This window comes from Trachinotus anak, unplaced genomic scaffold (assembly GCF_046630095.1).
Source record: "Trachinotus anak isolate AG129_WGS33_773 ecotype Australia unplaced genomic scaffold, CSIRO_AGI_Tana_v1 ptg000005l, whole genome shotgun sequence".
Classification (NCBI taxonomy): domain Eukaryota; kingdom Metazoa; phylum Chordata; class Actinopteri; order Carangiformes; family Carangidae; genus Trachinotus; species Trachinotus anak.
Window position 1 is genome coordinate 20,546,877 of NW_027273856.1, and position 71,693 is coordinate 20,618,569.

The 71,693-nt window shown below is 41.2% G+C and overlaps 4 protein-coding genes across 6 annotated transcripts; 2 read left to right on the plus strand and 2 right to left on the minus strand.

Annotated features, from left to right (window-relative positions):
• Positions 1-3,100: 3,100 nt before the first annotated feature.
• Positions 3,101-5,852, minus strand: arf6a (ADP-ribosylation factor 6a). Its single transcript, XM_071478861.1, has 2 exons — positions 5,719-5,852; positions 3,101-5,588 (listed from the first exon to the last, which is right to left on the minus strand). The coding sequence occupies exon 2, from the start codon at positions 4,889-4,891 to the stop codon at positions 4,364-4,366; it is 528 nt and encodes a 175-aa protein (XP_071334962.1). The 5' UTR covers positions 4,892-5,588; positions 5,719-5,852; the 3' UTR covers positions 3,101-4,363.
• A 2,645-nt stretch (positions 5,853-8,497) lies between these two features.
• prpf39 (PRP39 pre-mRNA processing factor 39 homolog (yeast)) lies at positions 8,498-16,251 on the plus strand. Of its 3 annotated transcripts, none has more exons than XM_071478855.1 (15): positions 8,498-8,625; positions 9,726-10,151; positions 10,633-10,826; positions 10,953-11,078; positions 11,456-11,574; positions 11,806-11,973; positions 12,244-12,421; positions 12,848-12,955; positions 13,052-13,471; positions 13,659-13,785; positions 13,961-14,229; positions 14,662-14,846; positions 14,933-15,016; positions 15,254-15,368; positions 15,579-16,251. In XM_071478855.1, the coding sequence occupies exons 1-15, from the start codon at positions 8,613-8,615 to the stop codon at positions 15,666-15,668; spliced, it is 2,622 nt and encodes an 873-aa protein (XP_071334956.1). In that variant the 5' UTR covers positions 8,498-8,612; the 3' UTR covers positions 15,669-16,251. The 3 variants fall into 3 exon arrangements, with proteins under 3 accessions (XP_071334956.1, XP_071334957.1, XP_071334958.1); XM_071478856.1 differs by having other exon boundaries at positions 13,052-13,216; XM_071478857.1 differs by having other exon boundaries at positions 13,052-13,216; positions 14,933-15,007.
• A 525-nt stretch (positions 16,252-16,776) lies between these two features.
• faua (FAU ubiquitin like and ribosomal protein S30 fusion a) lies at positions 16,777-18,559 on the plus strand. The gene is made up of 5 exons (XM_071478862.1): positions 16,777-16,884; positions 17,366-17,447; positions 17,610-17,754; positions 18,097-18,152; positions 18,336-18,559. The coding sequence occupies exons 2-5, from the start codon at positions 17,373-17,375 to the stop codon at positions 18,459-18,461; spliced, it is 402 nt and encodes a 133-aa protein (XP_071334963.1). The 5' UTR covers positions 16,777-16,884; positions 17,366-17,372; the 3' UTR covers positions 18,462-18,559.
• A 337-nt stretch (positions 18,560-18,896) lies between these two features.
• On the minus strand, positions 18,897-21,022 carry fkbp3 (FKBP prolyl isomerase 3). Its single transcript, XM_071478860.1, has 7 exons — positions 20,865-21,022; positions 20,411-20,512; positions 20,188-20,286; positions 19,955-20,090; positions 19,711-19,778; positions 19,507-19,604; positions 18,897-19,282 (listed from the first exon to the last, which is right to left on the minus strand). The coding sequence occupies exons 1-7, from the start codon at positions 20,967-20,969 to the stop codon at positions 19,228-19,230; spliced, it is 663 nt and encodes a 220-aa protein (XP_071334961.1). The 5' UTR covers positions 20,970-21,022; the 3' UTR covers positions 18,897-19,227.
• Between the last annotated feature and the right edge of the window lie 50,671 nt (positions 21,023-71,693).

Here is a 71,693-nt window from a genome sequence, read left to right on the forward strand (position 1 = left end):
CAGGCAGAGAGGAGTGACCAATGATTTTTTTGGGGGGGGGGGTTCGGTTGCCATGGCAAATGGAGGATACACTGTCCTGGGTGAGAAAACCCAAAGAGGTATAGGAGGCTGAGGGAGGATTGTGACAGCTAAACAAATGACTGGGAAGTCAATTATAAAAGCTTCCATAGTCATACTCAAAATCAGGTCTGCAGCTGATGAGCAGCAGCTTGTGTGATTACACACTGAAATTCTACCACAAACTATTTCTATTTTTAAAGAGACATGTTATGGGTGCAGTTTATATACAAGTCAACAGTTCAGATGAGGATGTTTACTCTAATTCATCTTGTTCAGTCTTGATTAATAAAATAATAAATGTAATATGTAGCAGAAATGCCAACACCTGAACACAGCCATCAGCAGGGGTTACTGCAGGAGTTAAAAGTGAGGAATTAAAAATGAATAGATTTAGATTTAGACGCAGATGGTGACTCACAACATGACTGTCAGTACATGTGTGTGTATGTCATAAACACAGTCAGTCACTTTTAACTGCCATAAGCAAGATTCACAGCATCATTAACAGTTGATTTTCCTAGAAAGCACATGTTAGAGGTTTCACTGTCATATATTATTAAATATGAATTCATGAGCAACAGACTCCTTAATGTTGCACATTGTCTGTGCTTGATGGTTGACTGCTTTGCTGAATGAAGAACTGAAGTGAGATTAAAATCAAAGAGGAACACCCGAGTAAACAAATGACAGAGGAACTGCCAATGAGCTCTGTTTAAAAGTATTGTTTGAAACCACCCCCCTCAAAAGCGTACAATAGTCCAGTCCACCCCCACCCAGCAAGAACACAATGGCAGCGCTCAGAGCTAAAACAGACCGCAAAAGAAAACGAAGCAGGTCTGCTCTGGGCTTTCATTCAAATCCAACACTTCCGCAGCAGCTTTCACTGGCCGACTGGTCACAGGAAACACAAGTGAATCACATCTCAACTCCTGATGTGACTGCTGATGGTGACGATGATGCAGAGGAACTGAAAGAAATGTCTCATTGGATCAGTGTGGCCGCCGGGTCACTGTGTAGGACTGGACAAGCATCACGACACCTTCAGAACAGAATGAGCGCATGAAAGTGGTCTGCAGCCGCTCACTGAGGAGCATGTTTATGGATGAAAGTACATTTGATTCAAAGCTTCTACCCATGGTTAAGTAAGAGACACAATAAAAAACTCTTAAATCGTGTTCTTTAAGTGAGGGCCACAGGTGAGCCTGGCAGCATTTGACACCAGCCAATGTGTGCAGTGCATCTGCTGCTGAGTACACTGACAGCTGTACAAAGGGGCCTGTGACATGTGCAGCGTGATTCAGTGGCTGAGTGCTGATGTAACATCAGGAGCAGTTTCAAACTGCTCGCCCTTTCCAAATTTCCTCTCCTCCGTTCCTCCTGAGAAAAAGAAAAGCGCTCGTAGATTTCACTTTGGAATTTCCACATCCACAATGGAAAATCATAAGCAAACAAGATCACACTTGACACTACTGAGGCACTGCCCTCAACTGTTCAAATAAAGTGGTTTCAGTGCAATGGCGCACTCTGAAAATGCAGGAAATTCCTGTGACTGGTGCAGCTGATCCCATAAAAAACCTGACTTGAAAGTGACAGCAGTTTCAGGGGCGATAATGGGCCGTAGGGTTTGTCTGCCCCTGTCCTTCATGTCACATGCATGGCACAGCTTTCAGCACAGCAACAGGTCAAACTTCAAATCAACAGCCACAGAACAAACACCACATGGGCAAACAGAGCAAATACAGAGATAGAGAGCGAGCATTCCTGCACAGGAATTCCTGCACCGTGACTCTCCTGCAAACTCAGCTATAGTAACATAAATGTAAAGCTTCTAACATGTAGGAGGGTGATTATTACCTTAGTGCTCAGCACATGAAGTCACACTGACAAAAACCTGCAGGGGAATTAGGGTTTCACCTGTGTGTGTTTATGTTTCAGACACAACCTGATACTTACTGTGACTGTTTTTGCTCACCTACAGACGAGCTGCTCCTAAACCACCAATTTCCATGACAACGGTCTTCTTCTGTCAAGCGCTTCCTGACTTCACACGGTGATGTCACTACCCACAATTCACACCCTCCTCTTTCGATGTGTGACCTTACACACACACACACACACACACACACACACACACACACACACACAGACAAAACTCTTCTGCTTTTTCTCTTGGCTCGGAAACATATGAAACTCAGTACTACAGTAAACTGAGGAAAAAAAAAAAAAAAAGAAAACCAGTGGCTTGAAATGAAACGGTGGCTGTCTCAGATCTGCGCCTCAGGGTGACTTACATACCCAGGGCAAACTGCCAGGCTGTCTGAGACCTTTTCATGAGGCTGTCACCCTAACCTCAGAAGTTACACAAGCATGAAGCAAGACACTGGTCTCATCAGGTTCTGAGGAACCCAAATTCACCTTCCTTATGAAGAAACCCTCAACAAAATGTACCATTTTTCCTCATCGAGTTAAATCTGAGGACAGCACAAATCTTGGTGTTTGAGAAATGTGTCATTTCCTGCTTATGAAAGTGCACTGTTTTACTTTACTGTTGACAGCGGCTCTGTTTAAACAGACGCATGAAGTTATCTATTACCAGGAGAGAACTTGGTGTCCTGAGTCTGCCGAAAGCAGTAAGGTTTGCTGAGTTTTATCCTTTCATGGTTGAAGATTTGGACCAACTCTGCCATTACCTTTTAATGTTCCTCCTTTGTGTAAAAATGTGGGGAGTCATCAGCGCCCTGATGGACAAAGTGATACTTTAAGACCTTCGGCAAAGCATGGTTTACCTGACAATCACTACTCTGAAACCAGAGAGCTCATCACTTATTCACAGCCGGTGACTCACACATGCAAGTGCAGAGAGGAAACAGGCCGAGGCTCACTTCACTTCACAGTTCGTTTTAACTAGTCCTCTCAACCATCATAACGCCCTAACCTCTCACTTCCTCTTTCATGAGCTCTTTTTTGTAAACGTGAAATATTGCTTTTGCTACTCTTCTAACAGTTGCAGCTGCGTATTGAAAAGGCGTCACTTCCGTACTGATCTGGATATATTTTTTTATTATTCCATTAGCAGAGCAAAAGAAAAAAAAAAAAAAAGGGAACAAAAATGAAACAGAGCAGTATCTATGAACTATTAACAGAGGGATGCAGGACCTTAAGTGTACAGGCAAGTGATGATGGGTGTAAAAAAAAGAAAAGAAAAGAAAAGAAGAACAGGAGGGCAGCAATCACTGAGGCACCTACATTGGAGGTGGTGGGGGGTTGGGAATTTCGTAAACACTTGCTGGGGTCCAAAAGTCAGTCACAGAAAATCAAATTGTGCACAGCCAGCTAGTCGGTAATCCCCGCCCCCTCCCAAAGTGCAAACTCAGCGGTTGAGAATACCTTCTGCCGTAGTAACTGTCTTGATTTTTGGAGGCACCTGTAACCCCTCCTAAGGCAGCTGAAACTACAAATACTCAACAGTAATGGAAGCTCTGGGAGAAAAAAAAAAAAAAAAAGAGGCAATAATAATTAAGAACAGTAAGACTGGTGGTAACAGGTCCAGACCCTGAAACAACAAAAACATATATCCATATCACAGTGTGTGTGAATATCCAGCGTCCACATAGTGTCTTTCAAACAAACTGCCACAGTAGACATTATGGATGTGATCACTGCACAGGAAATACGTACAAACACATTTCCTCATTCATCCCCATTACAATCAATTATGAAAACTGTTTTTTTTTTCCAAGGTCCTAACATATCCATAATACACATTCTTACACATTACAGAGGCAGTTTGAGCCATGAAAGTGATATGCTGATGCTAGGCGATCGTCTCTGGACTTCTCCCATCCTTTGGATATGTAGCTGGGTCATGACAATACTGAGTGAGAGCTAAGCAGGGGCAAAACTAAAAGTGTGTCCCAAAGTCCCCTAAAAAAAAAAAACTATACAAAAGAGGAGGAAAGCAAAAGAGTTTGCAGTAAGAGCTCAAAAGTAAGCTTGTTGTATATTTAAACAGTACTGATTATACAGAATGTGAAAGCAAACTAAAAGAAAAAAAAAAAAAGAAAGCCAGGCATAAAACAATTGTCTTTTGTTTAAATGAAATCTGGGGTTATAGTAAAGTCATCATTATGAAAAAGAAAAATAAAACAAAATATAATTGCTACTCTCTTTGATACATACTCAGTAGAGAGGTCGTGGTATTAATTGCTTCAGATTGCATTTTTTTTTTTTTTTTTAACTCGTGTTTTCATTCTCAGCTACTTTTTCTGCCTCCAAGTGTCCAGGCTGGTGAGGGGGAGAAACATTAAGATTTGTAATTTGAGGTAAGCCAGGTCAGGCCCTCGTAAAGTCCATCCCCTGTTGTTGCACACGAGGGCTGAACGTACCAATTCCTATCTCTGATCCGGGTCAGGCCTAGCTTCTCCTGGATCTCGTGGGGTTTCATGGCATCTGGGAGGTCTTGTTTGTTGGCGAAGATCAGGATGATGGCGTCCCTCATCTCCCGGTCGTTGATGATTCGGTGGAGCTCCTGCCTCGCCTCATCGATCCTGTCCCTGTCGGCACAGTCCACCACGAAAATGAGGCCCTGGGTGCCTGTGTAGTAATGTCTCCAAAGCGGCCTGATCTTGTCCTGCCCACCCACATCCCACACGTTGAACTTCACATTCTTATAGGTGACAGTCTCCACGTTGAAACCAACTGTGGGGATGGTGGTGACAGACTGTCCCAGCTTCAGCTTGTACAAGATGGTAGTTTTACCAGCAGCATCAAGTCCAAGCATCAATATTCTCATCTCCTTGTTGCCAAAGATCTTTGACAGCATTTTCCCCATCTTGTTTTCTGTGCATAAATACTTCGTTAGAAGAAGAAATGTTTTACTTCTCTAGTGAGAGTAAAGAGAGTTGTTGTTGAGAAGTTTACAGTCTCGCTGTGTGCCGGGAGCTCCCCACGTGATGGCAGCGGTGGGCTGACACAAGTGTCAATAATCAAAAGGCGGTGACTTTCAAGTCTGTACAGTCGGATTAACAGGGGCGTACAATTAGTTGGACTGTGATGAGCTGACCTGAGCTGGTGACTTCGAGCATTCAGTGGGAGCAGGATGTGTGGAGCCCTCGCAGAACTGGGTGGGGATATATTTTCATGATCCACTGGCCTCCGATGTAGGAAGAAAAAATGACATTCCCTTGATTCAAACTAACCTCTGAGCGCAGACTTTCTTCAGACCCCACATTTCAAGTCTTATTTCTCCTTCAAAATCCAGCTGCTCTCAATTGAGCTGGTGTATCTTCCTACAAAAAGCCTTCTATATAAATCAGGCCCAGTCCAAGCCCGGGGTTCCCACTTCCTCCTTGGCAGCCGGCTGTCCACACTTGCCCTTAGCCAATTCCAGTCGATGAATTTCACGGCACGGTGCTTTTCTTATAGAAACACAACAAAAATGTACCCTCTCCGGTCCGTTTGTGTACCGGGACATCCAGAGGAAGAGCGCTCAAAAGGTCATTGATTCATCCGACTTTCTTCTCTTCCCCCTGTGACACAAGAGCGGTCCAGAGAAGGGAGGGGTGTTAGTACAGAGAACAACTTTGGATCCGAAAAATATTCTCTCTGCGGCCAGAGAAGCGAAACGAAAACACAGAAAACAGAGAGCGGGATATATACCTACGTCTGCGGCAATCGTCCCCCAGTCCCCGGGCCGTTTCTCCCCGCTCTTGCCGCCCTCTGTCTCTCTTCCTCCCTCTCTCTCTGCAGCCGTTCAGTCGAGCTGTGGCGGTGCTGTGTTACCGGAAAAGGTGCGGACCCAGATCAGCCGCCACTTCCTCTACACTGCTCACACACACTCTAGTGAGGCGTTCAAGGGCTCGCCATGAGCTCCGACATCTCAACACATAAAAACATCCAACTATAATCACATCGCACAGGTGCCTGGAGTGTTTTTTTTTTATACTGCATTATTTAATCCATGTTTGTTTTACAGTAACTATTTTATTATAGTAGTAAGTATGGTTATATTAGAATGTAATAGTTGTGTTTATAAGTATCATATTCATTTATTAGGTTATTTCATCCAAAGCAACATACAAGTGAGGGACATCACTAAAGCGTCAGTGCAGTAGGAGGCCTTGGTGTGGGTACGAAGTTACTGGTCTTTGAATTATTTTCTGATGGCTCTATACAGATGCATTGCCTGAATATTGGTGTTGGATAATAAAAAAGAAAGATATAAGAAATACCAACGTTTCCGAAGCTGAATTATAATAAGTTCACAAAGTCATTTCAAAAAGCTATAACAAATTGTTTATTTAGTTTTTAAATTAAATGATGCCTTAAAGATTAGAAATAATTAAACTACAAAAAAAAGAGGGGAAAAAGAAAACATTATCACTGAAGAGAGTACTCTTTAAAAAGTAATTTAGAGACTTTGAAAACTTCTGTTCTCAGTCTGCCTCTGACTGTGAATGATGGGATCCTTCAAGGTTGCATTCTTTTCTGCCAAAGTTAGGACTGTCGAGACCTTTCTAGATTTAACACCAAGTTGAAGCAACGTTTCACTGCCCCTTCTGGTCGAAAATTTCAGGTTGGTTGCATCTCTGACCCCACCCAACAGTGATGTCAGTGTGCACTGACATACTGGAGTCCACTTTTACATCATTGCAGCTGGCTAAGTTCCTCTTTGAAGACGTGAAACACCTAAAAATGAAATCTGGTCCAACCCACACTGGCCTGACTAGCCTGACCCCGCAACTCCTACCATCACATGACATCCTGATAAATGAATGACTAATTTATGATTCAAGACACTGTAGACAGGAAGAATTATCAATTGGTGAATTTAATCATCTTTTGTTTTAGGCCACTTTGAATGGATTAATTCGTCATTTAAAGCCAAAATTGTTGAACAAATTATAATAGAGTTTAAATAATGTATCAGTTCATTGATTTATTATAATTAAAGACTGTTTAAGTCTCAAGTCTGCATATGAAACAAATGCACTCCTCACCTAGATTTTGAGAATTCCGACTGCACCCAAACGCACTCTACGCCATTTCGCATGCGCGCTGCAAAAAGCAGCGAACTGCAGACCGGCCCACTAGCTGGTGTTGACGCCATTTGAGCTTTCATTATGTTTTTAATCATCTTTAGTATTACGTGTGGCACAGGAAATAGACACAGGCCTGTGCATATGAAGCAGATGCAAGGATTTAGTAGGCTTAATGACCTCAGGAGGGGGTTTACAGCCGGGTCTTTCCGACATGTCTTATCATTCATTCAAAACGGTTCCCGTATGATTAGACTGTGACGTGGAGGTTGTGAGTAGGAAGGGGGGGGGGGGGGGGGGGGGGGCAACAGCGTTTCATTGTAGTAAGCACACCTGCTTATTAAAACAGGCTAAAAACACAAATAACATAATATAACCTACACTATCATTACCAAACGACCCAGTCATAATGTGGTAGGATATTATGGGATCAAAGGCTCCACCATCTTCAAAGACGTACTTACATCAATGGCCTGCTCTCGAAACTTCACAGTTACAGGCCGATACTGTATTGATAATGTGGTGTTGATAATATCTTTGTCCATTTTGCAGGGCTCAATGCCCCATTTGAAATTGTGTTTCTTAGAAGTTATTATGGAGCATATATTTTCAGGAGCCTCTATATAGAAATAAATATTGACTGCATTTTAACACTGACTATACAAAAGCCTTAGGAGATCCCTAGGAGATGTACCAAAATCTACCAAATGCACCAAACCAACTTACCGATATCAATATCTGAGAGTTTAAAAAAATCAGTACTATATATTGGCTGATATTCTTTTCAATAATCATTTACATAAGGAATAATATCAGCTGACATATACCAATATCAGTTGGTACAGTGAAATTAATATAAACAACTCTTAAACTACAGGCAAATTATGTTGAAGTCCAAGTCACTCATCTCAAAAATATCAAGAAGATTACCGTGGAGGAAAGAAAATTCCTATCTACTCATTACCAATGTAAAAATCATGGACTGTTTAGTAAAAGCTCACCAATTACTATTCTCATTTCAGTTCAGTGTAATTTCTACGCGGGCAATGTTAAATTCTGCCATCCAGTGTAACAAATCTACATATTTTAGACATTTAAAGCCAAACAGTTGACACAACCCTCACAGCTATATCCACATGTGACTGCTGTAGGTTGCTCCTGGTCAAATTTTTGAACCGCTCTTATTCTGTCCTGTAATCTTTTTTTGGATCTATAATCTTGTGACCTTGCACCCTGTATAAAAAAAATATATATATATGAAAAAATTGGAAAAGTGTTATCAATACCACACACACACACACACACACACACACACACACACACACACACACACGCACACGCACACACGTACGCACACGGGCGGGCGGGCAGGCGGTGTGCTGAGCATGCGCACTTCCTCCTTCAGCGCTTCCTTTAAGTTGATAAGAATGGTGGGCGAAGCGCGCCTGGTCGTTGTAGGTTAGATAAAGTGACTTCGAAAGCTACACATAAGTTCACAAGGTTGGTCGAAATTTCATGGAAGATACTGGTAAGTTCCCAGAACGCGTCTTTATTCATGAATGTGGTGTAGCGGGGCTAGAAATGTGGCAATTCAACAGCTAGCTAACGCTAGCTACGAGTGCTAGCTAACGTGGAGAAGCCGCCGGGGCCGTCTATTAACTGGAGAAGGAGGCAGACGCTTAGCACGCTGTAGTTGGTCTGGTTATCGCAAGGCAAACGAGATTGTGAGGTAATCGGCTTCTGTCGTGTAAAGTTTGTCGATATCACCGCGTTTAATCCTGGCAAGTTGAGAACGGTAGTTACACCACTAAATGTACTTCGGTTCACTCTCATCATTTCAAAACGAACGCTAATGTGAAGCTAACGTCGACCTCTGATCACGTTTTTGCAGCGATAGCTTCCAGGAAATAGATAGGAGTCAAGGCCCAACTTCTGATTGAACTTTGACTATGCAAACAATCTCCTGGGTGCTGCATGGCCCCATGCAGCAAACAAGGCTAACATTAAAGCTAATCGATTTGGCCGGAGCACGAAGTTATCCTTTGCCATGAGGTTAAGAAGCGACGCGTAGTGTTATTTAAGTAAGCGATCACGCGGATGCATTATTTTTAGTAGCCAAGTTCGGATTTAAGCTAAAGCCGGAGTTAGTTTTAGTGTTAGAACAAGGAAGTATCCTGTTGCACCAGCTACTGCCTCTGCCGCGGTGACCTTTTTTGGTTCGGAGCTAGTTAACTTAAATTAGTGCATGATGTTGATGTGGGCGTCTGTAACTTAAATTATCAAACAGCTTTAATGATAATTTTGAAGTGTATTATGAAGAATTGGTAATTTGTGAACTCTGATGGCATGTGTATCCTAGGAAACAAAAAATGCTAACAAGCTCTGGATTTTTTTTAAAATGTGCACTTTGAGGTGCTAAATACTTTATCTTCTAAATGCTAAATAAGGACCAGGTGGTACATTTAGGCTTAATTCTCATTAAAAAATATCTGTAAACTTGTATAGTAATTATGTGTAAAGTTAATAAATATAACCAATGTACTTTTCTTATCTGCCTAATATGAGTGCCATGTTCCCTACTATAATTCTATTAGATTTGTAGTGATAATTGGACCTGCTTTTCGACAGGCCTGCACCTCTCAGACGAGATAATTACTGGAATGCTGGACACTGAGTCCCCTGCCATGGAGAGCAATGGGGATGCTTTTCTTCCTGAACTTCCTGTTCTAGGCCAAGCTGCTGACTGGTCCATGGACCAGGTTGCTCCTGAGCCACTCACCAATATCTTGCCTGAGGACTCAGATGCGTCCCAAGATGCTGCAGGGCAACAGCAGCAACCAAACCAGCAGATGAATTCCACAGAGCTGGGATCTGTGGAGAAGGCAGTGGAGCAGTTTCAGCTTGCCAGTGCTCAGCTCTTCCAAGAGGAGCAGCCATCACAGCCCAAAGAAGAAGCAGAACAGCCATCAGAACACAATACAGAGCCTGTGGACTCTCAACACAGCCAGGAGATGAGTGTAGACCCTGAGCCTTCTGTACAGGATGGCATCCAAGGTAAAGTTGGTCTTCATGGTAGCAATAAGATATGCAGCTTAAGTGGGCTGATGTAAGGTCATGGCTAGCTAGTGTACTAGAAGAAAGCAAAACTAGTTCACTCAACTTTAGTGGTTAAAACATTAAAGGCCCATAGCCTTCTTTGGTCTAAATGTGCAGTTGTGCCACAAAAACATAGTATTAACTTATAATGCCACTGGGTACACAACTAAGCACATTTTCCAGCTATATTGGCTGCGATTTAATATAAATGCAGGCTAAAGAAAGAGGTCCTGCTTTGAAACAACATTGTCGGGTTCAACATTTTTGTTGTTTCTTTGACAGTAAGTGACATATTTATGGAAAAAAACTAAAAAATAAATAAATAATATATGCTTAAGAGTGGCATTTTACTAGTGCTTAAGAGTGGCAGTTTTAGGGTTAATCACTTGCTTGCACCTAAACTAAATGCCACTTAATAATTCCTTATTAACTTCTCCAGATGGGACTGAGGCACAACAGGTGACAGAGGATGGCATGGAGCTGGAGGATCCATCCAAAGAGTCGACACAAGAATCGACTGTTCCAACAGAGCCAGAGCTGCCCAGTGAGTTTGAAAAACTCTTTAAAGGCTGTGAGGATAACCCAGAAGACTTCAATGGTTGGGTCTACTTGCTGCAGTATGTAGAGCAAGAGGTAAGAGAATACATGCAGATTTTTAAAGATATGTCGTTTTTGGAAATTGAACAAAAGGAAGTCAAATGAATATTTTAAAAATATTATCATGCAATTAATCTGTTTGCTGTTCCCTCCTTGTTGCAGAATGTCCTTACAGCTATGAGAAAGGCATTTGATGTATTCTTCCTGCGCTATCCCTACTGCTATGGCTACTGGAAGAAATATGCTGATATAGAGAAAAAGCATGGCAATATACAAGTTGCAGAAGAGGTAAATATAAATATCTTCTTGACATACAGAAATTTATTTTTATGCTTTCTACTTTTTGACTGTATGTGCTGTTAACTGTCTGATCAAATAGTTCTGTTCTGGCATTGTCCCTGTTATATTAGTACACTGACACAGGACATGGTTGTGCTTGCTCTTTGAGAGACAGCATACAGCAACTATTTAAGGCATTAACCCTTTTATCACCATAATAATAGATATATTTATTAAAACTGAAATATACATGCGCCGCGGTGTCACCAGTGATCCCTGTGGTTTTAGAAGGGTTAAGGAAGAGAGATTAAGAGAGATCCACTTTATGAATACAGTAAAATGGCTTCAGTCATTGACAGGCTTGTTTGTGTTTCATCTTTCTCTAGGTGTACAGAAGAGGCTTGCAGGCCATCCCTCTCAGTGTGGACCTGTGGCTGCACTACCTGACCTTCATCAAAGAGAACTCAGACCCTAGTGACCCAGAGACTGAGGGACGCATTCGAGCGTGAGTAAAAGACTCTTGTGTTATTTTTTTTCCTGATTGTTGCGTTGTGTGATGACTACTTATATGACAGCAGAGATGTCTGTAGTTAAACTCTAATTTGCCCTATTTTTCTGTATTGATTGAATTGATTGAATTTGACCAAATATTGGTAGTTTTTGGACATCAGTGGTCTAGTGAGACAACAAATAGTTGCATGAGATTCACAGTCTTTCTTTTATTTTCTACCATTAGTGCCTATGAACATTCAGTGCTTGCAGCTGGCACAGACTTTCGCTCAGACCGCCTGTGGGAGTCCTTCATCAACTGGGAGACTGAGCAACAAAAGCTGGCTAACGTCACCGCCATCTACGATCGCATCTTGGGCATCCCAACCCAGCTATATTCCCAGCACTTCCAGAGGTAGGGAGAAAGAACAGAATAAGACTCAAGCTGCAGTCATGTTGTGTCTGATTTTAGTTACTCTCCAGAGGCACAGTTTCTGTGTAGTTGAAGGAAAAATCTATTTTTGAATACAAAGTATAAGTATCATTGACAAGAATGGAGCTTTCTCTTTGAAACACTCAGCTCCACACGGCACAAATCTTCCTGTTTGACTAAATGCTAAAATAAAACCTACATGTGATATTTGAAATCTTTTTCTTAAAGTTGAATCTTATTTACTCCTTGCAGGTTCAAAGATCATGTGCAGAACAACAACCCCAAACACTTCTTGTCAGAGCAGGAGTTTGTTCAGCTGAGGCTCGAGCTCTCTAAAGCCAGCTTAGCCATGGTCAGCAACGATGGAGAGACACCTGCTGCTGAGGAGGAACTACCACCTGGTACCGAAGATCTTGCGGATCCTGCTAAGGTAGAAATCCAACAGCCAATCCTGCAGGGGGGACAAATTTACAAAATTACTGCTTGCAGGGGTTAGCAGGAGCTTGCCTGTTCTCCATGATGAAATGGAAAGAGAAATTTGTTCAGGTTTGAAGAGGTGTCTTTATGTCAGCAGCCAAGCCATTGAATGCCAGGGGGATTCAAGTTGGCAACCAATCAAGGGCTCGTCCTAAAACTATAAGGATCACCTGAGGCCCATTGACCCCAGCACCTGCACCCAGAAGCTGATATGCAGGGTGCATACATACCTCTCCCCTCTGCAGGCTTCTTGTCTCTGGCAAGCTCATGGTGATGTAAATCCTTGGCTGCAGGACTAGCAGTTTTTACATCAAGTGGAGAATGTGAAACATAAATGAGGGTGTTGACTGTTTCTTTTTTTGTGTGTGTTTCTATGTAGAGAGTGACAGAGATCGAGAATATGCGCCACAAAGTGATCGAGGTTCGGCAGGAGGTGTTCAACCACAACGAACATGAAGTCAGCAAGCGGTGGGCCTTTGAGGAAGGGGTGTGTGTCTGTTTTTCTCCACCATAATGTTAATTGTTTTTTTTCCCCTTTCATTCTTTGACACTGTATAACAAGCATGTCTTTGTGTCATTTTAGATTAAGAGACCATACTTCCATGTCAAAGCCTTAGAGAAGACCCAGCTGAACAACTGGAAGGAGTACCTGGACTTTGAGATTGAAAATGGGACTCCGGAGCGCGTGGTCGTTCTCTTTGAACGATGCCTCATCGCCTGTGCTCTCTACGAAGAGTTCTGGACCAAGGTAATGTCAGCGTTAACCTCTCTCTCACTCCCGCTTCCTCCCTGCACTTCCCCCATCAACGATGATAATCACATCGACACAGTAAATCGTCCTGCACTCTCTTTGCGTGTAACGTTGATATGTGACTGTATCTGTTGTATTAGGGGATGGCCAGCTTGCCACACAAGATTTGACTGCAGCATTTGCCAACTACTACGTTGCATCTACTTCGTCTCCCACTACCTTACAGAAACTTATCTAATTGGTTCCATGAAGGTGCTGATGGGTTTACACAGAAAATTTCTAAAAACGATCTTGTCAATGAAGAAATTCACTGTTTCTGTCAACTGAAATTTTAGGTGTAAAATGTGTTGTCTCTTTTGCCTTTCTCTTTCCCCTCTGTTCCTTTTCTCTGTCCTCTCCTGCGTTTCTTCCAACTCGCTTTCTCTTTTTCACTCTGAAGTATGCAAAATATCTAGAGAGCTACAGCACTGACGGTGTGAGACATGTCTACAAGAAGGCGTGTACCATCCATCTGCCCAAGAAACCAACCATCCACCTGCTGTGGGCAGCCTTTGAGGAGCAGCAAGGTGAGTGACACTCACTCAAATCAACATGCAAATTGAACACAACAGTCAAATTAACCATGGAGACAATAAGGAACTAAACGTGCACATAATGACACATGGGATTCAAAAAGACGACTTGGCTGTGATTTCACTTGAGCTCGGCCATGTTCACAGTATTCTGCTTGTCTTTGCCCAGGGAGCGTAGAGGAGGCGCGTGAAATCCTGAAGTCCCTGGAGGCGGTGGTCCCAGGTCTGGCCATGGTGCGCCTTCGTAGGGTCAGTCTGGAGCGTCGCCATGGTAACTTGGATGAGGCAGAGGCGCTGTTAAGGGAAGCTATGGAGTCTGCGAAGAATGCTACTGAGACATCGTTCTATGCTGTGAAGCTGGCAAGGCAGCTGATGAAGGTGCAGAGAAGTCTGAGCAAAGCCAGAAAGGTGCTGCTGGAAGCTATTGAAAAAGACCAGGTAAGGAACAGGTTGAACAGCTCTTTGACAAACACATGCTTATATAGTTGATTTACTTACCTCTATTCACCCCACCTCTTTTGCATTCCTCAAAATTTGCAGGGATGGGTTGTGTTTCATTCTGGGTGCTATTAAAACTTGGAAACACCCAAGTTAATTACATTGAACTGTTAAATTACAGTTAAGACAGTCATATTGGTATGTATGTGGTTTGCTTTGCTTGTGTGAACCCCTAGGCTTGCTGATAATATGTAGTGATTTTGTGACTTTCCAGCTATTCTGCTTAGAATGTAAAGAAAAAGCACACGACTTTTTAGACATGATACACTGCCTAAACCTGTATAATTTAAATAAAGTGAATTTTCCAGGTAAGTGCTTTGACTACATTGCATGTGTTGTGAGATAGATGCTGATATTTTTGTGGCTTTACAGACAAGTCCAAAACTTTATCTAAACCTGCTTGAGCTGGAATACAGTGGAGATGTGACGCAGAACGAGGCAGAGATCTTGGCTTGTTTTGATCGAGCCCTGAAGAGTCCGATGGCCCTCGAATCCCGTCTCCTTTTCTCCCAGCGGAAGGTTGAGTTCCTTGAGGACTTTGGAAGTGACATCAATATGTGAGTTTTGTGTTACCTTTTTTTCTTTTTTTTTTTTTTGGGTCATGTTTGATATTGAATAATTTTCATTCTTGCATTCTTTTCAGGCTTGTGGCTGCATATGAAGAGCAGCAGAACCTACAGAAAGAAAGTGAACCTGCAAAGAGGAAAGCGGAGAACGGGTATGACAGGTGGATAACGGAACAGGGCTTGGGTCACACACATCAACACTATTTTTTTCATCACTAGTTTTTCAAATAACTTGCCAGTCATGGATAAGATTTGTAGCAGCTGGAACCAAAGTTTCCTGTAGTTACTGATTGTGTCCCAGTATTTGGGAAATATTCAGCTCATGGATGTAACAGGCTATATTACTTAGTGAAATACTTTACAATGGAATTTGCTGACATGAACCTACATGTCTACAGTTCCCAGGAACCTGACGCCAAGAGACAGCGTGTGGATGACAGTACCACGGGTGCAGCAAACGCAATGACAGACATGCAAGCGAACAATTCTGCATATAACTACAACTGGTACCAGGTAGGTTGCATATCTGAGTCCCTTACTTTAAGTTTTTTTTTTCACACCAAGCATGTATAACCATTTACAATATTTATGTCTATTTCCTAGAATGGAAATAGGCTGACAAAACTATACCACAGATAAGCTCATGTTATGTTCAGCCTGTTGAAAATAACAGTGATAAAAGCAACTTTCTCAGCTTTCTTTTTCTTTTTCTCTCCCTTTTAGCAACAATATGGTGGCTGGGGACAAAACTCCTGGGGGCAGTACAACCAATATGCCCAGTATAACCAGTACTACCCCCCACCTCCTACATGATGGACAAAATCCTGACATGAAGATTGAGACTAGGGGGAAATCATCCTTTCTGACCTGCCAACATCTCTGAACATAAACTGGGCTTCTTAACACGGTGTCATGAATATTTCAGTCCAACCACAGACTACAGAAGCTGATTTGTTCTTTCTTTCTTTCTGGTTTAGAGTGTGCTTATCAGTTAAATTACACTTTGTAGGCATTGGTTGGAGTATAATAGACTTGGCCCTCCATGGCAGTCATGTTGACCAGTCATGTTAAAAAAAGACTAATTGCTACATTCATCATCTCCAACACAAGCTGCTTTTTGGGGTTCTTTAATGCATGTTATTTGTGAAGGCAGAGTTATTTTTCCCTATTACAGGCTTTTTAATTTTTAGATCGGATGACTTAGTTTGGTCTCTTTCTTTGTGTTTAAGATTTAAACTTGTAAAGGAGGCATTTATTGATGTACCTCTGAGTCATGTGTTTCTCCTACCCAAACTGAAAGATTTTTAATATTTCATGGTTATGTTTCCATAAAGAGAAATGAAGAGTTCCTTGTTTTTTTGACTTGATTTCATAATAAAGAGATTGATATCCTGAAGTGTTCTCATTGATTTAATTGTCTGTTTGATTCATAAATGGCTCAAAGGGTGACTGAAGATCTCATGAGCACTTTAGAGACATTACACACAATCCTACAATCAAGCAAGGATTTTCAAGTACAGCAGTGATCTTTTCCACGCACATCTGTTGTAGTCCATGTGTAAATGACCAGAACCTTGTAGTGTAAATCAAAAATTTAATTTGCCAGCATGTGATGGCATTGTGTGGACTGTGAAAGTTGGAGTGCTCACAGTTTTTACTGCTGGGTCACATGAAGGATTGATTCTTAGGATGAAACTATAAACCAGTTCAAATATGCTTAGACGTGCTTAAGTGTGCCTCTTTGACAATTTCTTTGTCTGTAACCAACAGTTCATCTCTTTGAGCAAATTTACTGATTACTGACTTCACTGATTAACTGTGGTAATTTAAGGCTCTGTGGCAATGCAGTATAGTGGATTATTGCTGTTTATTATGAAGCAAAAGCCAATTATCGACCCGCATCAAGCTCTGAAGTCCAATGGGCGTGGCCAAAGAGGCCGATAATGGCTACGTAAATCCGCACATGCGCAGTGTCAGCCCTTAAACAGCCCTTTTTATGCTTAGCGTTGAACGACTAGCATCAAACGAGGTAAGGCCTGTGCAATTTGAGTGAAAAATCCGTATTTTGTAATACCCCGACAGGTTTTGGTTGGCAAATATGCTGCACATATCATCATTTATCACAAGTTACATTTTATTTTGAACAGTTAGGGGTTATTTCGCGTATTTTATGCCACTTTATGAAATGCGTGCCCCATGTGGCTAGTTGAGCTAGCATAGCATTAGCTAGACACCAGTAGAGACGAGTCTGTTTGAGCTCCCGGCACCTTACTTTGCGATGGTTCCCCGTAGTTTTCAACATGCCACATTTTTCACAGGGTGCATTTAGTGGTGGAAATCTCACTTTGACGTGACTTAATTTCAGATTTAGTGAAAATATGGCGGGTTTGGTAACAAGTGTTACCTGTCACGAAAAAATCCAACACCATAGGCTGATTTCCGCGTTACAAACATTTTAATGATTAAAGTCGGCCCTGTTGTGGCTCATTATCTCTTTCGTTTTCTTCCAGCATCAAGATGCAGCTCTTCTTGCGTGCCCAGAACACTCACACCCTTGAGGTGACCGGACAGGAGACTGTTGGACAGATCAAGGTAAATGTCCACAAGTTGGACAGAGTTAGGCAGACTTTTGGTCTCTACGTAATCTTTTAAAAATCACTGCTTTTCTTTTTTGATTAAGATAATTATTAAAACCCAAGTAAACATTTTATTGTGGAAACGTTTATGTAAATATCTATTATTTTTGTCTCCCAGGCCCATGTCCAGGCTCTGGAGGGTCTCCTGGTCGAGGATCAGGTGCTGTTGCTTGCTGGCTGCCCACTGGAGAATGATGCCTCCCTGGCATCCTGTGGAGTCTCAGAGCACTGCACCCTGGAGGTAGCTGGCAGGCTGCTCGGAGGTCAGTATACAGGCGCAACACTCAACTCTGCATGTTTGTCCACCCGGGATGCGCTTTACAAGCTGACCTGCATGCACTGGGGATTTCATCAGTGCCTCTTGATGCTCACAACACCTTAATTTTTACTTTAATGCTCAATCGAGCTTGTTTGGAGTAAACTGTGTGCTTTATGTATAATTAAACTACCACATCTGCACCCTAAGTGAAGACATCCAAGATCATCAACGCTGAATGCACAGAGAGTGAAAGATGTTTAGAAGACATAACTGCTTTTAGACTGTAGATACATTCGTTTTCTCCTGCATGTCCCAATACATCCTCTCTACTTTTCCCCTCTATCAGGTAAAGTCCACGGCTCTCTGGCCCGTGCTGGAAAAGTGAGGGGACAGACACCCAAGGTAAGAAGATAGTCTTTCTCTTGCCTGTCATGTTCTAGTATAGTATAAACTCTGATGAATTTACACACTCACTGGCTTTTACATCATATTTTGGATGAGCTAATTATTATGAATACATCAAAATAAACAATACATTGTGAGCTTGGAGAAATGACAGTGTCTCTTTGCTGTCACTTTGTCCAGGTTGACAAGCAGGAGAAAAAGAAAAAGAAGACTGGCCGCGCCAAGCGTCGCATCCAGTACAACAGGCGCTTTGTGAATGTTGTGCCCACCTTCGGTAAGAAGAAGGGACCCAACGCCAACTCCTAAATGCTTCAGTACCCCAGAGGAGAAGCATGATCACTATCCATTGATTTTTACCAAGTTGAATTTTGTCCTGTACTGAATAAAATTTGGCTTGGACAGAGTGAGTGTTGTGTGATGTGTCCTGCTATGGAAGTCTTGTGTTTTTTTTTTTTTTTTAAATTAGCAAAGTTTTTCTCAAAATGACTTGCATAAGAACTCAAATTTTAAATCCATGATCCTGGTTATAATTACTCTGCAACTTTAACTTTTGAAATCACAATTTTATATTTATGGAAGCAGGGGTTTATAAGGTGCTCCATTTATCCTGTCTATTGGATTTACTATCTTAAATTTTAATTTATAAATTAGTGCCAATACCATGCTGTATATGATTTAGCATCAAGTATACAGATCCATGCATATTGACTGGTTCATTACAAAGTGGAAACCAGACAGCAGTTTTGTCATACCATAGTATGAAACAGGTTTATTTATCATTTACATTGGACATGCAAAAGAATAGAACAAGAACAAAAAGACTGTCTCAGGGTGTCTCATATGTACATTATTGACAAGCCATCCCGTTTTGAACAAAAACTTAACTAACTGGTCATTGTTTCCTCTTAATTCAGCCTGTTGTACATAATGTGATGATAAATGAGACAAAGTGCAGAGGAGCTTGGCCACAGAACAATCAAAATGCCATTTTAACTTTAATCTTCACAGCGAGGCCTTTAAATGTGTGTTGTCTATCCATGAAATGTAATGCATGCTGGCCAGTGTCTGTCCTTTAATCCACAGCCACAAGCTCAACCTCAAAAATCAGCTTTGCATTGGGTGGAATTCTGATAGAGGAGTTAAGGAGAAGATCAAGTCAATGCAAAATGAAAGAATGAAAACAAATCAAAGCTGCCACATTAAAATAATATATACACCTAACAGAGACATTCTGTATTGGCAGGAAAATTTGAAAATACACAACACAATAAAGTTATGAAATTACACAACAAATACATATTTACATGACATACACGAAGTGGGGCATCAAATCAGCCAAAGAAAAGGATACTTGGAGTCGGGGAGACCCTTCTTTCCATAGGCCCACTCTGGTTCAATCTCTATGCGAGCTGTTTCACCCTTGCTCATTGTAAGGAGGGCCTCATCCCACTGTGGGAGCAAAGGATTGCTGATCATGACATGCAGTGGAGAGAAGTGCCTCAGAGAAAACGAGGACAAATGTTGATGCACAGAGCAAGAAACAGGACTGACTTACTCCTCTGATGACTTTGCCCATGCCAACCTTGAAGCTCAGTGGTTTAGTCTGCTTCTTCTTTCTGGCCACTGTGGTGAGAGAGAAGTGATGGTTTAGACCAGAGGATAGAGTCTTCAGTGAGGATTTTATCTGTATCTACAACCATAAAATATATGTACTGAATTTTATGTCTATGAGGTTCCTACATAGCACCCAAAAGACTGTTTTGGGCGTAGTGTCACTTTAAGGTGCAGGTCTGTCACACCTGTGGGAATATTGGTGTCAAACACAGTTCCATCCTCCAAGGTACCAGTGTACCAGCAGCTCACAGTTTCGCCTTTCTTTGGGAAGTTTGTCTTGTCACCTTTCTTCAGCACTGACTTGGTGTACCTTGGCGGACCCTGAGAAAAGCAATGCAGGAACAGTTCATAACAGTTTTTATACAGTGTGTGCAAAGCAAAAATAAACACGTGTATATTGAACATCCTGGACCAGTACCTCATCCACAACCTCTGTCTTGACTTCTTTGGGCTTTTCTTCAATTTTGACAGCTTTGACCTGCTCGGTCACTTCTTCTACTTCTGTGCCTTTAAACCTCTGCAAACACAACATAAAACACACACACACACACACTATGATATAACGTTTTCACTGGATGAGGCTGTCTGCCAGCCCAGTGTACATGCAGTGTCCCTGTGTGTAATAAATGACCATCACTTACTTTGCTCTCAAAGAGCTGATTGTAGGCAATGATCAGTTGTTCTTTCTTTGCTGTTTTGGCAACATTTTTGATGTTTCCCAGCAGCTTGTGCTCATTGAGGAACTGCGGGAGAAAGTGCAAATGAAGGGGTTAGCTTCATTTAACCACCATGTGTACGCTCCTACTCAAATCAATGACAGGTATAAGACATCGTGTCCGGCAGCAACTGTCCCTGCTCCTGCTCAGATGAGACGATGAGCTGTCAGCTGTGGCTTTTCTCTGAAATGAGCAGAAGTCTTCTGTGTATCATGTGTTGTTGTATATTTTCGCCCCGCTAGATGCTAAAACAGCAGCCTTCCTAATGTGGCTCCCTTTAGCTAACCATGCAGCCTGCTGCAGGTCCTACAGAGCGGCAACGCTTCCGCCTACAAATATTCACACTCATATCAAGAGGAGACTTAAGGGATAAACATACCGAGTGGGCTGCATTGTCCTGAATGAACTTTATAATGTCTTTTTTGGGCAAATCGTCACTTTTTAGCTGCTCATCGCTCCACTCCCGTGCTGGTGCAGCCGCCATTTTGAGAGGCGAACTGATAAACTTTGACCCCTTGTGGCGTAAATTAAAAACTGCAAAGAGAGAAAGACTTTGATGCAACCACTGAGATTCTTATTTGGTGCTTTGGCTCAACTACTTATTTAAAAATGAGCGACATTGTATTTTTGGATGATGAGAATGATATTGATTGTAAAAAACTATTTATTTTGAATAAATAAATGAATATGGGAAATCTAATGTAAATGGTCTAAAAAGAAAAAAACACACGTATTCAGAGTATAGTATTCAGACACGATATTGATTCATGACACGGAATAAAGCAATAAAACAGTAGTAACTTCTACAGCCTTAGATATTTTTTTTTAATATCTTTGAAATGGAAAATGTTTTGAATAAAGTATTTGAGGAAAAAAATAGACTTTGGTGCTTTATGTCAGGAATTGTCAGGAATTGTTTGCGACTTGGCAAGAAAAGCAATTCAACACAAATACTGAATCATCCGATCATGAAATCAGTAAGACACCCACAAACTGTAAAACACCACTCAATCCATGAGCACCTGTGGTTAAATGAGGGAAACTGATTCTGAAGGCACTGTTACAACTCTGTGAGGTGACAGTCCTGCCACCTAGTGGACAAACATAAGTGTAACTCTCCAGGGGACGACAGTGCATCCGGAAAGTACTCACAGCGCTTCCCTTTTCCACATTTTGTTATGTTACAGCCTTATTCCGAAATGGATTAATTCAGTTTTTCCACCCCATAATGACAAAGTGAAAACAGTTTGCTTGAAATTTTTGCAAATATATAAAAAATAAAAAACAAACAAACAAAAAAAACATCACATGTACATAAGTATTTACAGCCTTTGCCATGACACTCAGAATGGAGCTCAGGTGCTTCCTGTTTCCACTGATCATCCTTCAGATGTTTCCACAAGTTGATTGGAGTCCACCTGTGGTAGATTCAGTTGATTGGACATGATTTGGAAAGGCACACACCTGTCTATATAAGGTCCCATAGTCGACAGTGCATGTCAGAGCACAAACCAAGCCATGAAGTCCAAGGAGCTGTCTGTAGACCTCCGAGACAGGATTGTATCGAGGCACAGATCTGGGGAAGGGTACAGAAAAATTCCTGCAGCATTGAAGGTCCCAATGAGCACAGTGGCCTCCATCATCCGTAAATGGAAGAAGTTTGGAACCACCAGGACTCTTCCTAGAGCTGCTGCCCGGCCAATCTGAGCGATCGGGGCAGAAGGGCTTTAGTCAGGGGGGTGACCAAGAACCCGGTGGTCACTCTGACAGTGCTCCAGCGTTGCTCTGTGGAGAGAGGAGAACCTTCCAGAGGGACAACCATTTCTGCAGCACTCCAACAATCAGGCCTGTGTGGTAGAGTGGCCAGACAGAAGCCACTCATCAGTCAAAGGCACATGACAACTCACCTGGAGTTTGCCAAAAGGCACCTGAAGGACTTGTAGACCATGAGAAACTAAATTCTCTGGTCTGATGAAACAAAGCTTGAACTCTTTGGCCTGAATGCCAAGCATCATGTCCGGAGGAAACCAGGCACCGCTCATCACCTGGCCAGTACCATCCCTACAGTGAAGCACGGCGGTGGCAGCATCAGGCTGTGGGGATGTTTTTCTGCAGCAGGAACTGGGAGACTAGTCGGGGTCGAGGGAAAGATGAATGCAGCGATGTACAGAGACATCCTTGATGGTGACCTGCTCCAGAGCGCTCTGGACCTCAGACTGGGGCGAAGGTTCATCTTCCAACAGGACGACGACCCTGAGCACACAGCCAAGATAACAAAGGAGTGGCTTTGGGACAACTCTATGAATGTCCTTGAGTGGCCCAGCCAGAGCCCAGACTTGAACCCGATTGAACATCTCTGGAGAGATCTGAAAATGGCTGTGCACCGACGTGCCCCATCCAACCTGATGGAGCTCGAGAGGTTCTGCAGAGAAGAATGGGAGAAACTGCCCAAAAACAGGTGTGCCGACCTTGTAGCATCTTACTCAAAAAGACTTGAGGCTGTAATTGCTGCCAAAGGTGCTTCAACAAAGCATTGAGCAAAGACTGTGAATACTTATGTACATGTGATTTTTTTTTTTTCTTTTTTCTTTTTGATATATTTGCAAAAATTTTAAGCAAACTTTTTTCACTCTGTCATTATGGGGTATTGTGTGTAGCATTTTGAGGTAAAAAATGAATTTAATCCATTTTGGAATAAGGCTGTAACATAACAAAATGTGGAAAAAGTGAAGCGCTGTGAGTACTTTCCAGATGCACTGTATACCCAGGCTGGTGCCTTAATTTAACTTTGGCCAATCCAATAATTAGAAACAGAAAATAAACACATTAAGAGAAAACGAATGTGCCATACATTACAAAACTTTACAACTACTAAAGAACCTCTTTAATCCAATTCTCTTGTAAGACCACTGGTATTTAAAGCAGTTCTCTTCATTTAAAAAAGCTTAGCAACACTTACTTGTGTTACCATGCCAGGTAATAGTCTGTACATCCTTTTCTCTGGAGAGAACAGAACTGAGTTTAACTTTCAAGTAATTACTCAGTGATATTTGTAATACGTACCCCTGTTTCTAACCAGCTTTCAGCTGCTTACACTCCTTCTTTTCCTTTTGTTTCCTTCTATGTGCTGGGAAACATAAAACAGAACAAATTCTCACATGTCTAACTACATCTCTTGTCTGATTCTCCCGGACACAGTGCATTAACAGTCATTAACAGTACAATCACATCCATTGTACAGATCGGTTATGTAAAGTTCATTTTCAATCATCTACATTTATTTCAGGTTTGATGGATACAAAACTAGGACTTCTTGTATTTTTTTTTATCTTTGGTCCTGTCTGTAAATACTGGAACAGCTGTATAACATCAGCAGTCCACAGCCAACATAATTCTCTATCACCCTCAAATGCCTTAGAAACTCTTCCTCTTCTGATAATATAACAGCCTCAGCGGTGTTAGCACTACATTCTGCACTGAGCTCTTCTGTTCCTTCTGTTTTTTTGGGAGATTGATTTATTTAAAAATTGATTTTCACTGTACTCCCAAATGTTTGGAAAGTATCCTACATATTGCAGACTGGATGAATAATGCAGCTGCTCAAAGTTTATACACAGTTAGTACACTTAAAATAAATTAGCTTAAAATGTTTTTTTCATGGTATCTGCGTAGTTTTTTTTCTTTATTCAAGTTTATGGTCTCTGATCTTGATTTTCAGATGTCAGTTGACATGGTAAAACACTGTAATGAAGATTTCTGCAAAATTGATAAGAGTGAGGTTTTCTGACCAATAAAAATAAACAGGTAGCTTACAGATGATTAAACATTCAATTTCAATTTATTCATTCAATTTATTTATTTTATTCATTGTACCTTTTAATCATCACTTATATCATCACTTATATGAATATTAAAACCAGTGTGCTGCTGATATGTTGAGAAAACAGGTATATTTTTCAACTGCTGCAACTTTTTTTAAAGTGTGTATTACTGTGACATAACTTTAATGTTTGAAGCTGTCACTGAAATAACATGTGACACAAATAAAAAATGTTTGTCAGTGTGTTTATTCTGAGTCCAATGAGGCACCTTATAGGTCCTATCGATGTATATATATGTGTCTTGCTACATGTTACTGCAGCTTTATTCTACATAGCAATAGCCTTGTGTTGTGTCAGATTTCAGCCTCCTCTCAGCTAACATGACAATCTCATCTTTTTGCATCACCCAGCTTTTCTACTGTGTCCTGCTGTTCACCTGAAAATTTTGCATTCATGCACCAACAGTGTGAGATCTAGCACAAAAAGGTACAACATAAATGTGTCTCATAACTGACCTTGCTGGCTTCTATTCATCAATAACCTGGAAAAGCTCTGCGGTGATGATGATGATGATGATGGTGATGATGATGATGATTTGCCACCACTATACTTAGCTGTAGAACAGGGTCATGCTGAGTTCTTACCCTGGTCGGTTACTAGGCAACAACAGTGACACTGGGTGAGAAGCTCATGGAGAAGAGGAGAGGGCTAATTATCTCTTTAGAGGAAATCTCCCAGGTCTCATTTCATCTTCTGTGCTGCCTGTGAAGAAGAGATTGTCACAGCAGCACAAACTGTGGAGGTGAGTTGGCTCCAGGAGAACTGAGATCACTTTACAACCCAGTACTTTATAAAACAAGAAAAAAACTGAAAAAAACATTAGCCTCTGCTACTTTCCATATTGTGACGTGACATTTTCTTCATGCTGACATACATGTACCTAATATTCATCTGTGTATGGAACAACCACTTTTAAGTTATCACTTGGCCGGGGGGCATACTTAAATCTCCTTTCCTTGTTCTTTCTTCCTTCATTCTTTTGCCACCAGCATAATATTCGCTTCTGCGTTTTGGTGTGATGAGCATCCCTCTCACTGTTTATGAGTGTCCTGATGAAAGTTGCATCACGGGAAGTTTCAGGAGAAACGAAAAGGCGATTGAGGATCATGCCTGGTGTATCGTGTTGTGATGAAGCATTTCTTGGGAAAGGAAAGCTGAGGAGCTTAAATGAGCTCACATATCAAACGAGGGAGGAATCTAATTTGATGCAGCTCCTGAGAGCTCTTCACATCCACAGGTTACACAAACAAGTGATGCACATTCTGTGAGATGTGCCTGTCTGCACAGAGACTGCAAACAATACAATCCCCGTGTCATGTTTGCACAACTATGCACTTAGTTACACTCAATTCAAGCACATGCACGGTCAGTCAAATTGTTTTAGACAGGAGCATTTTGTGGTTAACGCTCAGCCAATGTATTTAATTATAAGTAAGATACCCTAAAATAAGACAATATGAGGAATAGGTATATGTGAATTTATATTGAAAATGTTTTATTGGTTGTAACATTGATTTTGAGTTATTGTTCATGACACAAGTGCTTCGCAGTACCTTTCATGACAAGTCAGCAATGTATGATGGGAAAAATGTGGATTATCTACCAACAGCAAAGAAAATATTGTACATTTGTTGTTAGTGCTGTGATAGTAGTACCGTCACATTTTAACCCTAATACTGGCAGATTTTTGAAAAGATAATCTTTAATTCCTCAGAGTAATATTAGCGCTGACATTTACCTCCCACAGTCACACTTTTCCACCAAACTTCTAAACCCCTCTATTTGAAAAGCTATGAATTGGCAAATGTTCAGGCTATAATGAAACTCTGAATTAGTTGATTATTAAAAGCAGTTGCGTGTTCTTCAACCAATTAACCACATATCATAAGAACTCCGACAGTGCAGTGTGTTGTCTTCTACAAGTGACAGTGTGGTGTAAACATTTGGACACACACATATATATATATATAATTAAAGATTCAAATTGAATTTATCTATCTGGGTCACTGCTGTCCGACTGCAGTTACAACCTTAAACCTCAGGGGGGTAGTATGTACACATTGTTAATATGGGTGAAGCAGGGTCTGTTCCGCAGTTACTCAAGATTGATATTTTCAATATATGAGGTTTACAATAAGGCTTGACAGGAGGGAAAATGGCCATGATTCATCCTGTTCAAGAGCACAACAATAACAAATACCATAAACAGTGTAAATAAATGACAAGTGCATGGTGAGGGGAAACAAAGTGCAATGCTTCTATGTTACAGAGTCAACAATTCACTGTCAGGGTGGATGGTGCTAATTTAGTGTTTATGGAAAAAATGTTCAGTTTTTATCTGTTTCTTCTGCAGGTGCAGAAAGAAAAATCAGCGTGAGTCATTCTGCATGTGTAACCATTAATTTACTAGTTTCCTGTGCAAAAGATAACCTTGCTGCACAAATATGAAGTGATTTGTGCATCTCTCTCTCTGTCTCTTTCCGTCTTCTTCTTTTCTTTTTTTTTGTACCAGTTTATTTTTACCAGAGAAATCAGCGTAAGTACAGGAGGAAATATGGAGCACGGCCAACATGCCATTCTTTTTTAATTTAACAATTCTTTTAAAATCTATTCATTTGTAGGCCTTGAACTTTCTTATCAACCTTCCTTCTTATCTACTTGCAATAAACACCCTGAGGGTAAATTTGATTAATTTCACAAGTTTAAATGAAAGAGAGAAACAGGGAGAGAGAGGCAGGACAAAAGTCAGTGAGGTCAGATGGTTAGTCATTTGTATTGTCAACAATGTAATTACTTGTAGAGCTATGTTCAATCCGGAGAAATCACACTTCTCCTTCAATGTCCATTTGGAGCAAGCGGGACTTGAAGATATCATTCACCCCAGCATGAGCCAAACAGCCAGTGTGCAGCCTCCTTTTTTCACATATCCACTCCCCCCTCCTACTCATACTAGTGGAATTAAAGGCTTTCATAATGGAAATCATCCCTTGGTGGCCTTGGTCCACTGTGGATAATGTGTTTTCTGCTCAGAGCCTAATAAGCTCCCTCTAAGCCATATGGCAGCCTGGGTTCACCTGCCCTCCCCCCAGCTGCGAGAACACATCTTTAACTTCATATAGAATATGATTCATATGCTGCTGCTCAAACCAACAGCTTTCACCTCATTTGAAGCAGGCAGGGAGGTAGATGGAGCACCTCCAGGGTGCTCTGTGAGCGGATGGTGGGGTAAGTCAGCAGTTGAAAACCAACATGGAGGCGAGAAACTTGGAACTGTTACCTTTTTCCATAAACTTCCACTTATAACCGTGTATCTTGGGAGGAGAGCAAAGGTTGGACGAAAGGGGCAGTAAAGCAGCTGAGTTGGTCAACAGGGAGTGTGGAGTTTTCTCACGCACATGCTCCTGGTATCATCTTGCAGCAAGGAGCTCCCCATCCAACAAACTGCACCAGGAACGTTTTGGAACATTTCCAATCCAGAGCTTAGCCTGCAGATCTGTAGTCTCAGTACTAGCCCACGCCTGCCCTGTCAGATCTAATCTCTTGGCTGCATGCCGTGAAATGGGGCTTATTAAGAGTTTAACTGAGATCAGCCCAACCCCGATCTGAGGCGTGCCAAGAAAAAGGGAAATCACTCACCTGAAAAATCTCAAAATCACGAGAACCGGGTGGCATAAGGGGTTGATATCAGCCACCAGAGGCTTTGCTGTACACCACTATGTGCTCTCTGCCTTCTGTCTCCGGGATGCATCATCTGTTAACGGCTAATGAGAAACCAAAGAGAAAAGATGGATTTGAAGTTTCAATTGGAAGTGGTCCCAGTATGATATCTCAAAGAGCTGAAAGGGACAGACTTCTGAGCCACATGCTCTCAAAACCCTTGTCTCCTCATATTACTCTCACGCTGTCTGTTTGCATTTAAACAATGAGATTCCTGCCTTCATCCTCAGAGCAAATTATACATTTAAAACAGTGCATTATAACTTCATCCTTAGCTCTGTCTGTGTCCACAGCTCATCATTTTCTTGTTCTGATACCTTAAAAAAATACTGTTTTTTGTAACTGCAGCAGTGGAAGGCTGGTCTATTACTTCACTTAGTCTGTCTCCAGTCTGAATCCAGTATAAAAATGTGCACAATGGAGCAATTACATTCCACGCCGACTCTGTCTCTTCGAAATTACATTTATATACCACAAATCTGGAACAGCGGATTTCACAGAAAAGTACTGCTGCCTGAATTTTTTTTTGAGACATTGCTGTAGGGATGGCAGGGTGTGCCTATTGGTCTGTCAGTCAGTCCACCTCTTTGGTCCAGTCTAAAATATCTCAGCAAATATCAGACATTAATGTGCACCACCACCAGGTTCACATTCATGGTTTTAGTTGAAATATCTCAGGATTCTCTTGAAATGTGGTCCACACATTCATGTCCCCATCAGGATTTATTTATAACAACTTTGTTGATCATTTACCATTTCGTCTATCACCATCATCGGGTCGAAATTTCTGTGAGGTCAATACTTTGGTCTATGACCGTTTCCATCACCTTCCAATGTAGTTCATGTTCAGTGCTAATTCACGGTTATACCTATTAAACACTTTTCAATACTTAAGTTTAGGCATTCAGGCACTTGGTTCATTTTAAACATTAAAAAAAAGTCAACACTGCAGGATGAGTTTATTTAACCAGAACCACAGATGACCCTTTTCTAAGCAGACACTTTGTCTTGCCAAAGCAGGAAAAATCACAGGGGTAAATAATGACATAAATGATGGCCACATGCTATTAAGTGCCCCAGTAAACCATGTCAGTGAGTGCGAATGCACAATACCAGAACCCCACGACTGGCTCGGCTGAATGGAATGCAGCCATCATTAAAGTTATTAAGTGAAAAGGGTCTATCTTCTGCTCTTTGAACATCCACCGTCCCTGCAATTTGCGTGCAAAATTGAACCACTTCATTCCCTGGAAAGCTTTGTCTGTGACTACATTTTCCAACAAATCATAATGCTGAAACAAATGTAATTTCTAGGAGGCAGGGTTGTGAAGGCTAATAGATGAATCACTCCTGTACCAACTTGAACATGCAGAGTTCATGCAACAACAAAAATGAAAATACACTGCCCGTATCCCATTCATATCACATTCATAATCATATAAATGCACACCTGCCTGACCACCCCTGAAGCAATCTTTTCTCACTCCGGTGATCTCCTCTGGCCAAACAGCATGAGATCAAGGCCCCATCTCACCCAGACACACACCATCCACTCTCCCTGACCCCCACCCTAAGGATCCATCACCAGACGCAGCTTTGATTTGTGTTTACCGACCTTGGGATGAGGCGCATGCGTGCGTCCCCCAGTGGCACCTGCTGTAAACTCACGCAGTTCTCAGTGGGAGGCCTCAGGACGGAGATGGTTGATGGATGGTGATAGTGAATGGGATGCCGATTGCAGAGAGGTGTCGAGCGTCAGTGACAGTGAAAGGCGTATGTCAGGACTGTGTGGTTTGCATTATGAGCTGTATTGTGACATGAGCACAGTGTGACTGAAAGCCCGATTTTTCATTTCAGGAAACAGAGAATGAGGAGCATTTGGGCCCTTTTATTACTTTGAATAAAAGCACTGACTAATATTTCTGATTTGTTCATCATTTGAAAATATGCTGATTTTCGCAGCCTTGTGTTTTTTTTTTTTTTTTTCAACTGCTCAGATTTGTGTCTGAATATATTTCAGGATGATACAGACTGACTTAAACATGTTGGCAATATTCAGTTTCATCTAGTGGTGTGTGTACAAAAGTGATTCACTGCTCGTATCAGCCTCCATTGAATCCATGCCAGGATACCTAGAGTGGCCTGGCACTAACAGCCTGTTGCACTCATAAAACATTCAAACCTTCAGATAACATTCAAACAAAATATTTTTCCTCTATTATGAAAAAAGGATGGCATACCTTGCCTTATCAGAGTGTAAAGTGAAACATGAAGTAAAACACCAAGCAATTTTGCTCTACTTACACTACGCAGAACGTGTTTTCAAACTTGGGATGTAGCAACTTTTCCACCCATTAGTTCGAAGATTGGATTGCATTTTAGAGCAATCCCTTTCTGGTACAAGACCACAAACGCGCATGGGCATCTGCACGTGTGAGCTCTAACACACACGCTGAAGGGTTTTTGTGTAATTGAAAATGGGTTTGCGTTCAGTAGATGGAATTCCATCTGTCTCTTTTCAGTTCCATCATCAAGATGAAGCAGGTTTCACTGTGGCTGCCATGTAAAATACATCGTGACCGCGGAGAGAAGAAGACTTATTGATAACGGAACATGTTTCTTATATTTAGTATTTATGGAACACCTCCTAAAGGTTCGACAGAAGCTCTCGTCTTAAGAGTGAAGCATAGCAGGAAAGATGGGCGAACATGTGACAGAGTGAAGCGTGAGAATCACGAGAGTCATGAACCCATTATGTAGTTTGCAAATAAAATCGTTCTCCGTGGGCAGCTCAGACACTGGAATGCCACTTCTTTTTCCCCCTCAGCGTACATGTGTGTGCTTGAATGTACTTTGGAGAGAGATGAGAGAAACAGGGGGAGAGAGGGCATTTGAGGGCTGGAGCGCTGTGTGTTAAATCCTGTGCATGCCCAGGGTATGCACCTGGTGCCGAACCACGAGACATTAAAGCACAACAGCCATGAAAGCGGTGACCAGTCATTTTTCTTTTTTTTTTTTATGTGCAGCTTCCCTGCCTTTTTCTCTCCAGCCAGCTGAGCCACTCAGGCTCAGAGTTTGATCAGTATTTGAAGCCTGACACAGACAAGGCACCATGCAATGAACATGAAAGGCCCAGCAAACACCCAGGCGTCGATAGCACACACTCAGTCACGCAAACAACCCTTTTTCTTTTATGTGTCTACCTCACTCACTCTTATTCTGCTGTTTTGGTCAAAAAAAAAAAAAAAAAAGGCTCAACTACACAAAACCAACAATTCACACACTGTCGTTCTACATCTCTCCTTAGGGTTCCCATTCATCTCAATAATGGAGAAGAGGAAAGTGCCGGTGCCAGATTGTCTGTGGCACCTCTACCACCTTGCATTTCTGAAGGTGCCAGCCAATCTGTCTATCAGACAAAATTCATGAAGGTGTCACTTTTAAAGAGGAGGAAGAAGAAAGGTCATGTTTGAATAATGAATCTGTGCCGGGAATGAACTGCAGCGCCCGTGTCTGTCTGAGTTTTTGCAAATTTTCTTCTAGTGGGTGAGGTGCCAACCACGGGCTGAATGTCTGTCAGAGATGCTCGAGGAAAGACAAGTGTAAATTTTCCATCTAAGAGAATAAAGTGCTAAAAAAAAAAAGGAGCAAGGGAGTCTGAAATAAAAAAACCAACACACCACAAATTTAACAAAATATTTTTTTATGCCCTACCAAAGCCTTACATACATGTCAAGTGAAAGAAAAACACAAAGAGAGATGGCAGTGATGATTATGATGACTGTGATATTATGGCATTGTTCACCGGTATTAGCAGAAGGTCAGACTCTGTGCTGACAAAAAAAGCTATTATCTGGAAGGGGGAGATGGTCCACTGGGGCTCAGCACTCATCAGTGCAAAGGACAGTGGGCAGGTCGAGGCGTCCCAGGATGGCAATAACAACCCATACAGGTGGAGACAGACGTCATTAGAAATGGGCAGGGCGATCTGGCGTCCCCTGTTCTGGCACAGACAGATACAATACATTTCATTTTGGTCTGTGTCATAGGCTGTTCCTTGAAATCTTGGATTGAAGGTGCAGTGAAGTGAAAAGTCTGATTTTCCTGTACTTATGGTCATATGAGGCAAACCGCACCTGACTGTAAATGTTGTGTATTACATTCCCTTTGGATAACCTGCTCTTTGGTTGGTCAGATCCCAGTGTTTCCAAGCATTGGGCCTATTTTTCCAAAATAAATCACAACATGTACATTTAGTTTTATGAATTTAGCTGATTGGTAGACAACATGTATGGTTAGTGCAGTAGTGAATATTACTTGTTTATTTGTTCAGAAAAATTGAATTACTTTTATTTTTATTAATAATTGTATTTGTCAGTTGGACGCAGTGCAATAAGTTATAAACACACTGTAACGGTCCGGTTAGCAACAGATGCCTGATGAGTCTGTAAATATGGCTGAGAACAGTGAGAATGAACCAAAATATAAAAGTTGTGGGGAGTAAAACCAAAGCTATTAACAATAAGATGCTTAAAAGCTTTATGGAGCTGAGGAGGACCGCAAAATCATTTATTCATTACATTGTTAATATATTAAAAATATTCATCATTGGAGCTTTAAAGTGATGGCATACTATAGATCAGCCATGAACTATTGTAGCAAGGCATGATAGATCCCCCTGTATTCCAGTAAAGAAGAACCTTAACATAAAGACACCAGCAATTATAAACATTTCCTTCAGATTACTCACAGAAAACTGCAAAAATTACACAAACAAAGAAAAAAACCTTCAGCTGTCCTCATATCATCATAATATAGAAATCTGTGGCAGGTTTTCACATTAGATATTTAAGCCACATATTTGTGAATTAATTGTTATTTTAACTAAAACCTATGTGCACTGCATTACAACAAAATTTAAAACGACATAAATTACAACCAGAATCCACCTGTTATGTAGCACTAATGACTCATTACAGACCCTTCACACCACCATCATCCTTTACTCTTGAGTCTGGTACATCTCATCAGTGAGTCATACTGCTCTCATGATGCTCTTAACTATTTATCATAACAGAATACTGGAGTTTAATAAACAACAAAACTTGAGGAGTCTGAAAATGGATTAAATCAGCAGTCTGCAGAATTGAGTGGTGGCCTCCAGTGGACATGAACATCTGCTGAAGAATGACTGATTCTCTACACAATGATGAATGAAAATATCTGCAAGGAGAAAAATGTGCACGTGATGATGCCTTCAGGCTCAGGCCAGGATACCAGGAAATCATTTACACACTGACAGGAGCTACACATTGTGTGCATTAATGGTCTTAGTGCTTAGTGTTTGATCAACCTGAGGCTGGTAAAAATAACAGCTATGTGCTGTACATGTTTCACAGTTTCACATGAAGCGGCAGGTGAAATCATCAGCTAATCAACTTGAACTGCTTGTCTTGACATGATCCTGTACAAAAGTATCAAGGTAATAAGTGGAATGATGCAATTGAATGTGCAAATCACCCTGTAAGAATATAAAGTGAAGGCAGGATGAAGCTCTGCTTTTAAGGCTTGACCCTGCTCCCTGGTGATACTGCATTCAGCAAGACAAGACTACAGCTCATCCTAATTATTTCTAACTGATGGACCAATCCATCAAGAGAGACAGTCTGAAAGAGGGGAGGGGAGGAGGATGAGGAGGTGGTGGAGGGAAACAGGAAAGGACGGAAAGAACTCATGCTGAGGCTCAACAAATTTTCTTCCGTAGGATCTCTCCTTTATGTGGTTTTTCTCTCTTGTTCTTTCTTTTTTTTCTCTGTCCCCCCTTCACATCTTCTGGAGCTTTTTCTGTCCCATTCTCCCAGACTTGGATGCTGTCCACAGGTACCATGAAAACATGCTTTCCTTTGTTACTGTACCATCTTCAGCGATCAACCAGTAACTGGTTTTAATGTTGTATTTGGCAGTGTAAGTGGCTAACACAAATACATGGGGCTGTTATTGTAATAGTTCATAAAGGACAAGCCAGCGATCTTCTGTCTGTATGAGTCAATGTGAATTCAGAAAACCTATTTAGTTTTATTCCTCATATGAGGATTCTATGACAAATGTCCGCAGCCCAGGAACATCGGGTCATTAAATTCAGATTTATAAGATTGATATCAATACTTATCAAAACACTAACGCCCCCTTATGCCATCAAGGGCCCCAGGCGCTTATTCTCCCCTCGTGAAGAGAGAGACAGATGGACTCAGAGCATGGACAAGAGCAAGAAGAAGAGGAAGGGATAGAGAGAGAGAACAGTAGCTAAGTGCGATTCACCATGGCAGCATTAGCTGACGTCTACTGATAACAATGGTAAGGGATTAATCAGTATTCTCTGCGTAGCTTTGGGCTGCACTAGTACTTTATCACAGCAGCAACTGCGGCCTTCCTCTAAAGGTAAGGTTAAAATGGAGATTACGCTTTGTTCCTGTGCACCCCCTCTAATGAACCTTATCTCCCCTCACTACTCATCTCTTCATTCTGTCGAGCTCACACAGAATAACACACCTTCTGCCCTCTTTTCCCATCTCTGGGGGAAAACAGGGAAAGGATCACTGTTTTCTGTGTCTCTTTTTCAGTGCAATGGGTTAGTCACCCTGTTGTCTCCTTCATTTCCGCTCTGAGTCAGTCACATTGAAGCATTTACACTCCTCAGCTGATCCAGTCCAGTATCTAAACGGTGTGTTAAAATTCCTCACTGTGGACTCATTAATGATTAATTATTGGTTACTGCTTTCATGCAAAATGCAAAAGTAAAATACACTTCTGCGAACCACTTAACACTAATGTCTACACTAGAAAATCAATTTGGTCCAACTAAGAAAAACATATCATTGTGAGTCCAATGGTGCAAAGGGGCAAACCATTTCTAAATTACATTGCTAAATTACTGCAGTTAGATATGATAGAAACGTACACAGGACCTGAAGGTGAAGAGGTCGTTTGACAAAATCAGGTGAAACCAGTTCTTTGCAAGTTCAAATTTTGCTTAGTTATGTAAGTCTTTACTTAGTGAAGTTTTATGCATCACTGATGTAAAATAGGAAAGGCACACAAACTCTTGCTCTTATGTAACTAAAAAAAATGTACACCCAGTAACTGCGAGTTATAACTGCAGCATAGCTACGTCAACCAACTGACAAAATTAGTGTTAGCTTGCTGACACAGAAAGCCAACACCATGACATCACATGCGGGCTTTTTGTACATCAGTGCAATCGCTCAAGAGCGTTTCTTTCATGGAGGGAAGGTGTTCCTGGTGAAAAACGGCCACCCACTACAGCAGGTACATTTAGAAGTAATTTTCTTCTGTTTTAGCCATAATCTCTGCCATCTAGACACTTTTACAGCACTCGCTCCTCTCTGTCCTGCTGCTGTTACAGACACATCTGAGCCTAGCTGCAGCCCCTTGACTCACATTTGCCTCTTTAGTTGAGCTGTGACAGCCCACTGGGCTTGTGGGAAACAGTGTTTGTTAAAGATTGCTTAAAGGGGAACTATTAAATAAACACCAATATTGGATTGCTTTTTCAAAAAAAAAAAAAATCATCATCTTATCAAGACATATGGAGCAAGCCACACAAAATACTGTTGAGAGGCTCTGCTCCAAGGCTGCATTTTTACATATTAGGGTAGTTACAAATCAGTTTTCACTTTTACTATTTATTATTCCTGTTTAGATTGAAGAGAAAAAGAAGTGATCTGAAATCTGCAGCATGCCGTTGGATCACAATGGTGTTTAATGATGTAAACTGGGAAGATTTAAAGCTTTAGCAAAAGGAACACAACACACCTCAAATTGGAAACATTATGACAATAATGTCTGATTACATAGTGTTGGTGTGTTAGCCTAATCAGATGTTTCCCACCCATTCAAAGCTGCATTAATAAAACCAACTCATAAAACACATATTTCTCCGTGTACATTTATATAAACAAACAACATAGTTAAGTTAAGTTCAATATATGACTCTCTGCAGTTATGCTATAGTTCGTGTTACATTTACACCCTCTGATTGTGTGGCACAACCAATGTTTCCTTGCAGCCAATTTTCACTTAATTGAAGTTTTGACTGGGTAACACATTTACAAGGTTTAATGGTGCAAAGCAATTTAGTAAATCACCAGTCTGAAACTAGCCAGTACTTAACTACAAAATTATCGAAGCACTTCACATGCAAATTCACTGATGGATTTGCGGTGCAACCCTGCCCAGTTCAGATATGTGCTAAAAGTAATCCGTATAACTATGTCAGGCACCTTTCAAAAGACCATTCCTCAAAAAAAAAGACAATTTAAAATACATCACCTTTGCTAATTTCTTCCTTCCTGGTTTCATTTACAACTAAACCACACACTGGTGAAACAACAGCAGCCTTTATAGGAGACAGAAATGTGTAGCACAGTGATAGAATATATCATACATACATATCCTTCATCTTGAAGAGCTTCAGACTCCTGTTTGTACATGAAGGCGGCATCTTGCAGCACAGTGACTCTGGGATCCTCTCTACCATCAACTGCCTGCTGAAGACTTCAGAAAAACACTAAAGCAGATTTTTTAGGGCAGGAGCCGAGGCAGCAACACATATACAGTATACAGATGGAATACATTTTTGTATGTTAATGTATTGTCCTTTCAGAATACATTATACATTTAAATTATATACCTATGCCCTCATTGTAATTATGTGACTAGAGTGGTTTTCAAAACTACCTTTTTGTTTTTGTATCTCTGTAGAGTGACAGACCTGGAGGAAAATGCATCCCACAGGTAAACGTGTTATCTTGATAAGTTAGGAAAGTCAGAAGAAATGGCCATGAGAGATCTAAGAGGTGTAATTTGACAAGGAGTCCTCCAATATTAGTGTTAAAATTTCCCAAATTTTTATCATTAGGCTCGACAATACAAAAACATTTTCGTGCCTTTTTCGAGGCTTTGTGCTACCTTCTTTTTTCTCAAAATGAGAGGGCTGGTGAGGGCAGACTCAATGAATAATGGGGTAATTTTAGCTTTCACCTGTCTGCTCTTAAAAGGCAATGATTTCCCTTGCTAGAGCTCCACCCCATGTTTTCACTTTTTCTCCATTCATTTTAGAAATTCTCCTCATCAGTCTCCAACCCACAGTCATGTCTTCACTGGATGCAGCAGATGCTGATTATAGGGAAGATCTGCAGAGCCATGCATCACATCCGACAATATCAGGTGTGATGTGAATAAAATGTTGCAGCTAAAAAAAGAGGAGCATATGGAAGAAAAGCCTGAGCATATATTTCTTTTACTTTTTGCTTTGATGTAGTAGCCTTTCATATTGTATTTACAGAACTATAACTGCAACAACACTACTGTTATGTTATCATCATTTAAAAAAATGTATATGTTTTATTTTTACAAGGACTTTTAACCCTAACCCAGAAACATGGTCACGTGCCAGAATCCTGCACAACAGAGACATTCTGCTACTAGTGTGGTCCTGTGCTGCTCTCAGCATACTGTATGAGACTGAACATTTATGTACATTTTTCAGGTTAAAACATGTTGTTGTTCTGATCACTCGCATTTTTAAGAATGAAGACACTACCTGAATTGTATTACCATAATTTAATGTTATAAAACAATGGAGAGCATCTAATCCTGGCATTTTTAGGGCTTTAGCCAGGTTATACTTTTACATAGTATTTTCTAATTTTAAGGCAAGCAAGCAGAAGTTTTTTTCTAATTTTAAGGCAAGCGAGCAGAAGTTTTTTGGCCACTTATGAGCAGTGAGACAAGCAGATTTTGTGGTGAATCTGTTACCACAAAGACGCCTGTTTACACATCTTGCACACACAGAGCAACTTAAGCTCCTTTGGCTGCATATTTCTGCCCAGCTGATGACTGGGATATGCAGTTCTCTTTTATCTCTTTTATCTTTGGTCGGCCTTCTCCAACTCCTGACCTTGATATTTGGCTCTTTTCTGCTAAATGCTTGTGTGCAGTATATTCACTTGGTAGTTGCTAATGTTTTCTGTTAATCGTTTGATGCTGGGCAGCTGTAAACAGCTGATTTTGAAAGCAGTGAGAGTGAACCAAAACAATAACGTTTCAGGCTGAAAAACCCTGAATTGGGGGAATTATGTTGGTCTGTCACTATGCATGACTCATATTACATATTATTAATATTCATATTAAACACAATCATTTGAGCCAATTATGTTATAAATATATTTATTAACTCAGCTTTAAGGACTGCAATTCCCAGTGTTTTGGGAGGAAGCAGGTTAATTTCTTTTACAAGAACACTCCCAGTTTTACACATCAAAGTCTTTGCAGGTCTTGGATGCTTTATTATACAACTTGGAAAAGTTGTATAATAAAGCATCCAGAGGGAGCTGTGTGAAATCTGACAAATTGCCTCAAGTGATGTCATTTGAGTCAGCAGTGGTTGGGTCTGAAGATTTGGAAAGTTGGAAGAAGTTGGAAAAAAAAAACACATCTGGATGTGTTGACTTATAAAGAAGTGAGCTGACCAGACGTCTGTAGGCTGCTCCTCATTTCCTCTTGAGGCTGGCAGTTCGAGACTAGATTAGCATAGCACAGCCAAATCTCCAACCAAACTGTGAGCAATTGAGTTGCATTGTGAGTAGGCAACATGACAAAAAAGAAAAACAGTGGGAATAAAAGAGAGAATATCTCTGCTGGTCCTGTTTTTGGATCTTTTTTTTTTCTAGACTGACCATTTGACAGTGTGGGTGTGCAAAGCTACATCTGTGGACCAGTCTACTCTTTCAATCAGTTCTAATAAACTGAGAGCTTGTCTGCAGCTGAAGCAACTAAATATCGTGTTTGGAAATCTGTAGGATGGTAAATGGTTTGAGACTTTTTGCTCCAGCCCCTTCTGTTCTGTTGCTGCAGCCACCATTCTTACTGTCAGACTTTAATCTGCCTTCAAAAACGACCGTGTGATCTACCATTTCCTGTTTAAATTTCTAACCTCTTCTTTTCATCTATCTTTGCAGGGTATCAACCTAGTTTCTCTTTTGTGCTGCTGAAATGTAGATCTCTGCACAACATTTGCATAAAAAACGGTAAAAAAAATCGTTGCTTCAGCTTCAAGGGACATATATCTCGTACACTATTGTTCATACCGAATCTCAGCAAAAACACTTAAGTCATTTCTCTGCATGAACGCCCTTTCTAAACCAACAAGCTTTAGATGAATTTGAAATCACCCAATGTGCTTCACTCTCTGCTTTCTCTCTCAGACCACTCAGATCCAGAGCTGGCATGATAAATCTCTATGCACATCTGCCAGACCATCCCTCGTCTCCTCTCCACCCCACCCCCTCCATCTCCCAGTCCCAGACTCATTTGATTTGGGGCGTAATCACGGGTGCAGATCTGTGGCAGGGTGTGGAGAGGAGCGATTGCTGTTCTTTACTGAGTGCTGAGGATGAGATAGAAGAGAACAGTGCCCTGGAGACTCCGTGCTGCTGTAGCTGGTTACCTAGACTCATACCTAGCTCCAAGTGCACTACAGTGCCAACAGGAAGCCGAGGTTGGCTTTGCCAGTTTAAGTCTCTGTGTCTCTCTTCTCGCTCTCTCTTTCACACTTGACTCTCTCCCCTGTGGCAGCTTCTTGTTCTCTTTTCACCCGTCTCCCTCATTTTCTCTCTACTATTTATTGCTTCTCTCTGTCGTCTTTCTTCCTGTATTTGACAATAGATCAATCAAATAGCATAAATGACTAAAATGTCTATCTATCTGTCTATCTATAGGTGCCAGATGTATGCCTAAAATGTAATATTTCTGTGTCTTTCTCTTCCACGCTCTCTCCACAAGCGTGCATTTTCAATTCGATGTGGCCTTAGTTCCTGCAGATTTATCCTTGCTATGGCTCCAGTTACCAATTACCATGCCAGGTACCATCACATTTTCGATTTCACATTCACTTGGCTAGAAAAGTAAACCCAAATATGTGTGAATGTATGCTGCAGACGAACAATGGGACGATTCTTTCGCTGAGTATTGAGCCTTAGTGTGCAGCCCATCAGAGAGCCAGGCGACCTTGAACGCAGGACACAGTTTGGAGGTTTACTCAGAGACGCTGACATGTTTTTTGAGTGACCAGCTGAGTTGCTTATTCATCATAAACAAGCTGTAAGGTTCGCTATCAACACTACGTGACTGCGTGTGATGATATTTGCTTTTACTATGGTGGCTGGCCTCAAAACGGTTGCAATCTCTGCACTGCAAGCTAGTAATCAAGTCCCTCAAACTGCATAATTAAAACAACAGCACAGTGTTAAAACCCATCAGCCTCCTGTGGTTCCATGCCAGCGTATTAAACAGAGATATAGCCTGTAATTATAGTCAAGACACAGAGAGTATAAAGTGCAGTGCCTATGGACAGAAGAAAATATTAAGCTAGCTCCCCTGTGAGTTGAGACCCTAACAATTAAGTCCCAACATGCTACAGCAGGCTACATAGCAATCAGATACAGAGGGTCATGAGCCTTAATTGCATGACGTTGACATGCAAAGCTTTCCCCAAATTGGCTCCCATAAGAAATTAACAGTTGCTGTGTGATAAATATTCTAAGTGAGTCTATTTTGGTAAGGTGAACATACAGACTCAGCTCCCTGCTCTCTGTCGTGGCCATGAGATCCGAGCAGGAGAGATTCAGGAGGGAAAAAATCTTGATTCTGGGAGCAGTTGCACCACAGGACACTCCAGGCCTTCAAAGGAAATGATTTATTCAGGAAGTAAGTGTAGCAGTGGGCCATGGGGTCTCCCTTGCCATCATTTAGGTGCATGCGCCTGCTTCATTTATCCTCCCCCTTTTATTGATTAATTCATGGCCCTGATTAAATTTTCACAAGTTGCCAATTGTCCTTCACAACGTCTGACTCCCCTGTCGATCCGGAGCCAGTGGGGACAGCTGCCCTCCTGGTAATGGGAGAAAGCTCTGGAACGTTTACTACCTCATCTCAGACGGTGCTGGTCTAAGAGATCCCATCTCTGAATATTTTACAAATTACCGCCCATTATAATCGTTCTTTTTTTGGTTACCCTGTGAGAGATTATTTAAATATTGATGATATGGAAATTCATCAATAATTGTGGGCTGCTGGGATAACAGCCCACATATGGGCAAAGGAGAGTATCAATTAAGCAGTCAGTCATTTCTCACTTAAAGTGTGCGGTGATTCTGCAAAGGTGATTAGTCAAAGGTGTTTGTGCTGTAAGTTGGGCATTAAATAAACTACTATACGGTAAAATGTCCAATATCAAATCTTCATAGCATTGAGCCTCATCTAATTATTCATGAGGCCTTGAAGAAACTCAAGCAAGAGAAATAATTAAAAGGTAGATGCAAATGACAGGATTTCCTAAACTAATTATACAGCTAGCAGCCATATTTTCAGATGAAGACACAGTGTTGGAACCTTTAAGAAAAGCTTAGATGTAAATTAGACTGGGATGTGTGAGTCACTTTAATAAGTTTAATTACCATGTTCAAGATGAAAATATTGCAGAAATATTACAGGTTTCACAAAAATGTGTCACTAACACAACAGAGAGAAAAAGATAAGCATTTAACAGAGTTAACAAAGTTTCCCCAAAGTAACAGCTGAATTATTTTATATGCTTTGGCTCTGTGTCCTGAACTCTGATTTTTTTTTCCCTTTCATGTTCAACTTTTCCCAATGCTATGACATAAAAGCAACGACTATGAGAAATCACTTTCATTTCTTTGCAATAATGGAGTCAAACCTACAATTATTCCCACACTTCTCTACCTGATTGCCTGATATGCAGCAGTGCACACACACGCACACACGCACACGCACACACACACACACACGCACAGACTAAAGGAAAAAAAACAGCCAAGATAACTTTGCTACTGAGACAGAATTTGCATCTCCAGAGTGATATGAAGCTCATTGAGAGAACAAGATGATACAACTCTGTGCTGTATTATCTGCCCACACATATTTGGATGTGTGTAAAGAGAAAAATCATTTCTGTGTGTGTGTGTGTGTGTGTGTGTGTGTGTATGTGTGAGTGTGTGGATGTGTGCATTGACCTTAATGTGTGGATGAGGTCAGCAGTGGGTCTGCCAGCGTCACCAGCCTGTTTGGCACACACAGTTTATGAGTCACAAAAACTGGAAATCAACATCATGTTAAGTCATTTACTGTTGTGTCACAGGTGGGTCGGTTGTGTTTTGTTTCACTGGATGTGAAGCATTTGGCAATCCCCTGGCAGACACTGCAGACCAGCACAGACCTCTCAGATCAACTGGACAGGAGTCAGAGATGTCTGACTGGACCGGCAACACACTGTCGTTCAGAATTTACTGAGGCACAGATATGTTGCCTTTGTTAGTCTTATACCAAATACCATTACTACTGACAACCCCAGAGGAATTCATTGTGTCCTAATTCTCCTCGTTCTGTGCTTGAAAAAAAAAACACAAAAGCTTGTAAAAATAAATTTGACAAAACTGTAAAATGCACAGCTTTGACCACAGTATGTTAGATTAATAGAACAGCTGACACCCTTACCAGCGTGAGCAATGACTTAACGATGATCTGTGGTCATAACATAAGGATTATCTAAATTGTCAGAGGGCCATGAGACAATATTTATCAATATCCGGCTGTTCAACTTGAAAAAGAGATGATGATAACATTACTCAACAAATTTGAACTGAAAAAGGAAATTTACGATAAGTGGAATCTCTCAATAGGAATTTACAACTTGAAAAATCTCACCACAAGGTCCACTCAGAAGCTGTTCCTGAGCTTTCAGATGAAACATGTGATCGTCCTCAGCAGAAGGTGGAGGAGTTGCCCAGCTGTCATGGAAATGTTAGTTCTTGACTGTGAAAGCAGCGATTGACAAAAAGGATTAAAAGCTGAAAAAACGATTTTTAGGCTCAAAGTGGGCTGCTCCATTGTCACCATCTCGCCAGTGCACGACTCCACCAAATTCCTACTAATCCAAACAAGGGCAAAGAGGTGGAGTGTGTGTGGAGCCGAGACGGCGGTGCATGCCGCTTTGTGGCAAGAATACGCTCACCCACCTGTCACTCAAAGCAGCACACCCTCAATTATGCAGAACTTTAAACCTTAATAAAATTTAAATAGATGAGTTATAGAAAAATTAACCCCCATGCAGTTGTCATGAATGAAACTAGGGAAATTAGCTATAGGGGCCAAAACAGTTTCTTGTATCAGACTGTAAACCTGTTTATTTCTGTTGTTAAGTTGGACATTTTACCATGGGAGTCTATGGGGATTAACTCACTTTTGGAGCCAGCTTCAAGCGGCCATTTGAAGAAGTGCAGTTTTTGACACTTCCCATGTTGGCCTCATTTTTCAGCCTTGGATGTTGCCACTTGCATTTAATTCTGTTCTTCTGGTCTCTACTTCCTCCAGAGAAAAATATCTGTCTCTTTAGTGGCTAATTGCTACATCACATGCACTAGCTGGTTGATAACTTCGTCTTTCTGCTGTTTGGTTCCTGGGTAGGTAGCATAGTGTGGGTAAAACAGCTGCCTGTTGCATCTGGAAAGACGATCGACAAAACAACGATCCGAAATCTAATAATAGCTGAGGCTCCGTATGGTGAGGGGAACTGTTGGTGGTGCTGACCCCTTTCACATCATCTGTTGATTGGTACAGCTTTTCAGTAATGTTGTTGTCTTATATGTTATATGTGAAATCCCAGGAAGCTTGATGACTCACTGAAAAGCAAATAATCTGAACAAACTGTAAATCTACTGTGTGCAAGGCAGAAGAATTATATATAAAAACTGGGCCGAGTAATGTTAAACAACCCCTCTCCTGTTCAGAGAAGGCGCCGCATGGAAGCTGTCGGACGCGTATTTAATAACTGAAGTGTTATCCAAACCGCAACCCTAAAATTAGTCACCACATTCAGTTGCCATGGAGAGTATCAGACGGGGCTTTGTCTGTGTGTCAGGGAGAAGCATAAATCCCACAGCCCTGAGATAAAAACCACTAGATTAGAAACACGGGAATGTGCTGGATGCATCTTTCTATCTCTATCTCTCCTTTGTTCTCTGCTCACTTTGTTGTTATGTCCTTTCTCACTCCTCTCTTTCCAATTTATTTCTCTTTACTACTTGCCTAAAGAAAAAAAATGGACTCTTCTCTCTGCCATTCTGACAGACTGCGGCTCTGGTTGTCCTGTGTCATGGTGTCCTCCAGTGTGAGCATGATTTCCACACACTCCTCCGTCTCTCATTTGCTCTATTACACTGGCACTTTTCATTTTTACACCTATTTCTTTCCCTTCTTTCTCTCTTTTTTCCTCCCTTCATCCTTGAGTCCCTCTCAGAGTAAAGGTTGCATGGCGTTGCCCCCTGTGAAGGCTCCATCCCACTGTAAACGAATGAGTCTGTCACACCGCAAACAATCTGCATTCATCATGTCTTATCTGCCTGGGCCTCCACAGCAGCAGTCATGATACCAGGGCAGAGCGAGTGTGTTTGGGCCCGTGGCAGGGTCAAGGTCTATGGCTCAGGGAAATAGCACACGGGCTCAAGGCTTATTTGGCGTGCTGGTGTTGGATTTAAGCGTCAGACTGTGGAGGAAGGGGAGAGGCGGCTTGACTTATCCTTGATCCAGGATAACGTTCTTTCCCTCTCTCTCTTTTTTTTTTATTTGTCTTGGAATGGTTTGCTGACCATGCATGAACAATTCCCAGCTACGGATTCATACAGCTACAGTGCACATAATATTAACATCTAGCAGGACAGTACTGAAGGATAACCAGAGTCTTAAACCTAAACAGGTTTAAGAGCCTTGGTTGCAGGCTTATTATAATTAATTGTCGAGATGAGTGAGGAGAGAGCTCCGCTTAATCTTTTTCCCCACCATCATTTTCTCTTCCAGCTGCAGGATTCACACAAGAGAATTTTCATTCACATCTACTTTAAAAATTATGCTGCATTGATGTTAAAGATAAAAGAAAATGAAGAAAATTTTGTTACGAAAAGTTTGGACCCACTGTGAGAAACAATATGTGTGAAATAAGTGTTTACATCTACCACTTCTGAGGTAAAATATAGATTCATTGAGTCATAATCAGTCAAACAAAACTCATGAGGGGACTTATTGCCTTTCATCGAAGTTATTACCTGAGCCAGAAAGAGACAAGTTATTTCTGTAAACAAAAGCAGTACCATGGAGCTTGTTTTGATGGATTCTGTGATGAATATATGTTAAGACTGTCAAAAATGCATGTCAATATTAGTGGGATAGCTGGTGGAGTTTCAGTGGGGTTTATTGGATCCAATAAATCAGTGGGTCCTGATATGAATTTGGATTTCACAGCTCATTCCATGCTGTAATGGCGCAGACATACGTGAAAAACCTGAACAACAAATACATTTTTCATATTCATTCGTCAAGATGCAGTTGCTGGAGCTGCTCTGGCATTAACTTTTGATGAAATTTTGGCATAAAAAGTGTTTGGAAAGTGTGGAAAAGAGTTTACGAGCTCAGTGTTTGGAAGCGAGATTGAATGAAAGCGCCAGTTTGAAGGTCAGAGCTGCAGCCATGACCGAACAACAGAGTCACTGACTCCACCTGCTGCCCGGCAGACCTCTGGGCTACCTATCACTCACCCATCCGGCGGACAGCCGCACTCTGGGTGACTGGACTACACCTCCCAGCCAGCCACTCTATCACTGCAGACAGTGCTCGCGGGAGCATGGGCAGAGGGCATGTTGGAGGTCGTAGTCAAGTGCATGGCCCGAATGTTCCATCTGGGGACTGGTGTGGGGGGGGGGACAGAGAGGTCAGGGGTCATGTGGACTTTTTGAATGAGTGACTGGATGCGAGATGGGACTCTACAGTGATAATAAAGATGTAATGTTGTGGAGATAGCACATGACACATGGAGCATTTTCTGCTGGTGTGGTAATTAGAGATGCTGAGTTGGATGTCTGCAGCTGACCATGAAAAACACACATGCACCAACACATATGTTTATGTTAATGTAATTAATACTATTAAACCGTGCAGACAGCAGTTGTGGCTGCATGCTGTCTAATTAAAATCCCATCTTAGTGTTTTTTTTTTTTTGTCAAGTCACCCATCACTGAAACAAAAAGGCAGATGTGTGTTGGGGAACATGAAAAAAATCTCTCCGCTATAGTACATCCTGCAAATCAATTTTTCATTTTCCCCTCTTCTGCTTCTGAGTGAATTATATATACTACCTTTGAAGTAGCAAGCAGGAGTTTATATAAGTGCACTGGTTGTGCTGTGATTATTTCTTTTGTTGTGTATCTGTGTTTTCAAATTGCTGAGGGGGAAGTTTGCCGCTGTGGAAGGGGTCATGCAGCACCACACCAGGAGACTCTGCAGGCTCCCAGCTTGTGAGGATAATAGCATTCCTCTAAATAAAATTGTGTTAACCTGCATTTTAATCCAATTCAGGCTTTGATTGAGTTGTTAGTGCTTGGTTTTTATCCAGCTGTGTGTGCACATCTATCGGACAGGCATTGCTCAAAAAGACCTCCTCTTGTGTTTTGGCTCATACTTGTCCCTGCTGTGATGTGAATGGATTCACTGATGGATGCAGTGTGAATAAAAATTAATGCAGATAATAGTAATGACCACTAGAGCTACTCACTGCACTTACTGTGGCATTTGAGTGTTTTGTATTTGCTTATTGCATTAGTATCTACAATTTGAAAAAGCACTATGATGGGCAATATCTAAAAGCAGTGGCTTTTAAACAGATTTTCCTTTCACCTTAAACTAGCTCTGTCCTAAAGCTCATGTGGATCAGCTGAGGCTGTCGACAGTGAAATACACTATTCCTGACTGATAGGGACACTACTCTACTAATGCATATTTAATTGTGTGAGCCATTACGATGCTGGAATATTTCAATTACATACAAGCGTTAGACTTTCCTTGGAGGAACAGCTCTGTGTTTAATTTAATTCCACATAATTACTGTAAAATGAATTTTAATTGTTATATCCAATCCTAAAATAAATTGGGATATATATTTTCTGCTCTCTGCAGTGAGGTGACTTTTCATTTGGATTTAAAACATCGCAATTGCACCATATTTGGCTAAATTAAGAAAATGGAGTCCATCTAGATAACTTTGTTTAAGCAAAAGCATGAAGACAGTAAGTACTCTATTAACCCACTTTGCAGCAGAATCCAGCCCAGTGGAAATCTCATCACTGAGGGGTGAAGTCGCACTCATGAGTAAGTGGAATTGAATGTCAAACTGGGACTGAGCATTTTGTTTTAGCAAAATCAGAAAGCAGCTTCAGACAAATTGGCCAATGTTGTTTCTCCACCCAGAATTTGTCAAGAACATTTTGGGCGTCACAGTAGCCTGAACATCTGCCATTTTTATTACAGCTGGCTGCCTACTCCTGTTTTTAAAATGACACTGGCACCTGTTTCGGTGCCGCTCACCATGACATTGTCCCTGGTAGAAGATGAAATATGCATCCTTATCCCTCTCTCCCTCTCCCTCAGTGTCTCTCTCTCTGTCGATGGCGTCTGTTGTCCGAGTGGATCCTGCAGGTTCCGCCGGGAAGAGATGAGCTTCCCCTATTCGAAAATCAGGAGACACAGCCGCCTCATAATTAGATTTGCTTTCTGTGTGGCGCCAGTCCCTTCAATCTAATCTATTTATGCATTCCCTCTTTCAGGCCTCATTGAGATTCTATCGCCTCGTATTTGTACCCCGCCTGTCAAAACGGCCTTCTTTTCTTCACAATTTTGGGCTCATTTCACTGGCGGAGATGGGCGATGATTGCCCGCTGGTCTCATCGCAAATGCAATGTGCTGGAACTTAAGAGGCTTCTCTTCTCTCTTTAAAAGGCTGGAGTGTGTGTGTCTGGGTGTGAGTGTGCATGTTTGTTTAGCAGGATGAGACATATGCTCGGCTGTGGGATGTGTGTGTATTTTTGTGTACGTGTTCTCACGTCCTTCTGACTCTCTAGTATCGATATGGGAATCAATAAATACTCTGTACACGAGTGTGTGTGGCAGAGGTGTAGGGTTGTGTTGAAGGAGGAGGTGGAGTGTTAAAGTATGATTAACTTTATTGATCCCTGGACGGAGAATCGGTTATTGTGGGAGCAAACAATAGGCCATGGATGAAAATGCAATAAAGTGAACATGAAGATATGTGCCATCGTACCAAAATAGATCTCCTCTTGGCTGAAATGAATTCTCAAATCACAGTAGTTGTCAGAACGGTTGTGTGTGCAGCTTTCTACCTCTATTCCTGACAGTGACTCCCAAGCAAGTTACTTTTGTGAGATAATGTAAAAATGAGACAAATAGCAGATAATGATATATGCTAAAACATTGTATAGTAGTGCAGAAAGAGTCATAAATCAGCAATGTCTAGATAAAGTTTGCGAATGTCAGCTAACATTAGTCTTATTTAAAACAGACTTTTTACTTTCACACAAGATACTGTCAGTTATGCAAATAGAAAATGATTTGCCAAATTATGAGAGTGCATCGTTGAGTGAAAGTAGCAGAATTTATGTGTGAAGATCCACATCAACTTGTGTGTGTGGGGGTGTACTGAGTTGCCAGTGTGCGTCTTTTGTGTGGCCCCGTGCTTGACTAGCTATGTACATGTTATTTGTTGGCATGAAAAGGAGGGAGCCTCAGAGCAAATAGGATCCAGGTGACTTGAGGCGGTGGTGGCTGTCTCAAGTGTTTCACTCCATGTCTGTCAGCAATGAGACCCGTCGCAGTTTGTTGCCAATCCTATCAGCATGAATGGCAACGTCCCCAGAAGGTCATGGCAAAGCCTCAGTACATCCGAACAATAAATTACCCCGATAACAACAATGAATGCTATTCCTGACAAGTCGCTTGCTATTTTATCATTGTCCAGCTGACACCATCTCCGGTGCCAAGCTGACATTGGTCCACACTCAAAGCAAATCAGGCTTTGTGGTGAAGCCATCTGCATTGTAGGATATAAAAAGGAGAGAAACTGTGACTGAAGGCTATAGAACATGGAGTGAACCATATAATGTCTTGCAGCTGCACAACAGTAGTCCGAAGTAAATATGTTTTGATCTACCAATATCAAATCCACCACAGAGCTTCAGTAATTATTTCTAAGGAGTATATGTCAGAACCTTCAGTTTTGTTCATCTTTGATCATCTTTAAATACCAAGGTGCTGTTATAATGTAAGACATAAGTCTGAACCCTAATGATTGATTATTCATCATAAAGAATACAAATGTAAAAAAAAAAAACTCTAAGTGGAAAACAACATAAATTGTTTAATTTACAGAGAATATCTGAGTTATTATGTGTAGGATTTGAAAGTTTCCAGCTTTAATACCCTCCAGTTGTAGTTTCAATGAAGACATTGTGGCAAAGAGCAATGCAGGGATCTGACTTTAAAAACAGAAATAGAAACACTGAAAGCAAAGCAAAGACCACACCAATTATCAGAATAACAGGAAACTGCTATAATCACATAACAGTGTTACACATAGAGGCTGTAATAGAATAGTTTGAGATCTTGGGAAATATGCTCATTTGCTTTCTGGACTCTGTCCAGAGGTAACAAAATCCACCTGCTGGCACCATTAAAACTCACAGATGAACAAATTATGAATTGCTTATTCAGAATGTACAAAAACCCAAATATTGAAACAACAATTTGCTGTTTATATTATATTTAACAGAAATTTATTGGAGAGTTGTATTTCATCTACCTCTCAATAGGGAAGAGAATAATAAAAGGCAGGCTGTCTGATCTGACATCTCATGACCATAAAAAATTTCATTTTAAAGAAATATGTAGCTATTTGTTAGCGACTTTAAATAGAACAAATAAACAGACCAGAAAAGTACAAAACAAAATGTGGAGTTATACTCACAACTCAAGATTTTGGGAGACGCGCCTGTTTGCTGAAAGTTTAATTGTTCACTATCCCCCGTCCACAGCAAGTGTCAGGGTCCCATCCTGGGCCCTGGAGACAATCTGCTGCCATTCTAGCCAGTGTGCGTGAAGCTTACAATCATTATCAAGGTGGTGTATGGGTAAAATCACTATTTTATTATCACTAATGAAAAACTACACTTTACTGTCAACAGCTGTGTCAGCGTGACATTTAAAGTGAGAGAATTTGTCATATTCAAGTACAGCCACAAGCATCTGAATGAGCTGTAAACAGAGACACATTGTGTTAATTGTGAGTTTAAGAGGTGCTGGTAGTTTTTTCCCCCTCTGCTCTTAGTCTGTAACTGTGTCCCAGTTCAGGGACTGCATCCCTTGGTGGATTCAGTCAACGAAGTTGTGGTCTACGTAGCTGTTGTAGACCGTGAAGGTCAAAGCGAAATGAGATGGCAGGCCTACAGACGATTTTCGCTTTGCATCACCAGCTGTGCCTGTCTTACAGTTATGTTTAACTGTCGTACCACTAGCAGTTGAACTGAGCTGAAACCCAATGCTTACATGTGAAAAGGTGACCCTCTATTACTGTTGTTTGCTGCCATATTATTTTCATTACCAGTGCCTATCTTGGGATAGTTCGGGCCATGAAGGATCCACCTGTTGGAGCCTTTGTTGCTCAGGAAATGAAGGCCACATTTCTCAGCTGCATTTGACGGAGCCTTCAAAGTGGGACAGCCTAGTTGTGCTGCTGTGAAGCAGTCAACCTTCAAATGCAGCCTACAAAGGATGTGGCCCCTGAACTGGGACACGGCTTTTACGCTAAGCGAAGATAATCGTCTCTTGGCTTTAACCAGGTAGCTACTGTATGCACAGAAATGAGAGTGGCATCAAGCATCTCATCTAACTCTCACAAATGAACATATTTCCTATAAAGTTGAACTTTTTTTTAAAACCCTGACAAACTTAAAATTAGATTGGCTTAAAGGCTTCCTGAGAGACTCTAGAATGGGAAATGAATTAGTGACACTTAAACAAAAATAACTAGTACCAATCTGCTTTTAATCTAGGCACATAACCTACAACTGCACCAGAGGAATTAGACTTGAGAGCAGCACAAGACTGTCACTACAACTGCAAAAATCCTGTGTCAAAAAGTGAAAAAAGTCTGACATTGAAGTCAGGCGTTGCTAAAGCGTTCTCTCACCATTCCCTGCTGAATTCAAACGGTGAAAAAAAGCTGAGCATCCTATAGCAGCTATGCTAATTGACTGCGTCAAGTAAAAGCCAGTCGGTATGACAGGCTGCTCCTGAGATGCTTGTTTCCTGTGTGCATTCAGATCTCTTGGGCATGTAATGCAGCGACGCTTCCTGAGAGCTCCAACCAGCGGCACTGTTCAGCTGGTGACACCATTACAGTGAGTGATGGTCTGTCTGACAGGGGCTTCTGTCACCACTCACAGGGGGAGTCAACCAACTGAACAGTCTCTCAGCCACTGAGGAGCTCTGCCTGTTGCCAGCGGGATAAACACTGTCACTGGTTGGTTTTAATTTTACTCTCTCTAGTTGAACATTTGTCAGCTGAACCACTTGATTCTGGTCTCTATTGCATTTTAGTCCACTAAATGTTCACTTCCTGCTTTCTGACTGTGAGGGCTTTCCTTTCATTTTTCTGCCTTTCACCACTCCTCCTACTGTGTCTCAATGCTGTTTATCTATCACATACAAATAAATATATCTTATCTGACAGTTTAATTGTGTTTTGACAGACGTTTAATACATGTTCCTGAGTGTGTAGCTGAGTTTGCATGACTTACCACTGTGACAAACCTGAAGCTCGCGGGAGCACCTTGAACTTACACCTCACGATACTTTGCAAATAAGATTAGAGCAATTTAATTAGGCAGAAAGCCGCAGTAATAAAGCCATTAAATTAGTCAATGGTGCAGGGCAACAGTGGCAAGGAATCCTACTAATTAACCTGTGTCTCTCAGACTGTTACAGCCCAGCTTGTCATAATGACGAAGGCCTGATGCTGCTCTGACCCAAGAGTCTTGACCTTGTCCAAAGCACTTAAATTCTCATCTAGCTGCAGAATTGGCAAAGTTCATTAGTGTAAACATACAACATGTGTAACATCCGCTCGTTTTTTTTCCACTCTCTGGGCGATTGATGGGTGTAAATCATGAAAGGTTAGACCGTGAGGAGTTCACGTTTAACTGAGCTCAAGATTTCTTTAAGTTCAAACATCATTACATTTGACTTTCAAAATTATGTCTGAGCTTTGTGTAGGGACACAAAGAATCCAGTTTGCTCCACAGATTTCTCTGCTTTTTCTGCAGCATGGATAATTTCATCTTTATGAAAAAAAAAAATAAAAGAAATATTAATCTCTGTGATACAAAATAGAAGGATGATTTCTTCTTTTATTTAGTGGAGCTGTCTGTGGATCAAGCAGCCGTTCTTCTTCTGAATCATTTTCCAGTACTTAACCCACAACCGTGCCCAAAGCAGCTCAGAGTCATAAAGATGAGAGTACAAAAATAAATCTCAACTCAAAATGAAAGCAGAGCTCGAGTGCAGAAATAACATCTCCTGGCTCATCACCTCCTGAACCCTCATCTACACCCTATCAAACAGGAAAAAAAAAACGCTTGAATATCATGCATGGTATTAAATAGTATCAAATGGTATTAATGACTTTACCTGTGCACATTTTCCTTAAACTGCAGCTAGAGGGCAAGCTAGCATAGAAAACCATCTTCCTGTAGCTCTCAGAGGGATGAGGGTTGAACTAAGCTATTTTCATTGGTGTTGAAAGCCTGTATGTTAACATGTCAACTTCATATGATACAAATGAAGGATGCTCTGCATGCTTGCACAGTGATAATGGACTATACATCAAATTGTTGTGTTTTAGCTTGAAGCAAGAAAGATATTTTTCTCTATTTCTTTAATGATGAGAGATGCTCCCTTCAGATCATTTGACAACTCATCCCGACATCTTATCTATGGGGCTTAGATTCACAGAGATGCACTTACACGTGAATCCCCAGCGAGAATCAGCAAGGCATAAAACATGACATCTTAAAGATTTAACATGAAGGTCTGAGGAGCGCTCGATGTTTCTGTTGGTCTTTGACACGGTATCTGTTTTGGGTGGGCAGTGCTTCTGGCATGTGTCGGCTGACTGCGGCACCCAAGGGACTGTGCCTAGCCCCTGGCATTGTCATTCTTCATTGATCAGAGGGGAAAGGCTAACAAGGTCTCCAGGCTATATGCTCCTCTCTGCCTGCTGTTAGGAACCTGCTCCTGGCGCTCAGTCTGCGCTGGGCTACAGTGCTGTAAGTCCTATTCAGGACCTGGATTTCTTTAAAGGGAAATTATTATTATAGCGGTTGACGATTCGAGTCTTAGCTTCCTAGCCATTTTTTTCTATCAGTTAGCATAGTCACAAAGCTCACTTCTGGGATTTGGCAATGCATACCGATCAAGAAGACAAACTTACCAAACTGTTGGTTTTAAACTTTCATCTCAGTACTGTACTTGGATTTTTGCACACACAGTTTCCCTTTGCAACAGGGAATTACAACTGATATCTTAAATGTGCTCACTTTCAGTTGTACCTTGAAATAAAGTGGTTCAGACTATGACAATCGGGCTGAACTGTTAGCTTGTTAAAAACCTGACCACTGATCAGATGCCAATGTTGTGTTCACAGTTTTTTGTGCTGCCAGTTGGTAAAAGAAAAAACCCCAAAACCGTTCAGTTTTAAATCTTCAAACACATGCATTGAGGTTTTGGGAAGAACAAAGTGTGCCTGTTTCTGTATCAGATACTCCTCTTTGAGGTTTTTTTTTGTGTGTGTCTGTGCCTCTCCTCAAACATGTAACTACCACATGGCCACTGCAAGAACTGTGGTCAGTTTGGCCAGAGTTTCCTCCTACAGGTTTAGCGAGAGATTGCTGAGAGTGCAGACAAACAGCCAAGGCTCACTTGTCTTCTCCGTTTCAGTCAACACATGTCGCAGAGCCATTTTCACTGCCAACCCGCTCACTGCAGTCCCCTGTCTCTGTCACACTGAATGAAACAATATAAATACTGTATGAATAGTCTCATATTCAGTAAATAGACTGGGCGGACCCTCCCACAGCTTGTAAGCAAATGAGAGAATGTAAATAACGCTGCAATGATTGTGTGTAGGTTGGCTTCAACTCAGTAATGAGACAAGGCTTGTAACTGACTTGGATGTAACTATTGCTGTGAGTAAAAGGAAGTAAGTGAATGAATATTTTCAACAGGTAAAATCTGATGTTAGACTTTATGGTGTTACAATTATTATATAGCATTACTACAAAACCTGTGCTTTAGTATTTATGATGGGATTACCATAAAACCCTTTGCCACTTTAATCCCACTTTCCCCTTTTGCTCTGTCTCTGCCAGTAAAGTGATCCCTAATATAATAAAATGACCATTAGAAGGGGTACATTGCCGTCATGGATTTAAGTGAAGTTATGTACAGAATGTAGCTCATTAGACTGCCTCCACACCATCAAATCCAGTGTGGTGATCCTAGCCCTCTTACTTGCAACCTGCATAGCAATCATCCCTCCCTCTGACCTACTCTGGCGACCCGCCGCTTGCCCTCTCTCTACCTGCTTCCTCATTAGTGGCTGGCTCTCAATGAGGAAAATCTATTAGTAATCCTGCCTCATACAGCATGAATCTGGATTTTCCCACTTCCTTGCACTCTCTCAATCATTCTCTGCCTTCTCCGTATTTTGCACGCACGCAAACACAAGCGCTAGGCACACTTTTCACGCTGACATTTTTGCTTTCACTCTTCGCACTCCTGGCATTTTGTCTGTCTCTCTTTGCCGCTTCATGCGCTTCACTCCCTCTCTTCCTCCGCATGTCTGTGAAATACCCAGAGAGCACACATACACGCTTCCTCCCACGTACTCCTCCTCTGGCACACGGTGCATCTGAGCTGGGTGAAATCGTGGTCAGAAGACGTCTCTGACGCCTGGGTGGAAATTGGCCAGTTGTGAACTCCGAGCTTCATAGTGTGGCCTGTGGTAACAAGCCGGAGGAGGTGAAGCCCCAGCAATACCCAGTACCAGTCACTCATTAAGTTTGCAGGGGAATGATACTGCTCACAGGATGAGGAGGAGGATTGTATAATGAGGCGAGTTGTGAATATTAAAATGTACATATGTCTCACGTGAATATTTATGTCATCCATCTACGAAACCAGTGGTGTGACTGCAATATCAGTACTCAGAGGGCAGAGAGGCATGACTTTGGGAAATAAATAATGAGTAATAAATGAGAACATTTGTGTTATGAAGAAAACAGACTGACTCTTTAACTAATGCACTAAAAATACAGTTAATATGGGATGTTGCAGCCTGAAGAAGCAATATACATCTAATATTGGAGTAGGAAACATAAAACAAAGAAATGCTGCCAGCTCAGATGAATGAAACTGGATGGGGTAATCATACAATTAATCTTTTTGTTACCTGTTTCACCCTGAAGCTACATAATACAAACCAGAGTAAATTACACCAATTAGGTTGCTGTGATAGAGCTAGGTGCTCTTCATCTTCATCCCCTAATTAGTTATTTTTGAGCTGCAATTTTTCCTAATTGAAAATGTCAGGAAAATGCATTTAGCACAAACAAAGCATGGCTAATTGTAGTGTGGAACAATGGCAGGCATGAGAGATGAATTAGCTTGGATGCATGAGTATAGTGTGGGTGAATACGTGTGTGCATGTACACTGTATATATAGTATGTGAACGAAGCCAGTGCTGCGTGTGGGCGTCGCTGGTGTGGTTCCACTTGCAGTTTGATTCAGGAGTGGCTTGAGGGAAATGCATGCATCAACACCTTCAACTGGAACTGACCCGCTCTGCTTTTAAAGGACCATCCAGGGGATTTTGCACATTAAATTAAATTTGTGTATACTTTGCTTTACTGCAGGCCATTCTCTAAAGCACACCATGGATTGATTTCTTCCTTTCAAGGCAGCCAGTGGTTTCCATATTTTTCAGTTAACTGTGAAACAGAAGGTTTAGTCACCTTTTTTAAAATTTTTTTAATGAAAAATTGCAACAGAGAAATTGTGACAACGGTGGATGAAATTAATGCAGCTGTACAAGCTGCTGTAAGTTTGCTTACAGTAATAAAACCTTGTGAACTGAGATTTTTTCTTTGATCAGTTTGGAAACCATTGAGCTATCTGCTACTAGCAAGTGCTACCATGGCTCCCATGTCAACTCAAACTGACATTGGCAGTCCACTAGCTATAGACTGATGAGCCCAGAACGAACAAACAAACAAACAAACAAACAAACAAACACCTCCCCTTCAACCAAGAAACTAACATGAACGCAATGTCAGAGTAAACCGATACAAGCTGTAAAAAAAAAATCATTTAGGGGCCACTGCTCAGATAAAGTCTGAAGTCTGCTCTGAACAGCGACCACTTTAATGACCAAATCAAACTCACACTACCCTTTGTACAGTGTTTGTTTTTCAAGCATCATATTATGTCTCTCAGCTTTAAACTCTCAAATCTTGGATATCAGAGCATCCTTGAATGCACTACCATGAACGATGTTCCCGCTTGCAACGTATGACATGACACAAAACAAGAGAAAATAAAGGGGGCTATAATGTTCATTTTCATAGAATGCACATTTTGAGCAGATTTCAGTAATTGGACTTAGAAGAACAAAATGTTAATATTTCAGTAGAAAATGAGTCATCTTTATGTATCAGAGTGCATTTTCCTCATTCTAAAGGCCAAAGGCCAGACAAGGCTACATTGAGGTTTATTCCAGCTGCCACTTCAGCTGTGCTAGCATATCAACTACACCTCAACCTAACCTTGTCATTCCCCCATTGCGCCCACCACAGTTGGCCCCTCTCCCATTTTTCACTCTCAGGGGTAAAACACACGTGGTCTTTATTCAATCTAGCCCTTGATCATGCAGATAATGACTTTAGAGAGCTAGTTAGGCCGTGGGACATGAGGAAGCTGTGTATGCGTGACAGCCGGCAGACGGGATAAAGAGACGGTCAGCCCTGCCAGGATGACTAGCCGATGGCATTCATATTCAGCAGGCGGCCTCCTGCAATATTATGTAGCCAGCTCCAATTTGTGGGCTGTATACTTGCACGTGTGTGTAGATTTACAGTTAAGTATGTGCCTCTGTGAGGCAGTGTTGAAAATATATGTGGAGGCTGCAGTGAGGATGTAGAGATTTTTTGCTGAACTCAAATTGTGTCATGTGTAATATTCACAAACACAGCCACGGGTAAGGTCAACCCTCCTTTTGATGTAAAAACAAATACATTCAGACACACTGTAAAAGTACAGTACTGCTGCGGCTGTCCCTGAATCTGCAAACTGTACTTGTGCTCAGTAGATTTAGTGCATGAATAGTAATGGAGGTCATCTCCTATAATGTCACAAGCAGGCAGAACTGTTCTGACACACACTTGTGTTAACTCTAAAATGTCAGAGCAAATTTACTCTTTCCTTCTGTCTGTCTCCTTTTATTTCATCCCCCTTTCTTTCCGCTGCTCTCTTTCTTGCTTGCACGGGAAATTTAGCGGGATGCTTATTCTCCAGAGACGACACAATTTCCTTCTTCTTGCACTTGAGTCCCCCAGCCATCATCTCTCACTCTAAATTATAGCTAGATAATGTCAGACCTCACCCTCATTACCAGTCATAATCATGGAAGGAGAGAGGTGGCTAACGTATGCACAGGGGGAGAAAGTGGCTGTTAAGTGGTGTGCAACACATGCAAATTGAGGCCTCATTTTTACTTAAAACTGAAACTGCTGGAGACTACACTCTCCTTTCTGCTACGCCTGAAATTAAGAGTAAAACTACTTGAATCAGACTTGAATAAAGATTAAAGTTATCATCTTGTTTTTATATATTCTCTCTGTATGCTGATTTTATGTCGATGAACCATGAATATCAAAGATTTTTAACTTTTACATCCACCTTTGGCTTTCTATTCTCCATTTTAACCTTGGGGGTATTTTATTTTTCTTATTCTCCCATTAAAAGACCAAAACAAATATCTGTGTGGAGCCAAAGTCTGATATATCTTATTCCTCTTTGCTGTAGACCTTCATTATTGTCCAAAAGCTATTACAAACACTTATATATACACCCAACTTTTCACTGACATGTTCCTTTACCACTATTATCATGAACACTGAGGTCTTAACACCAATACTGCCATTAACACTCACTAGTGCACCGTATTAATCCACAGGTGAAAATAGTCCCCAACAAATTCACCGTTAAGTCTTATTTGAGTAAAGTTTACTAAAAACTGCAGTGCCCAACTGCTTTAGTACATTATCAATTCTTTTGAATAACATGAAAGAATATAATGTTACCTGAGTAGTAAGAGTAGGAACAAATGTGCTTGGGACCGATTCACAAAAAGCACAAAGAGCTCAATTAACACACTGCCGGTTTTGGTATTTTAAAGGAAATATGTTTACAATAAGAAAAATACAAAACAATGATAAAAGATGCAGCTCAAGAGATGAGGTGAGGCATAATCATCATCATCATCATCATCATCATCATCATCATTGCTTCAGACTACTGACGAGTGCACAAGGGCCCTACTTGTGTATTTAATCCAAGACACAAGATGTGGTCATGCATGGTTGACATAGATATGGCTCGTCCCATATGGGCCTGGAGAGCACAGCGGCTTGTTCCCAGGGAGAAGCCCAGTTTGCTGTGCAGATGGCCACAGCTGTGGCACATTGGCGTACGCTCCGTTCTGCTCTGGCTGACCCTCCCCTGTGCCGGACTGAGTAAACGTTGCAGCTGTGGTGAACCTCTGCCACACAGTTCTACTTAGCGCCTCTCACTCTCTGACTCTCTCTTTCCCACCCACACACACACACACACACACACACACACACACAGGCAAACAAGCTCTCAGTCTCTTGGGATGTATATCTTCATCTGTGAATTCAGAGAAAAACAAACTGCCATCAGAAGGTAACATATGGCCCGCATCTAATGTAACACATCTCTTGGGCTCTAACTGATACAGTAACACAAAGGACCCATCGCTTGAATGCTGTTTGAGCTTTGGGTGGAATTATTTACCAAATATAACAAGTCAGACTTTTTTTTTTTTGGTACAATTTTCAGTTTTGCATTGTTGTTATTTCATCTGAGGATGATATGGCTCTTCTCTTTGCCAGCTTAGAATTCCAAGGACAATTGGAAGATGGATTCGGTGGGGTACAGAATCACAAAACTCCTTTATTTATGCATGTAGGTCAGTGAAGAACAAATTCTTATTTACAAGCATAACCTTGGAGGAGTGAATTTTCCTCCTGAGTAGGAAGGGAAGGAGATAAAACATGACGTTCAGGCAAAGAAAAACACTCTGCACTGAGGAACAATGCTACACAGCGATAAACAACAACATAAATATCAAAATAAGTGCAAAGTGGCAGCAAAACATGGTGGCAAAATAAAATGAAAGCAAAGGGAACAATGAAAAGGGGATTAGGCAATAAATAATAGTAAGCATGAAGAGAGGCAACACAAAAGACAACAGAACAGCAGGACAGTGAAATCATGAGAAACCAGAAGTAGGTAAGCGGGGAAAAAACATTGCCGCGGGCTTGAGACCCATATTGAGATTTTGTGTTGCAGTACACGCAATAAAATGTGCAAATGAAGACACAGTGTGATATTTCATTCAACATTCAATTTTTAAAACTTTATCCTCTGTGTGAAAGCACCCCTGTTGAAGAATACTCCCAGCTAATACAAAGCGAAGGCTGTGGACACTGTTGCTGCCCACACCTTGTGCAGCCGACCTGTTCCACATTTGCAAAGAGGTAAATCCAATTTCTGCCTTTTATTGCGCTTTGCAAGCAAGAGGAGATGGTGTCGTGACAGAGGGGTGGAGGTGATGGGATGTGCAGATGGGTGTCATGTAAGGTGCATGCTGGAAACTTGCATTTCTTGTTCTGGCTGTCTGAAAACAACAGTTTGTCATGACCTAAACACCACCGACAGAGTCATAGCTGAGATTGTATTACTGTGATATAACACGGTATTTGGCCAAGAGTATGTGGACACTGGAAAACACAAGACGCACAATTCTGAACATTGCAGTCATAAGTGATTATTGATCTATCACTCCAAAACCATAGGTATTAATGCTCTGCTATAACAGCCTCCAGCTATGTGGGAAGACTGTCTAGAAGAATTTGGAACCTGACTGCAGGGATTTAGTCCCATTTAGCCACAAGAGCATTAGTGAGGACACTGATGCTGGGCGATATGGCCTGGCTCACAGTTAATATTCCAGTTTATTTCATGGGGTCGAGGTAAGAGCTCAGAGCCAAATGCCAAATGAAACTGTTTTGCAGTGTTTTTAAAGATTTATGTCTTCAGTTGGAACAAATAGGTTTGGAGCTAATTGTCACAGACAGGGCAGAAAGTTAGGAGAGATGGACCAACAGATGGTTTTGGTTTTTTTTGTGGGATTTGTTGCTAATAAGAAAACTATAGAGTAATACTGACTTTACTGTTTAAAGGAGAGGAGTCTCACATTGTAGACCTTCCCCAAAACCATTGCCAGAAAGATGGAAGTGTACTTTTGTTTAAAATATCACTGGAATGAGATTTCCCTTGAAACCAAGGGGCTGCACCCAAACCATTAAAAAAAACAACACACAGCTCAGAATTACATCCATATTGGATGATTCTGCATCTCATCATTCATGTCCAATCCTAGTGTTCAGTGCCTGTGCAGCAGGATGTAAGAACTGTCTGTAGCGAGGCAAAGAGTAATGGTGTGGAGGGTTAGGGTGGGGGATAGGTGCCAATTTTTATTTATCATAACCACAATCTTTCCATAACACTACTCATACAAAGATACTATAGAAAGCAAGAACTGAAAAAAACCCATTGCCACTGTTGTTAAAAAAAAAAAGAAAAAAAAGAAAACACTGGCACTGAATGTAATCTGGGGTTTTGCAGAATTGTCCAATATTGACATTCTTGTCTGGTAATAGAGTTGTTTAGAGCAATCAGTGTACAAAACACACACACATCTGAGTCCAAAAATTGTATGGCTTCCCATAGACTCACAAAACTGTAGAATGGCCCCTTTAAATATTTTATTTATATTTAGAAAATATACATTTCGAGCCCAAACTGGGTCTTCATGAGGTAAGGAGCAACCAAATCAAAGCATTGTATTCAAATAGGGATGTTTTGGCTGTAAAGTGTATCTAAATTCTACTATATCAAATTACAATAGTGAATAGCTGCCATTTCCCTCATAGAGCGGCTCATACAAGAAACAGCATAGTTTTCCTGCTTGTAAAGCTGTTTATTCTCTTCCTATAAAGTCAGCACACGCTATACTGTGAACTGCCAGCATTATATACTGCCAGTTACAGCTGTAATCAATGCTTAATAATGTCTCTCAATCTAAAGAGCCCTGCAGAAAAAAACTCAACAATGAAGCCAAACAAAGACAATGCCTTATGGTTTATGTAACAGTGAGGTGTTAGAAAGGACAGGAGCCAAAAAAGTGAAAGCAGTATAGTTTTTGCCATGGAAACAAGCTGATGTTCTGCCTCTTTTTTTTTTATCCAAGTAGAGAGCTAGCAACACTGTTTTCAAAGTAGCACTGGTTCAATACTGTGGTATGTAGCCTACATACAGCGTTTCATCTGGTATGAAAAATTTAGAACATGTGTTATATCACCATCAGACCCACAGAGACATGAATATCAAAGCACATTCTCTTGGTTTCGTTTCATAACATCCATCCAGTTCTCTTTCTACCTCTCCCTCATTACTCACTGATGCAACATATGAATGTGTATACTGTACATGAACCTCGCACGTGTGTAGAAAACACAGAATAATAAATGTTGAAACAATGGCGTCATACTAACTCTAACTCAAACATACCAACTCCTCCCAGCTCCCAAATGAACACAGATGCGTCCTAATAGATCCTGCTAACTCAAAGAGCATCTCTGGTGTGGCCAAGACAACGCAGCTATGATATATTCCCTCTTGATATTAAAAACAAGTAGGATGAGCAGAGGGATTGTCTGGGCTCTCTTATCTGGCTTGCGAGAGCCTTCACCCCCTTCCTCCCACCCTGCCTCTCCCCCTGCCTTCCCTCTTGCCTCCTCTATTCCTCCTCCCGCTCTCCTGATCGTCACAGTGATAACACAGACTGATTAAGGGGGAGGTATACATTCTGGAGGGATAACGATATGGGGTAACCCCCCCACCCCCAACCCCCCCGCCAAATCCCCCTGGTACTGTTCTTAGATCAGCCTATTTGTTATACACAGGGTTTTTTTTCCCTCATGTGCAAGGAAACACTAAGAGAGACAAACTCCTTGTCTCACTAGTGCCAGTGTTGCCGTGTCTCTTTTTGCCACTGACAGTCTTTAGGGATATGTGTGTTTGTGTTACTGGCCTATGTTAAGTGCAAACTCAGTCTGCCGAGATGTGTGTATGTGTTTACACTGAATGTATGTGCAAATTGGCAAATTCTGCACTTTATTTGTTGTGCGTGAACTCCATTTTCTTCTCTAAAGCATCACCTGAAGGTTGAAACAACAATGAACAGCTATGTGATGAATATTAAGGGGGGGGGGGGGGGGGGCGAGAGAGAGAGAAGTTGAGATTTCCATATACTGTTGTGCAGAGGTGGGGGGGTGGGGGGGTGGGGGGGAGTGCGGGGTACCCCTGCCCTTTTTGTCCTTGAGTCCCCCCCTCAGATAGAAACACAGAGATAGACATCATTCACACAACCCACGTTTCCATGTACAACAGAAATTAGATTATAATTTGATTATGTCAATAATGCAGACAGAGCCCATGTATTGTAAACACCATTCTCTAATTGCATTAATGAGATTTTGCTCTTAATCTATAATCATAATTGTATTAAGATATGCACAGTGCTTTGGTTTTAATCTCATTAAGAGACATATTTAGGTGATAGATATATAGATAAAATACTTTATTAATCACCAGGGGAAATACAGAAATGTGTATAGTATTGTAGTATAGTACTGCACCTTCATGTGCACATCTTTGCCACAACTTGATTGTGAACAAGTTCAACATGTTATCTGGAGTTGAAAAGGAGCTGTGGTCTGATATGTTACTGCTGGTTTGGATTCTGATTTTTAATATTCAAACTTCCCTCTGTGACCCGCTGGTCCATATTTTTATGATATCTTCATTAGATATCATCGTGTTTAGTTGTTTTCTGAGGTAGTCCAAGGCTGGTTGTCTGTACATCCACCGTTACAGGTCCTGCTAAAATCATGATGATTCATGGTGCAAATTCCCCAAAATGTAAGCAAATGTTGGCTAAAAAAAATTCAAGGTAGCCCAAAGGTAACACACTCTATTTCCAGTTTCAGATTGCATCCCCTATTGCATGATGGGTAGTGTAGAACATTTATCCCAAATGGATGTGAGAAAAACAAAGGAGTGACAAAATAATTTGTCACTCTTTCATATGCAGATCCACAAACACCTGTGTGTTGAAACCCTGTGGACATATACAGGCAAAAACACTCAACAGCTAATAACTTTATTTTCATAAAAGCATGTCTTCAAACATGAATAGTACCACTAATTTGTTGGCATTTCTGAGGAATGTCATTTTATTCTGAAACTAACAGGGTACGACGTGCCTCATTAAGATATTGCTACTCGGACAAAAACTTATATAAAACGTATATAAGTTTAAGTGCAGTGCAGTTATATGCGTACTTCACCCAGTGACTTTGTTTAAGATTATGTCACCTTTAAAGGTTACTGGCATCATGATGTGTTAACATGCTGTGGTGTGTAGTAATACACTGATTGTCTTATTAAACAAGACTCTAAGATACTGAGGAGGATTTCAAGATATTACACAAACAATGATTTAATTTTGTTTATGTGTTATGCAGCAACATAAACCAGTGAAGCCCTGTGTTCTGCTCCTAGCACAAGGCTGCCAGCTGGAGGCGATCGCTGTGCATCAGTATCACAACTAATCACTAACATGTACACTACTCCATTATGTCAAACAACATCCTTTTAAATGAACTGACTGCATTGATACTGGGCTCAGTCAGTTTTCTCTTGTTTTTATCTGCCACTCACAGCAGGAGGTACATCGATCAATCAACTAAGCAGTCAATTGACCGATCAGCTGATAGGCACGTACTACAGCCAGTCACACGTTACTGACAAATGTTCTCCATTGTCTCGAACTGTCAGTCATGACAAACCATACACAGCCAATCACTATTATACCGGCCCGACCTGCCAATCAGAGGCTGTCACTTTCAAGACTGAAAAAAAATGTTTTCACATGATTCACCGCACATTATGTTTCATTCTTAATGTGTTTAAATAAAAGTGTTTATTCTCTCTTGAAATACATGAGCATGTCACTATAAAAGAATAAACATAATGGCTTCATGGTGATACTATGCAACATTTAACGCAAAGTGCCTTTTAAAAGACACAGATTACCCCTTTATTACACAGTTCACAGGATAAAAAAAGACTTCAACGTGTGATGGAGTGGATGTTTAAAACCAACAGCAGCTGATTATGCTGAGGTGTTGCAAATCATATGGAAAGCTTAAACTTACAGTAAGCAAACAAATTAAAAACCCTGTGCTACTGTTTTCTATGACGACACTCGACACAAAAAAATAAATAAATAAAACTTCAAATTAGAGAGGATCCTGGGATATTACTCACCTGCACCAAATAACACAGAGACTCCACCAGAAGGAGTCAAAGCTACAGACAAGAAAAGCTTTTGCCACTTCACAGCATGCATGCACACTTACCCTCACTCAGACTCACACACACACACACACACACATGCACACACATCCCAGCAGTTAGTTGTTCCCTGCTTTGCATAAACCAATAATGTAATGGAGAGAAAGCAATTCCCTGATGAGCACTGTTATGAATAATGTAAAATAATACAGCTGAAAACCATATGAAACTTTTAAACTCTCTCCAATCACACATTCCAAAAGTCCATAAAGAAATTTAACGGCAGTCAATAGATGTAATGCTGTAGAATCATTGTACAAATAAGATGAGTTGCTTGCATTTACATCCAACTGAATTCAATAACTGTGAGCTGGTTAAATTCTTTCGCCATGATTGATTGTAGTTGTGCCTGCTAAGCCACTTGGCGAGCTCCTGGCTCTGCTGTGCACTGTGGGTAGCAACAGGGTACAGCTAACTTCCCTTCACGCCTCAGGGATGAGGTGACCGCAACAAGCAGATAGCAGGTAGGAGGTAAAAGAATGTAATCTCAGTACAGTGGACGTGTGTGTGCTGTGAGCGTGTACAGATAAAGATGGAGATAAATAACTCTGTGTGGTGCTGCCAACCAGATCTAAAAACAGCAATGGTTGGCACCACGAATGCCTCAGGGAGCTTGCAGTCAGTACTCTCAAGAGGTGGATGTGGTCTATTTCCGATAGCGGCCCTGGTGGAGTAGACCGGCTCAGGTTAGGGTCAGGTAAACTGGAATTATTTGTTAAGTTTAAACCACGTTTTTTTTTCCACAGCAGAGATTTTGTCATGTCACCATATAAAATGCACATGTGTAATTAAATAAAATCAGTCACGGATGAATTCTGATTGGTTGATTGATCATCAACCAGGAAGTAAACCACATTGATTTTTTTTGGGTCTGAGGAAAAAAGCTCTGTGGTGAAGAAATTTTGTTTATATTTGTATTATTTGTGTTTGTATTTCTGTGTCTTGTCATCATCATTAAAAAATCTCTGCTCAGCTCGTCTGGCAGGACAAAATGGAGGTCGTATCTAAAAGGGGACAGTACATCAGCTGGACGCTAATCGGCTGACTCACCTTCACAATGCTCCCCTCTGGGATGGGCCAGAGGACTAGCGAAGGGGAAAAGGCGGAGGGAAATCAGACTGTGAGCGATTAGGTTAATGAAAGAGGAAAATGGAGTGAAAGGACAGGAAAAGGTGGCCCTAGGGCAAATAAGTTTAGAGGAGAGCTGAACCATTTGGTCTGACAGCTTCAGAGCATAGCATTGAGACACTGATTGGCAGAGTAGAAATAAGAGCCAAGATTCACTGTCAGTGGGTGAAAGAATTACTTTAAATGTCCTATTTTAGAACCTCCCATTTCTGTCAATTGCAGGAGGGTCGATAAAAGCAGGTCTATCACACAAAAGTCCTCTTTTACAGCTGTCTGGTTTTACTGAGCAACTGTAAGTCTGTTGGATGGAAATCTGCTTTTAAAGCTCTGCTTGGAAGATCTCCATGGAGAAACTTTCTTTGCCAAAATCTTGAAGTCTTGCTGCAAGAGAGGAGCCTCAAGAAAAAGATGATTTATTACTATTATATATTAATTCTTATCCTGATGTTGGCAGAGACCAACAGCTTTGTGTATTATGCATGTTGTGTATTGATAATGTAATGCTAGTATGGAATGACTCCTGCAATGGTTTATTTCAACTTGTTCTTAATTCAAATTGACATGTTTTAACAAAAATATAAATATATAATTATGTGTGAATATTTGTTCTTGGATTGCGCATTTTACTAAAGTCATGCTTTGCGATTATTGAGTACTACAGTTCTCAAAAATCCAAACAATTATTATAATTCTATTCTATAAAGCCATTTGTAGCTGCTGACATTTCCGCCACTGGCAGTCGTAACACTTTTATTCATTTCCATCATTCTCTCCATTGCCCTTCACTGTTGTAGCTGCAGCCTGTTTGAGAGTAGGAGTAACGCTTATTACAGCAGTAAACATCAACTGTTGATTTGTCTTCACATCATATAATATAATCACCCAGAAGCATGCAGGCTACAGGTTACAATTAATTGGCGTTTACTATAACAGCAGGTTATTTGGGCAAAATATTACCGTCTACCAGGGACCGAGGCACATGCAATAAATGCTCACATAGATGGGGTGTTCTGGGTACAGTATGTGTCCAGATAATAGCAGGTCAGAAACCTATAATCTACCACTGGTCTGTCTCTTTATCAGAAGGAAGTGTGGCTTGCATTATGCTGAATTTCAAGTAAATAAGGCCTTGTACGTGCTTTCAGCAGCTTTTAATTTTAATTTTAGATTTTTAATGTGAAGTGACAGTGATAATTATTGAGATTTGCACCTTTGAGTAAATGTGTGAGTTTGTGTGAATGTGGCCCTAGGACATGCTCCTGGCCAAGGCTATCCCTGTGTTACTGAAATGTGCTGTACATGATAACAAGTCTGTTTCCAGAAATGAATGTCTCTCTCAGGCAGTGAAGAATGAGCACAGGTATAATGAAGTTTGAATTGGAGATTGTGACTACTAGGTGTGTTTTGTCAAACACTAAATAACACTGAAATCAACAGCAGTCTGTTGCACTGAATTTGAAGTATTCCTAATACAAATCCTCATGTTGTTGTACTACCAAAGAAGGGACATGAAGAAAAAGGAGAACAAGAAATGATCACAATAACAAGTTCAACAGCTTCTTCACAAACCAATTACACTTTGCAGGCTCCAATTGTTTGCTAAGCCATGCCCCCCCTGCTGTTCCCTATGTAGGGAGTCTTAAATGTGCACTTGACGGCTACACATATGTTATCGGATTGAAACTAAAGCTACATGACAGAGGCTAGTCCCAGTTTGTGCCTCTCATGTATTAGCATACGTTTAAGTCACAAGTAACCACCATCACTCTGTCTCCTCTGCAGGTAGCTGGCAGGCTGCCATCTTTGTTTTAATTTGGAAACTAGGTGCAACTCGGGAAACAGGTTAAAAAACCCTTTTTTCTATTCGGTGGACGGATGTTATTTCATCCATGTGGTTAAAGAAGTCTTTGGGGATTCTAAAAATACATTCAGGACAACAGTAAGTGTTTTTAAACATAGCATCCATAACACAACAACATAATGAGCTGCTAATGTTACCCTAAACACAGCATCAAGGACCAGCTTCCACACACTGGGGAAATACTGTAATGAAGAAAGCAGAAAACCTGAAAAAGAAGTGCTATGCTCAGGCGAGGGTGACCAGAGGGCCAGTAAAGAGACAGAAGGGTTCCATAAAAACCAATGACCAGAGTTCAAAGGTGTGAAGACAGATGCAGAGTTTGCTGTGGTTCTGCTTGACAGGTGAGTTGTTTTGTGTAGTTTGCTAATGTTTGTGATAGCTAATCTCAGCTGTTCAATTACCAAACAGGGACCAGTGTCAGATATGTGTGTCTCTTGATGTGAAATTACTTGCCCACAGACTTCTGACTTTCTAGTTTTCCAGGATATGTTGTTGGTGTGATGTTAGCTATAGTAGCAGGAGAGTTGTGAGTATTGCTGTCTGCAGCTGGTGTTCTGGTTATGGGGAAATGTCTCGACCTCTGCATGTTGCAGCAGCAACTGTAGTAACAGTGTGCTGTCTTGTTTGCCTTATATCATGGTATTTGTCCATACAACGTGCAAAGGGTTTTATAACCAGGGAGACCTAAAAACACAAGTTCGCCAATACAGTGAAGTCATTTGGTTGGATAATTTCGGCATTCGACGGTCCTCTCCTCTGTCATTGTAGTTCACTCTCTCTCGTTTATACTCTGTTGTGTTTTGGATGCTGTGTTTGGATCAATGTTGTTTGTTTAATATCTTTTATATAAGGTCTGCTTGGCTTCATCTATGAGACGGAGTGTCCACTATCTGCGTCCATGAATTTCGAGGGCTGAGCTTCTGAAGGGGCAATGCAGGGAGGGGTGAATGGCTTACTCTACTTTGAATGGAGTTCAGTTTACGTTGTGTTGCTTTGTTGTGTAAATAACCATCTACTACAGTCTACTACTGTAAGTAGTAAGCTAGTTGGCCAGGGCTGGAAACAGTAACATATTGAGATAACCTTGTTCAATCAATTCCTTACCATTCTTCTAAATTGTGTTTTTGGCATTGTGAATGCTAAAAAAAAAGACAACCTCTAACCTCATGGGCAGGCTTGCCAAGCTTGCCAGTCTGCAATGCTTTGTTCTGGTTGATAAGCTAAGGAGGAGTTAAGTGGAAGGTCAGTATCCTTTTTATTGCAGTCGGTTCACAGTTTTGGACTGTGTTCATGTTGTCTAATTGAAAAATCTAAACTTTTGGCCACACTGACTCCTCAAACTGCTGTCTCTGGAGTATAAATTCTCCACTATTTGAACAGCCATTAGTTTCCCTATCAGTGTACTTCATATCTATAACACTCGGATGAATTTATTTTCTTACTACAAGTGAAATGTTAACTAGGAGATCTATCTGCCTTGGAAAGTGGTAAACAGCGAGAAATGTATTCAGAGCATTTATTATTTAGCTCCGTGGCTGGTTTGCGCTTCTACAAGCTGCACAAAAAAGTATCTGGCACTTAAATTCTCCACTGAAATTCTCGGAGCCATGTGGCTTTTCTTTAAATAATATAAAAATCTCCCGTTTCCTGTACAACATGTCTCTTTTTTCATGTTGGATAAAAGATTCACTCTAGGTGTCAAGAAAAGGACAATCTCGTTTGAATTCGGTGTAGGAGATGGGGTGTACTTGATTGCCGGTCCTGTCACCTTTGCTGAAACCTTAGAGCATTGTTGAGATTGGGCCTGTCACTGTGCTGGCGTTGGAGAAGCATTTGTTTTGGTGATATACTCCCAGCATTGCTCCGTATGTGCCAATTTATCTCAAGGACTGGCCCCTTAAGATTATACTGGGCCCCTCAGGACACCCCAGAATTCTGCTGTGACAACAAACAAAACAAAACTAAGTCTCCATTTTCCTCTCGGTGATAATGCAGAGAAACAACCAAGAAATATCTTGAAAACAAGACTTGCCATACTCAAGCAGTTGTGCGTATTGATTTGAAGAAAACTCTTCCTGCAGAATGTGGAGCACGTTTAGGCACCTACAGGACAAAAAAAAAAACAAAACTCTGATATCCTCTCTCCACCCGCTAACATCTTCCTTCTCAGAATGACAAAAAAAAAAAAAACAAAAAAAAAAACACAACAAGCACAACTGAAATAAAGCCCAAAGGATCTCAAACCATCTGGACTGGAAAACGTGTACAAGCTGTAAACAAATAGCCAAGGAACAAACCTCTGGGTCTTGGTGAGCTCTCATCAAATGCTCAAAAATTCACCTCACACTGCAGAGCTGACCTGGCCCTCACCCAATATCCCCAACCCTGTATAACCTGGCTCTGCAGCAGTCAGAAATCTCTCCCCTGTTGTCCAGGAGACAGTAAAGTATCTCAGCAATGATCTTTTGTTCCGTACGAAAAACTCAAGCGTTCACGACCCAAACAAAGTGCATCGAGGTTGGCCTCAGAGGTTAAAGGTTACAGCCGATAGAGAGGAGCTTGCAGTCAGAGATGTTGAGTTTACATCAGCTGTGGACCCTGTGGTATTTGTGTAAGATATGGAGGAAAGAATGTAAATTATTTTTTAGCTGTGAAAATGAAACAGAAAGATGAAGCCATGAATTTGCTGAAATTTTCCTTCCTTTTTTGACTATTTCCTCTGTTCTTCTCTCCTTCCTTTTTTTTTGGGCCCTAGGCTCCACTGAGGGGCAGTAAAGTGAGCTAGGGCCATTCCACCCCCAGCAGCCTCTCAGTGCACCGTCACAAGAGTGTGAAATATAATTGGACACCTGCACCCGAGGAGCACCAAAAATAGCTCTCCATGTTTACACCAGAGCTTGTAGGAGGAAGAGCAGTGCAGCTAGAGTATCATCGTTACCCTTTGTTAGACTCAGGCTGTTTCATTGCTCTTGTCTGATTACCCTGCCCCTCAGCAGCACCGAAATACAAATCCATCCTAAGTTCCTGAAAGCAAAATGGAATTTCAAGTGCTTTTCGATGTCTTCGTAAATTCTCTCGCGCTCGCTAATGTCGACACAAATCTCTTACACCAGACTTCTTGCCCTGAATTTGGTTTAGTGCAGCTCATTCAGGAGGAATTTTCAGTACAATACGAGGATTAATTCCTTTAGAGGAGGAATAGTTTGTTCTTAAGTGAGAGAGCCGGCGATGGTGCATTGCCTTCCACCCACTCATTTTTTTCTCACCTTTTGTCCTCCGTCCTGCATTCTTGGTTTTAAATGATCCTTGGTTCTCCCCTTAGTGAACCATGATTTTAAATAATAACTTTATCTAAGCACTGTCAGTGAAAGAAGCAAAAAAAGAAAGACTTTATCTTTCAAGAGCTGAGCTGGTGTGTGCTGAAAGCAGCAGAGCCACGGGTTGCCACGTCTGTCCACATGCCCCACTATTTACAGTACTCTCCTGATCAATAGGCGCTTCAGGCGGTGAAAACCTCACTGAACCAGATCTACATCTCCACCTCTTACCCCAGGGACCTGCGGATGGATCTCAGCACACAATTAAAATTTCACACATGACTGCGTTCCACAGACTGTCAATATTAGGAAGATGAATAACAGCAAAGTTTGCAGTAAACATAAAGTTAAAGAGGACTAATAATTTGTAAAAGTAACTGATGTAGGAACAAGGATAACATAGAGAGGT

Excerpts from the sequence above, each read along its gene's own strand:
- arf6a (XM_071478861.1), bottom strand. The coding sequence starts at position 4,891 with ATGGGGAAAATGCTGTCAAAGATCTTTGGCAACAAGGAGATGAGAATA.
- prpf39 (XM_071478855.1), top strand. Across the intron at positions 10,152-10,632 it reads TGTACAGGATGGCATCCAAG|ATGGGACTGAGGCACAACAG; the intron begins GTAAAGTTGGTC and ends TAACTTCTCCAG. Across the intron at positions 11,575-11,805 it reads ACTGAGGGACGCATTCGAGC|TGCCTATGAACATTCAGTGC; the intron begins GTGAGTAAAAGA and ends TTCTACCATTAG.
- faua (XM_071478862.1), top strand. The coding sequence starts at position 17,373 with ATGCAGCTCTTCTTGCGTGCCCAGAACACTCACACCCTTGAGGTGACC. Across the intron at positions 17,755-18,096 it reads AGCTGGCAGGCTGCTCGGAG|GTAAAGTCCACGGCTCTCTG; the intron begins GTCAGTATACAG and ends CCCCTCTATCAG. Across the intron at positions 18,153-18,335 it reads TGAGGGGACAGACACCCAAG|GTTGACAAGCAGGAGAAAAA; the intron begins GTAAGAAGATAG and ends CACTTTGTCCAG.
- fkbp3 (XM_071478860.1), bottom strand. The coding sequence starts at position 20,969 with ATGGCGGCTGCACCAGCACGGGAGTGGAGCGATGAGCAGCTAAAAAGT. Across the intron at positions 19,779-19,954 it reads TGACACCAATATTCCCACAG|TGGCCAGAAAGAAGAAGCAG; the intron begins GTGTGACAGACC and ends CTCTCACCACAG. Across the intron at positions 19,283-19,506 it reads AAGGGTCTCCCCGACTCCAA|AATTCCACCCAATGCAAAGC; the intron begins GTATCCTTTTCT and ends CTCCTCTATCAG.